This window comes from Crinia signifera, chromosome 5 (genome assembly GCF_055691185.1).
Source record: "Crinia signifera chromosome 5, ASM5569118v1, whole genome shotgun sequence".
Lineage (NCBI taxonomy): Eukaryota > Metazoa > Chordata > Amphibia > Anura > Myobatrachidae > Crinia > Crinia signifera.
The window spans coordinates 15,470,500-15,542,588 of record NC_139221.1 but is presented as its reverse complement, the minus strand read 5'-3'; positions in this window follow the sequence as shown (position 1 = coordinate 15,542,588).

Here is a 72,089-nt window from a genome sequence, read left to right as displayed (position 1 = left end):
CTTTTCTTTATAATTGAAGACATTATGAAGATCATTGACCCATGGACTTCATCCAACAGACAATTTGCGGTCCAAAATGTCTTCCTACCAGTTTCAAATATCCGGTAATGCATGGGCATGGTAATGGTAAATTAAGAATAGGTCTATAGTTGAGGTGATCACTTAACACTGGCACTCAATTTAAGCCAGACTAAAGTAGGATTAGTAAAGGTACTTGTGTATTATCATGGCGCCCACGAAATCGGCTGAAAATCGGCCGCAAATCGCATGGAAAAATCGGATGCGATTTTGCGGCCAATTTTTGGCCGATTTTCGGCCGATTTCCGGCCGATTTTCGACCGATTTTTCACTTTTTCCGGCCGATTTGCATGTTCCATTATTGCACACCTTGCACACCCCCGATTTCCATCGTAGTGCATTGCATGCAATATAGTGGCATGTGATGCATGCCATGCAATGCATGTGAAGCGATTTGATTTGTAATTGTACAATCACCCTGATGGGTGCTTACAATGTTAAATGCACCGCCATTGTTAACGCCACCCCCACTATCAACGCCAACCCAAAGCGTAGCGAGCCCGCGAGGGGCGGCGGTACGTGTCCTCCGACCTTTTCATACCCCCACTATCCACGTCGGCGTGGAGTTGATCATACATAGTGTGGCGAGCGCAGCGAGCCACCGAGCCCGAAGCGTGGCGAGCGCAGCGAGCCCCGCGAGGGGACGCGTAATACATGTAAAGTAATCCGCGTCCGCTCGCCACGCTTCGGGCTCGGTGGCTCGCTGCACTCGCCACACTATCTAAAATCAACTCCACGCCGACGTGGATAGTGGGGGTATGAAAAGGTCGGAGGACGCGTACCGCCGACCCTCGCGGGCTCGCTGCGCTCGCCACGCTTCGGGTTCGCGTTGATAGTGAGGGTGGCGTTAACAATGGGGGTGCATTTAACATTGTGAATCACATCGCATCGCATGCCACTTGCTGGCATGCGTTGCTATGCGATATTTAATTGTACAATCAGGGGCATTTTCCCGAAAATCACATTGCATACCATCGCATAGTACCTGGGGGTGTGCAAGGATGGAATAACATGCAAATCATCAGCAAATGGCCGAAAACCGGCAAAAAATCGGCCGAAAATCGGACGCAAATTCGCATCGCAGATCAAATCGGCCACAAATCGGCCAAAAATCGGCCAAAAATCGGCCACAAATCGGATGCGATATCGGATGAGATTTAGATGAAATCGGGCGCCGTGATAATACACAAGTACCTTAGTAAATTACAGTAATCACTTGATATACGGTATAAAAAATGTTCAAAATGTCTAAAAGTTAATGCACAAAGATATATGCACAAAGGTATATAATAGTACAAAATACACTTTCATCACAGCCAAAAAAACACCCTACAATATGGGAATAACTCTGAGTCAAATGCATCTTGTTCGTGATGGTGGTTGTCTTCCCAAATGTAGACTCATTCACAAAGATGGCCATGTTTAGATGATAAACTGTAACTGCCATATGCTCAGCGCCAAATTAAAAATGAGTTGGATGGAACAAGCTCCTGATCTCCACATAAAAATGGGCCCATCACCATGATAGCATGATGATCACCAGACAGACACCAGCTGGCTAGACGGTAGGCCATAAGTCATAATTATTACATCTGCATTCCTATTTTATACATTTTTGCAATGTTTGTACTCTTATATATTTAGGAAGACACTGGGGCCTATAGGCTTCACCTCTTCCATTTTCCATAATATACCCATTAACTTTTTCAGCTTCATGCCCATGCCCACACAATAACACACATAACTGTGTGTTATTGTGTGCATACAGATGTCAGCTCCGGGGCTCACCAGACTGCCCCAGCGCTCCATCTGACTGGGACACGCGAGCGTCCCACATGCAAGCGGGGCCCAGTTACCAGGCGGGCTGGGATGAAAACCCTGCCCGTCTCCAATTCAGAGAGATGGGCAGGTTTAGGGGGGAGCTGGGAGGTGGGGGAACATGGTGGGGACCGGCAGCGAGGCGAAAGGGACCCAGGGGGAGCCCCATTGTAAGGGGATGCACGCGCATCTCATGTGCACGTGTCCCCTTCCGGCTGCTGGCGAATCCTCTGCCATCCCCTGCCTGATTGAGCAGCGTTCCATCTGTAACTCATCTGTCTGTTTACATCACACACACATATATATATATATATATATATATATATAAATATATAGCCACAAAGATAAGGACACTCACCGGTCTTTCTTCAAAAGAATTTTATTCCATATCACCACATCTAATAACGTGCAAAGTGCATGACAGTGGGCCTAGGGCCAACGTTTCGGTCTGCCAACAGACCTTTTTCAAGGCCCCCACTATCTCCTCCTAAAGTGCATGCATATATATATATATATATATATTTCACCAAACCTAAAGGTCAGCCTGTCTATACTCCAGGTGTAGGACTTGTTTACATGCCTCTATAAAAGTATCTGCATGTGGACCATTCTGTCAATGTATTATTGGCATGCCACAGTGCTGTACGGGTGCACAGTACTTAGCTCAAAATAGATGGATAGAAAATTGGTATTGACAGTTCTTTGTCTTTTATCACGTTTCCTTTTATATTGAACAAACCTACAAGGTTTGGAATAAATGTGTGAACTAACATCTGTGTGAACATGGTTTGCCCATTTTAAGAACAAATTTGTACTGCGATCTGAATAAGGGCCAAAGTTAATTAATGTGACTGCAGGTGACATTAATAAACCAAAAAAGAACTATAATGGGAAAATGTCTTGGTCATTGTTAATCGAAAATCCAGCGAAGTTCATTACAGGCATCTCATTTTTTCCTTCATCTCTAGAACAAACTCCTAATTGGATCCGTCAAGGTTGCAGTCACTTGAGCTGCTGTGGCATCATAGGCTAAACAAGTTTGCCAAGCTTTTTGTCACTGTCTACTGTATCAGAGATGAATATTAATAATAGTTAAATTATTTGATTTGCGGGATTACATCATTCAATCTTTTTTTTTTTTCTTTCTGAGAATTTCTTGAGGAAAACAAGAGAAAACAAGAAATTTATTTAGCAGGAAAAAAAAATGTCAGAAATATAGGATGATTTGTTATACTCGTAAAAGCAAAGTGAACATTTTATGAAAAGCAAATGTATGTAATTCTCCAATTTAAAAACAGTTTAGCTAAATAAATGATGGAGTCATATCTCAAGATTTCACTCACACCGTTGGCTCGGCTCCATAGTAATTGAAAACTTTTTTATTTAATTTCCATTTCTGAAACTGAAGAAATGCATCACATAATTATTATTATGAAATGTCAGTGCATGTAGCCTGGGTAAGACTATAACAGAATACTAATCATTTTCTTGAATCAAAAACTATTCTGCATTCATTTTCTATTTCACTTGTAGTCATTTATCACAGCGCAATTTATTCAACAATTTTTATAGGACAAGATAGAGCATTAGATTTTGTCTGTTCCTTATGCATCTTAAAGCATTACTCTGGCACAATGGTTTGTGTACAGGAAATGTTTGTCTCTGTGCATGTTCCACGTAATGAATAATGTTCCACACACAGATATTTCTTTAACCCCTTTTGGATCGTAAAATGAAATCATATGTAGGCAAATCTACACAAACATTAATAAGATGTCCAGGGGGGAATTTACGGTACTCGTGTATTTACAGGGTGCCCAATTAGCATACGTACGTAGGCGTAGTGAAATCGCATCGCATGGCATGGTACGTTTTCGTGCGATGAATGCGATATAATGAGATTTCACGCCCCCCTGTCATTCACAACTCCAGAGGTGCCAAGACAGAATCTGCGCGTGACGAGGAGCGGTGAGCAGAGTACAGATCCGTAGCAGCGTGTCCCTACTGCATGGTAAGTAGTTTTAATTTCATTTTTTTCCCTTTGCAGGTTAAATGATGGCTGGATCAGGCGCAGGGGGATAACATGTGCGGGGGGGGGGGGGGTGTGAACATGTGTGGACCACGCTGGCTAGTGGCTGGATCTGGCGCAGGGGGGTGGTTATGTCCTGGGTGGGAGGGGGGGGGGGTTGCTCATGTGCATCGGTGGGGGGGGGGTTTGCTCATGTGCATCGGTGGGGGGGGGGTTTCAACATGTGCATGGGGGTAAACATGTGCATGGGGGTGAACATTTGCAGGGAGTTAAACATGTGCAGGGTGGTGATGATATGTGCAGGGTGGTGATGATGTGCAGGGGTGGGGGTGATGATGTGCAGGGGAGGGGGTGATCATGTTCAGGGGGGGTGAACATGTGGGGGGGGGTTTGATTATGTCCAGGGGGGGGATCATGTGCAGGGGTGGGGGGTGATGATGTGCAGGGTGGGGGTGATCATGTGCAGGGGGGGAGGGTGATTATGTGCAGTGGGGGGTGATAATGTGCAGTGGGGGGTGTAATGATACATGGGGAGTAGCCTGTCATTTCCAGTTGTTATGCGGGGTGACTAGCCTGTTGTGTCATGTTAATACTATTATACAGGTGGAGCACACTGCGGTGTCATGTTGTTATTAGTAGTAGTAGCGCATCCCCTCCTCTCTGACAGCAACACATCCCTTCCTCTCTGACAGTAGCACATCCCTTCCTCTATGACAGTAGCACATCCCTTCCTCTCTGACAGTAGCACATCCCTTCCTCTATGACAGTAGCACATCCCTTCCTCTATGACAGCAGCGCATCTCCTCCTCTCTGACAGTAGCACATCCCCTCCTCTCTGACAGCAGTGCATCACCTCCTCTGACAGCAGAGCATCTCCTCCTCTCAGCCAGCAGCACATCCCCTCCTCTCTGACAGTAGTGCATCTCCTCCTCTCTGACAGTAGCGCATCTCCTCCTCTCTGACAGCAGCGCATCCCCCTCCTCTCTGACAGCAGCGCATCCCTCCTCTCTGACAGCAGCGCATCCCCTCATCTCTGACAGCAGCGCATCCCCTCCTCTCTGACAGCAGCGCATCCCCTCCTCTCTGACAGTAGTGCATCTCCTCCTCTCTGACATTAGCGCATCTCCTCCTCTCTGACAGCAGTGCATCTCCTCCTCTCTGACAGTAGCACATCCCCTCCTCTCTGACAGCAGCGCATCCCCTCCTCTCTGACAGCAGCGCATCCCTCCTCTCTGAAAGCAGCACATCCCTCCTCTCTGACAGGGGTGGGGGGTGATGATGTGCAGGGTGGGGGTGATCATGTGCAGGGGGGGAGGGTGATTATGTGCAGTGGGGGGTGATAATGTGCAGTGGGGGGTGTAATGATACATGGGGAGTAGCCTGTCATTTCCAGTTGTTATGCGGGGTGACTAGCCTGTTGTGTCATGTTAATACTATTATACAGGTGGAGCACACTGCGGTGTCATGTTGTTATTAGTAGTAGTAGCGCATCCCCTCCTCTCTGACAGCAACACATCCCTTCCTCTCTGACAGTAGCACATCCCTTCCTCTATGACAGTAGCACATCCCTTCCTCTCTGACAGTAGCACATCCCTTCCTCTATGACAGTAGCACATCCCTTCCTCTATGACAGCAGCGCATCTCCTCCTCTCTGACAGTAGCACATCCCCTCCTCTCTGACAGCAGTGCATCACCTCCTCTGACAGCAGAGCATCTCCTCCTCTCAGCCAGCAGCACATCCCCTCCTCTCTGACAGTAGTGCATCTCCTCCTCTCTGACAGTAGCGCATCTCCTCCTCTCTGACAGCAGCGCATCCCCTCCTCTCTGACAGCAGCGCATCCCTCCTCTCTGACAGCAGCGCATCCCCTCATCTCTGACAGTAGCACATCCCCTCCTCTCTGACAGCAGTGCATCACCTCCTCTGACAGCAGAGCATCTCCTCCTCTCAGCCAGCAGCACATCCCCTCCTCTCTGACAGTAGTGCATCTCCTCCTCTCTGACAGTAGCGCATCTCCTCCTCTCTGACAGCAGCGCATCCCCTCCTCTCTGACAGCAGCGCATCCCTCCTCTCTGACAGCAGCGCATCCCCTCATCTCTGACAGCAGCGCATCCCCTCCTCTCTGACAGCAGCGCATCCCCTCCTCTCTGACAGTAGTGCATCTCCTCCTCTCTGACATTAGCGCATCTCCTCCTCTCTGACAGCAGTGCATCTCCTCCTCTCTGACAGTAGCACATCCCCTCCTCTCTGACAGCAGTGCATCCCCTCCTCTCTGACAGCAGCGCATCCCCTCCTCTCTGACAGCAGCGCATCCCTCCTCTCTGAAAGCAGCACATCCCTCCTCTCTGAAAGCAGCACATCCCTCCTCTCTGACAGCAGCGCATCCCTCCTCTCTGACAGCAGTGCATCTCCTCCTCTCTGACAGCAGCGCATGTATGTATGAATCATAATGTATGGAGATTGCAGAGGCCCTCGGGAAGTCACTTACTTGGAAAAATATAGTGGAAGATGCAGGGTCTTCCTACAGCACCTAGCAGTTATGTGAAGCTACCTTGAAATGAATGTGGGAACATGATTGTGTCAAACAAACATCTCAGTTAGAAAAAAAAGGCCCTGCATCCAACTAGTTAATTAATAATAGCAACAATAAATTGCAGTCTCCAGATTTTGTTTGTCATGGTAACCATAAGAACAGAAAGAAAAGGAAATATTGTGCAGATGAATGCTTCTATTAATGGACTGAAAGATTTAAATGATGTTAACCTTCATATTACCTGACAGATGATGATTGAGAATTCTGACCTCGTCATTCGAAATGACTTAGTCCACTGTCACTAAATTGTTGCTTACTTAGAAACGACTCTTGAAATTTCCTTCTTTTTTTTTAAATAGACCATTGTGTGGCCATGCAGGCCTGTGATCCCATGCCATCTATTACAATAAAAGGTTGTGCTGTAAGATAAATGATAATCACTTAGCATAGACTTTCTCTTCATCATGGTTGAATAATCCAATATAATTGAATGCTTCTGGGCTGCAAAACATTTATAAAACAGTTTTCCAGCAAAGTTACATAAACTTTCGGCTTAAATCTAACGCTGATCCTGTCCAATGCATTATTTCCTCGGGATACGGTCATATGTCGACTCTATGTAGATCGACAGTCATTGAACCGACCACTGAAGGTCGACAGGGCTTAGGTCGACACCTGAAATTGGGTTGGAAGGTCGACACAGACATTAAGTCGACAATGGGAAAGTCGACAGTTAAAAGGCCAACATGCGTTTTTCGCAGTATTTTTGTGCCGACATGTGCCGACAGTTGGTATATCATGCCCTACCATCCACTACGGCGTGGTGGGAGAATAAATGAGTGTGCCGAGCGCAGCGAGCCGCGGGAGGGGACGCGGTAGACTTTGGCGGTTTCCATGATGACTATGTCGACAATTTGGACAGAAAAACGTGACAAGCTCATGTCAACCTTTTTTTACTGTCGACCTCGCCATTGTCGACCTAATGCTTGTGTCGACCTTTCAACCCTGTTGACCTTAGCCATGTCGACCTATTTCAGGTGTTGACATAAGCCGTCGACCTTCGATGTTCGACCCAATGAATGTCTACTTAAATTGGTTCAACCCGATGACCAAAACCCATTTCCTTTCCCAAAGTCAAAAGTATATCTTCAAAACAGCATAAAAAATATGCAAGTGGGGAAATACAGTAGAACACAAATCATTTAAGCCGGTAGTACATACCTGCCTTTCTGTCTCACCGGAAAGTCCGCCTCATCCCTCTTGGCCGGCCACCAACAGAACCCAAGTCTCTTAACCCTTTCAGTGCCAAGTAAATTTTTTCCAAAATAGGTGCAAAAATTGGCAATCAAACCTTTAGTCATCATAATCACCTGTAATGTTTACTTTATATGTGGGAAAGATCATCTTTTTTATAAACAAAATTTTTTATTTTCATTTATATAACAAATGTAGAGTGATGTTAGTATTTTTAGCAGATTTTTTTAGAACATCTCTCACAGAAAAGTTGGCACTTAAAGGGTTAAAGTCGGAGACCGAGCCAACACAGCGCCCCCCTAGGGATAAAGCGATAGAAAAAAACGGCTATGACGTACAAAAGAAAATAATATCCTGCCATAAAAAATATTAAAAGGTAACAACCTGTAAAACATGAAAGTTTTCAGATTCTGGGTGAAATGTAATAGGGGCCCTTATTCTGATCTGTGCGGCCGGAGCCGCATACGTTGCTCCGGCCGCACAAACCAATCCCCGCCTACAAGACGGATCGCCACGGCCGTCCGTACGCGGACGGCTGGCGATCCGCATGAAAAATGGTGGGGCGTACGCCTCCACCATGGTGGGAGCTGCCCCCTGCATTCGATGGTCGACGACCATCGAAGGCAGGGCCGCACGCTCCACCAGCTCACGCAAGCTGAGACCACACGGACACTTGTCCGTGTGAAAGCTTGTTTGGGGGCGGAGAGCTGACATCCGGCGATGTCAGCTTTCCGCCCCCATCACTGGCGTCATAGCCTCATTACCATGCATACGCCCCGCGTTTGCATGGGAACGCCCATGAAACGCTGGGCGTATACATAGGTAAATGAGGCTATCAAGCCCCTCACGCCCCTATACGCCCCCTTTGCGGCGTATAATTTTTGTGTGCGGCGATTTCGCCTGCACATGCGCAGAGTGACCTCTGCGCATGTGCAGAGTGAAAACATCGGCGGTACGGCCGCACGCGGGCCGTACCGCACAGATTAGAATAAGGGCCAGGGTGAGAGATTCAGAAAGTGAGAGATTTGGTAATAAATCACCAGTTTTTTTTTAAAGCGGCAATCATTTACACTGCAAAACCAGTTTGATTTTGCAGTGTAAATGATTGCCGTTTAAAAAAAAAACCTGGAGATTTCTGACCAAATCTCTCACTTTATGAATCTTTCGCCCTATTAAATCTCACCCTCTGCTTCTAAAGATAGTTCATGGAAAAACTACTAGATGCGAATGTTGTACAAGGCAACCTAGGCATATATCCCAACTTTACAAGGCAGGACCATTTCATGTGCCTGAAATTTTTGAGTGTGGCATGGCAGCAAGTGGGCATGGCCTACTAATTTCATCACTCCCACAAGGCCACGCCCCATTTTTCCACTGTGGGGGCGTAGCCAGCAGCTCTGTGAGCTGCTGGCAATGCCAACAGCCCTTTGCCTGTGGGAAAAGATGCTGTGCACAGGTCTGTTCACTGATGTTCTGCTGAGTCGAGCAACAGATGACAGGGGGGTCTCCTACCCCCCCCTGAAAATTGGTACAGTTGGTAGGTATGACATAGGTGCCTGCCTAGGGCCATGCAGGTCCCAAGGTGCCCCATGAAGATATCCTGGCCCAGAGGAGTACTGCACGACCACCTCTTGATGTTATGACATCACATGGACCTGCCCACACTCACAAAGTCCTTTTAATGTTAATTGATAGGATAAAATATATTTGGACACACAAAATGGTTTCAAGCATTGTGTAGGGCTGTCAGTCTACTTTACATTGTGACACAGGTATTACCCTGACTTCCAAAAGACCTGGAGCCTGATTCAGATTGATATGCAATGCAATGCTATTAATAGTTTGAAGAGGGCCCCAAACTGGTATCTTGCCTAGGACCCCATGATGTCTAACTCTGTCTCTGCTCCCGGCACCAACCATTTCCACCTTCTTCATCTCATTTCCATAATCTCTCCCTTCAATATGAAATCCAGCTTTGTACTAATCCCCCAATTGTCACAGAGCACCGACAGTGTTGGAAAATCCAGTCCTAACTCCACGAGTATGGGTCATAGGGTCAACACAATTAGGGTCCACAGTCAATAGGACGAAAACGATTGGTCGACAGGCAAAATGTTGACACATGAACAAGATCAAAATGCATTAGGTCGGCATGGTCAAAATGCTCTCAGACATGGGGGGGAGATTCTCTAGCAATCGCGGCCCAGCTCCTACCACTTCGCCGCGCATCGCATACATATTTATCGCATATGTTCTAACATATGCGATAATTATGGCAAAGGACATCTCTTGCGTTAAGAGCTGTCCTTTGCGGTGAGAGTCGCCGGGTCCCAGCGGGTCCCGGCGTCTCTCCCCTCCCTCCCTTACCCGGTGCAGCTGCTGCTGTGCCAGGCTCTCCTCCTCCCTGCACCCGGAAGAGGATCACAGCGCAGGGAGGAGGTCACAGGTCTGGGCAGCACAGCTTTGTGCTGCCTGAACACAAGTGAGGGGGGGGTCGGTGTGGGGTGGCAGGGGTCAGTGCGGGGGGGGTCGGGTTTGTGCGGGGCGGCGGTGGGTTGCGGTAGAAGCCCATAGGCTTCTATGGGGCATCGCCAGATTTTTCTGGCGATGCCCCCCGCCGCTGTAACACAGCGGGGGATGCTTAGAGCATCCCAAAATGCAGTAAAAACCCAGTTAATGGGGTTTTTACCACATTTTTAGTTTAGAGAATCTCCCCCATGGCCCCTATAACTCCTGTATGATGAAATATTATGCAAAGTGCTATTATAACTGACACACTACTGTTGCCGTATACACGGCTGGCGGCCCATCCACCACAGTGACCTAGAAATCAGAATACTATCACACACACATAAAACCTGGTTATATCATCACAACTCTTACACCGCAATTAGCTAGAGCATGATTTTGTGGGATGTAGAACACAATAGGGATGATTAGCGTATGGAACAAATCCAATGCGTTCTGCTATATTTACACCTGATTATATCATGTTGTGCTGAGAGTATGTAAGCAAGTGTTTACGTCTGATGTACAGATGGAAGAGGGTTGCTAGGAAACAACAAGATAACAAGTGCGATGATAAACATTCCCATTATACTTGTGCAGCATTGGTCAGGATTGTTTGCATTATTAGTCCATGCCATACTTCCTGACCCTTCCCAGCCACCACATAAGGTGAGAAAGTCCCCTGCTATCATCACTCTGTGGGGGGGTCCGTGTTGACCAAATGACAAGACTCATTTTGTGGTTCCGCCCGGGCTTGAATAGTGGCATTGTTAGCGGGGGTGTGGCCACGAAGAAGTGATTGCAACTACCAAGCCAAGTGCACAGCCTCCTTCAATGAGTTCCTCCCATGCCCTGCCCTTTCTCAACCCACCCCTTTCTTTGACAAGCTGACTACCCTCTCCCAGATTGGGCAGCCAGAAAATCAGCAACCATGCCCCTTGCCATGCTAACTGGATTGGTTGGGTTGGAATGTCATTCCTGGCTAAAGTTGTCTACAAATGTTCTTCTTTTGCTACTGCTGTAGTCAGTGCCCCCACTGGGAGAATGTGCAATTGGGGCCCTTGTTTAGGGGTGTGGCTAGTCTCTAGAGGAGGTGTGGCCAGCTGTCACAGAGGCTTGTGGTTTGGGCTCTTTGATAAATAGTAAATACTGCTATTGCATGTACCATTAACAATGTACCAGATTAATAATGGTAATACACTGTAAACCATAGTCCCTAGAGGGGTTGAACCCGCAGGCAGAGGGGCCCTCTGTGGGTTTTCCCTGTATCACTATGGGCCAGTGTAACCTTGACTAGCATAGATTAGTATCAAATATATGAATGTTCTAAAACTTTTGTAGCACGAACACTACTAAAGTGTCAAACATACTGTAGCATTAATATATTTTATACGGCTCTACGTCACACTGCACTAGGAGTGTCACACACTTACCTCTATAACACCTGCTGCAACCTTCGGCACACATTGTGGAAAGGGGCGTGGCTTCATGTAAGGGTGTGGCTACATGGGAGGGAGCGTGGCTTTACACCCGAAACCCTCCGTTTCGTCACTCCGGTGGCCTGGGAGATACAGGTTGCCCCTGGTGAGTGCTGTGGTTGTCACTGTGGCAGGAGTCGGGTGCTGCACATATTGTCACAGTGCAGCACTCAGCTCCTTTTACTGCGCAGGAGTCTGCACTTTGGTGTCACACCTTGGTGGGGTACAGAGGCAGCCAAATGGCTGCCTTGCCGTGGCAAAGATCCTAGTTTCGGCCCTGTCTAGGGTCAGGTGCCCATTATCCTACAAGTAACTTTTTGGATTGTAGAAGGAAAACCAGAGCACCTATTTCTTACACAGTGCAACAAGTTCTGTTGCACTTTACAATTGAAAATAGGGATACAACAAACACAAGAATGGGTGCTATCTATTGCATATTGGTCCACCAGACTGCATAGGTTATTGGTGGGCTGTATGATGTGATGACCTGGGGTCAGGAGGATGGGAAAGTGAGAGAGAAAGTCAGAGAGGATATGTGTGGCCTGCACAGTGGGGATGTGATTGGATACGATAGGTTTATGATGGTAATGTGGGTGGTTCTGGAATTTGAAAAGCTTACCTGAAGAGGTGAGATCTCAGGGAACGCTTGTAGGTTTGGAGATTGGAGGAGAGTCTTATTGTGCGTGGGAGGGGATTCCACAGAGTGCATGCAGCCCGAAGAAAGTCCTGCCATCTTGTGGGGAGCGAAGAGGTCGGGTTGGAAGATATTGGGCCAGATGCACTAAGCTTCAAAAGTGATAAAATGGAGAGTGATAAACAGCCAGCCAATCAGCTCCTACCTGCCATGTCACAGAATGTGTTTGAAAAATGTCAGGCAGGAGCTGATTGGCTGGCTGTTTATCACTCTTGATTTTAGGAAGATCAGCCTTGCAGCTGCATTCATGATTGTAGTGGTGAGTCTGTATTGGTGATACAGGAGATGATGAGAGCATGTATTAGAGTTTTAGCAGTGTCTTGTGTAAGGTAAGGGCATATTTTGGATATGTTTTTTAGATGTATGTAAACATTTTAAGACTGAATAAATATGGGGAACAAATGATATGTCCGAGGCCAGCTGAGTGTGCAGCTGAGGTCCTGGGACTTACCCATATGGACGCTGCGGGCCTTCTTCCGGTGCTCGCAACTGGCGGGCTGGGGATTGGTCGCTGCTTCCTCCCGCTGGCGCTCCTGGTCTGGTGACCTCCTCTACCAGCCAGTGCCATGGCTTGTCCCGGCACATGGGCGCCACCATCTTGCCGCAGTCACATGACTCCTTCTGGCCAATTAGGGCCTTTATGTTGTAAACTTGCATTTCTCCTGTATTTAGTGAAAGATCCCAGAAGGTTCTGGTGCTGGTGCAACTTCGTTCACAGTCTTGGTTCCTATCTCCTCACCGTGAACTATAGGCATTCCATCCATTGCTTTGCTGTGGGTCCTCCATTCCTGTTATCTGCATAATCTCCCGGGTCCAGTGCTCCTTTCCAGTCTCTGGTGCAGTTATCTGGTAAATCTGCCGGTTCCAGTACTCCTTTCTAGTCTCCGGTCCAGTTATTTGATCATTCCCACTGTTCCATTACTCCTTTCAAATCTCCTTTCCAGTTGTCCGGTTAATCCTTTGGTTCCGTCACACTGCTCAAGTCTCTGGTCCAGTTATCTGCAGTACCATCCTGGTATTCTCCAGTGTTCTCTCCATATCTGTATTGACGCAGTTCCCGGTCACCCGTGCAGAGGGCCGTAACCTGCTTGTCAGACGCCGCAAAGTCAAAACCCTCATTGCTGGGGTCCCTGGCAGAGACCGCCGGTGAGTTTAGACTCCACACCTCCAAGTTGAGTCTTAGCCAACTACTGGCTATCTGTTTGTTCGATTGTAGTACATGACATAGCAGTATATTAGGCCAACCAGCTTCAAGCTGCTCTCCCTCAGCCTCTGCATCAGACCCAAGTCCAGGACCGGTTCCACAAAGCTCACCGTCCATTACATGACAGAGTTAAAGATGACACCTAGGCAAAGAGCGATTTGTCATATTCTCAACAGTGCTAGAGATATCAGGTTGGTTACTACCATTGGTTGGTGGAAATATAAATAATTTTGGTTGATAAATATTCACTTTGAGGTGACGAGACGACATCCATGATGAAACGGCCAAAAGGCATTCAGAGACACGGCCCAATACAGATGGGGGCAGGTCCGGGGAGGATACTGTAGGTAGATGTGAGCATTATCCACATACAGATGATACTGAAATCCAAAAGAATTGAGTAGTTTGCCTAGAGATGAGATATAGATTGAGAAAAGCAGAGGACCTAAGAGTGAGCCTTGAGGAACTCCAACTGACAGAGGTAGTGAAGAGGATGTGGAGTCAGAGAAATGAACACTGAAAAAGCAATTAGGTAGGTAGGACGAGAACCAAGATAGGGCTGTGTCCTGAATACCTAGGAATAGTCGTATTTGTATAACAATCTAATAGTCAACAGTGTCACATGCCTCAGAGAGATCTAAAAGTCTTTAGTAATGGCCTTTAGACTTAGCAGTGACCAGGTCATTCAATACTTTAGTCAGCGCTGGCTCTGTGGAGTGATAGGAATGACAGCCTGACTGGCGTATTCCAATAAGTTGTGTGAGGTAAGAAAGTGAGTGAGGCGAGTGTAAGCAAGTCTCTCATGGAGGTGCATGGAAGCTGAGTGATGGGATGTTTATTAGAGAGACAGTTTGGGTCACAATTGTGTTTTTACAGAATCTGAGTAATAACTGTGTTTGAACAGTGAAGGAAAGACACCAGTAGAGAAAGAGAGGTTACAGATATTAGATAAGATTGGGATGAGCACAGGAGACAGAGATTTACTTATTTGTGAGGGTATAGGGTCAAGAGGAGAGGTAGTAGAGTGGGAGGAAGAGAAAAGTGCAGATACTTCATCTTCATTTGTGGGATGTGCCAGAGGGTCCAGGTAGTGAATTGAGCAGGTCACTGACTGATGAGGAGCATCATACCATTTCATTGTGTATCTTATCAATCTTATCCCTTAAGTAGGAAGCAAGATCTTGTACATGGATAGTGTCTGGTGGCTTGTGTGAGGGAGGGTTGAGAAGTGATTTAAATGTATTAAAGAGCCATTTCGGTTTAGAAACTTGAGAGTTTGGAAATATTTTTGTTTGGCCCCTTGAAAAACATGCAACCTTTGGGAACACAAAAAAACTCAATTTAGGGCACTTTTTGATCTAATAAAAAACCATGAAGCCAGTGCTCTCAGCCAGCAAAGCTAACCACTGCACCAACTGTGCTGACTGTTGTCCCTTCTCTTCTTCTAGAAATACCAAGAATAATTCATGAATGGAGGACCAAGGGGCCCGATTCAGATCTCATCGCTGCTATGCGAATTTGCAGCGGCCAGCGATAAGGTAGATGCCTTCCAGCTAGAGTGAAATCCTAAGAACCAATATACTCAAAAGTATATCGGGCGCAAAAATAGACTTAAAAACTTAAAATTATGTTATCATTTATATTGATAGAGCTTCAATTATAATTTATGCTGCTCCCAGAGGAATTAAATAAATTCTCTAAGAAACAAAACTAGATAATAAGAGAGCGCACTGTTTAACTAATTAATATTTATTAATTAAAGAAAGAAATACACAAATAAAACATAGTCATACAATTTAAAAATAATTATTAGCTGGATTAAATTGTTGTGTTGTCGCTATATTAATGAATTTAATCCAGCTAATAACTATTTTTAAATTGTATGACTATGTTTTATTTGTGTATTTCTTTGTTTAATTAATAAATATTAATTAGTTGAAAACAGTGCGCTCTCTTATTATCTAATAGTGAAATCCTGCCTTGCAAATTGATGTGCACAAGACTTTGCGGTACTTGTTTCCTAGCACGGCGCCCACTAATAAAATAGCTTAGTGGGCTATTCTGCGTTGCAATGTCCATATTAAGTGCACAGGAGTGCTTATACAATGAAATATCACATAGGATCGCATGGCCCTAAATGGGATGCGATATGTCATTGTACAAGCACCCATGCCATGTGATGTGCTGGGTGCTTACTATGCCATTGAGTCCCCCCCTGTATCCACGCCACCCTGAAGCATGGCGAGGGGCGGCGGAATGCGTCCTCCAACCTTTTCATACCCCCACTATCCACGTTGGCGTGGAGTTGATATTATATAGTGTGGCGAACGCAGCGAGCCACCGAGTCCGAAGCGTGGCGCCGTGCTAGGAAACAAGTACCGACTTCGCAGCTAAGTGATAATGTCCAAATCCTGTCACAAGCTGATCACCATCAATTGATTTTTTTCACTTGACACCAGTCATTGCAAATAAGGAGTAGCCAGGGACTTACTGTGATGTATACAGGCCTATCCGGCGTGGATATCCACCCCCACTAAACGTCCGGTTACCAACCCCAGATGCCTAATTCCTGTCAATCACTTTGCGAACGGCTAGCGAAGGAAAAAAAGTAGCAGGATATAATTGCCAGCAGGCGTCGCGCACACACATTGCCCATGCGCAGTTCATCGATAATCGTCCGCTGTGCGCCAGACATGTGTCACTTACTGTATGTACTAATGCATAGTGTATATTGGGGCAGATGTATTAAGCCTGGTGAAGAGATAAACTGGAGATGAAGTGGAAGGAGATAATGCACCGGCCAATCAGCTGTTTTTGAAATATGACAGTTGGGAGTTGATTGGCTGCTGCGTTATCTCCTTCCACTTGATCTCCAGTTTATCTCTTTGCCAAAGCAAAAGCAAGTGTACAGTATATACAGTACTGTGAACATAACAGGCATATATACAGGCATATATTTATGACATGCCTGCGGAATATGTCATGGATGTGTATTGTGAATCCCTTTATGGTCCCATTATACATAATCTTACTCAGAAGAATGTCAGAACTAATAAAGCCTTATGCTATGAACACAATATGAAGTGCTTTACGGCCGTCATAACATCGGCGCAGCAGTGCCAGTGATTGCAATCTACCTATCGGAACAGAAGTACTTATAATCCTAAGGGGGACATTTACTAAGGCAAATACGCCTAAAAAATCTGTATCTGCATAGTAAAATATGAATATTTTAGGCATATTCGTATTTTTGGCATTTACTATGCCAAAAATACACATACCGTATTTGCCGGCGTATAAGACGACTGGGCGTATAAGACGACCCCCCAACATTTCCACTCAAAATGTAGAGTTTGTTATATACTTGCCATATAAGACTAACCCCTCTTCCGCACACCTCCCTGTCACTAGCAGCTGTCTGGTCCCTTGAGTGGTGGGTTTTGCTGGGGCAGGACAAACCTATCAGGGCAGGTTTGTCCTGCCCCAGCAAAACCCACCACATAAAGTTTTAAGACCCCCTCATCTGCAGCTTCCCTGCAGTGATGCCGCTGTCCTCCCCCAGGCATAAAGTATTGAGCATATATTCATTAAAGGGTACCTCTCCTCGGCCTCGGGCCCTCCCCCCTTCTTATGCATACGGTACCTTAATAATAAAAAATAGCACACCGAGCCTGCCGCCCACATCAAATTGCCAAACTGATATGAGTGGCTCTTGCAAGGGGACTCCAGCCACTCTATGGTTCCCAAGATGGTGGCTGGTGAGCCTTTCCCCTCAGTATTCTGAGAGTTCAGTTTGCCCGGCTTCCCTGTTAGGTTCGTTGCAGCAGAGCTCCAAAGCTACAGGAGACTCATCAGATGGTATGAGTCTCGAATATGGGAGTGAGGGCACAAAAGTTCAGCCGCCGGGACCTGTAACAAGTCTGCGCCAGTCCCAAGATGGCTACCCCCCCCCGTCCTGTCCCAACCACAGACCAGCTAGCGGAGGAACGGGGAGGCTGGCGGGGTGCACGGGCGTCTAGTTAGGAGCTGAGGGAGGTATTCTCTGCGTACCTGAAACCACTGCAGGTACGTGCAGCAGTTTGCACCGCTTGTGGTGCGAGTCCCGGGCTTCGTCCTCTACCTGAGACCGCGGCTTCCTCCTCTTGGTAGGCCCCGATACTAAGCAGGCTGCATGGTCACCACATGAAGTCTCGGCAGTGCCCGGTGGTTGGAGTGCACCCCAGGGGATGTCGCCGTGTGTTTCTTGTCTCCGAGGAGGCTCTTTTGGGCAATGAAAGCAGGCTTTTTGCAGGAGCGTCCTGCTTCCCCAGTGTCCAAGCCACGCCCCGCCCCTGGCCGAGGAGAGGTACCCTTTAATGAATATATGCCGCACCCGGCATATAAGGCACGCCGTGCACCCAGCATATAAGACGACCCCCCATTAGAAGGCAAATTTTTATGGGGTAAAAAGTCGTCTTATACACCGGAAAATACGGTATTCGTATTCGTATTTATGGCACATCCGTATTTGTATTTACAAATACGAATGTATACGCCATTGGGGAATATGAATAGGAATCACCATTCAAAAGAAAAGAATACGGCCGTTAATTGTCAGCAAACTGCCGATTATTGCCGGCCAAGTACGCCAGGAAAACAGACTTCAATTTCCTGGCGTATTTGGCTTTAGCCTGCACGGATCAGTAAAAATAAATAAATAAAAACGGCGTGGGGTCCCCCCCCACGGGTCTGGTTCCCAAAATACGGGGGACGAATAGGGATCCCCCGTATTTTAAGAACCATCCCCAGGTCCAACTAGCCAGCAGGGTAATGCCACAGCCGAACGGAGACTTTCTATACAAGTCCCCCCCCGGCCAAAGCATTCATTCAAGTCTTTTGGGGGGACCCCACTCCCCCAGGACCCCTGTCCAGGCTGACTGGTCAGTAGGGATGAATGCTTTGTCATTCTCCCCGGCCGGTTATAGAATTTGACTTTTTGACGGCAGATAAGAACCACTTGGCCCATCTAGTCTGCCCCTTTTTTTAAACATGTTACCACAAACCATATTTGATCCTTATTTTTTTGTAAGGATATCAATATGCTTATCCCAATCCGCCCCTGTATGTAGCCGATGATGCACTTAAATGTGATCACTATTACATCACGCCATATATGCGATAAAGGGTAAAAATGATTTTAAAAACAGAATTAATTATGTTTGCGCACTTACATCTTTAGAAGGCCATTGTCATTCCAGCAAGAGAGCCGTGTGAAAAATCAATTTGTATTCTCTTATTTTCTTTGTTAAAAAAAAAAGTTTTCCATGAGGATAAGTGTTATCACTTTGTTTGCCCTGAAGGTAAGATAGACGTGCGATAAACCGTAACGTAAATCATTTGCTTGAGTCACCCACTGTTCTTCTGACAGATTTACACTACAGCAATCACAGTCGTCCTCCCTTAAAGCCGTTAACCTTGCTTACGGGCAAGCCAGTCCACTTTATTATATAGCTTTAATAATAAACGTTCTGTCGCTTGGTGCTTACAAGACTTGTTAAGAACACAACGTATATGTCAGACTTGTCCACTGATTTATTTAATTAAAAAAAACATATATCTCTAAAAAGAGTATGATTAACAAAACTTGTTTTTCGGAGTTAACTTTTTTCAGCCACAACCATTATTACTAACATAATGTTCCTCGGCAGTCGTCGTGATGGCAATAACAATGATGTCAACATTATTGAAGTGTTCACGGGAAACATGTTGACATCCTCATGATGCCAATGTGTTAACCATGTCGACTTCAGAAATGCTGACATGTGAAATCCTGACATTCTCTAAAGATCAACATATTGAATAGGCTGAGGGATGGGAGAGTTAGATTAGCCTAGGAGAAGGCTAGATTTAGATTGGGGATTAGGTACTGGTTTGGGGGCTAGGGTTAGGTACTGGTGGGAGGCTAGGTTAGGTACTGGTGGGAGGCTAGGGTTAGGTACTGGTGGCAGACTTGAGTTAGGTACTGGTGGGATGCTAGGGTTTGGACATGGTGGGAGGATAGGATTAATCACTGGTGGAAGGCAAGGGTAAAATACTGGTGGGAGGCTAGGATTAGTCACTGGTGGGAGGCTAGGATTAGGTACTGGTGGTAGACTTGGGTTAGGTACTGGTGGGAGGCTTGGGCTAGTCACTGGTGAGAGGCTAGGTTAGGTACTGGTGGAAGCCTAGGGATAGTTTCTGGTGGCAGACTTGGGATAGGTACTGGTGGGAGGCTAGGGTTTGGACATGGTGGGAGGTTAGGATTAGTCACTGGTGGAAGGCTAGGGTTAGGTACTGGTGGGAGGCTATAATTAGTCACTGGTGGGAGGCTAGGGTCAGGTACTGGTGGGAGGCTAGGGTTTCAACATGGTGGGAGGCTAGGGTTAGGTACTGGTGAGAGGCTAGGGATGCCCTTTCTGCAATCCATGCCTTCCTCTTTCTGCCCTCACATGTTTCAAGCCTATAGTACTGTATTTTGCTTTGTCTATCACATTCTAATGGTGTGTACACACGGTCAGATGTGCCTTAAGATCCTATCCACGATCCGATCAGATAGGATCGTGGATAGGATCTTAAGGCACATCCGATTTGCATCCTATCTTGACTATATAGTGCAGATCTGCACTATATAGACAAGGCAGTCAAGACTTTCTGGCTTCAGATACGTGCACGTGCATCGGAATCGGATCGGGATCGCAAGGGATAAAACCCTTGCGATCTGCATCCGATTCCAATCCGATGCCGATCCAATGTTGACTATATTGTCAACATCGGAAAGGAAATCGGACCGTGTGTACACACTATTTATACAAAAGATTTTTCCGGATTACCAGTGTGCTGGGTCGCTGCCTTAGGTAGAGTTGGAGGGTATGGATCACCTTACATACAAAATACAAATATGAACAAGAAAATACCAACACTGTCCTCTAGGCGCTGCTCAACAAGGGTTATCTCCACAAGTTCTCAGGACAAATACCCAAAAATAAACAGAAAATAACAATAGTGTAATACTGTTATGGTGGATTAGATACAATCCTAAATCAGCAAAGGTAACATCCAATCCTTAATGGACATGGGGGGACTCGTAACCTTTTAGTTGGTCTACTTTTTTAAGGTAGACTGAATCAGCATATGGGGGGCGGTCAAATCACCGAATGATTCCCACGTAGTCCACTTTTCACTTGTAGCATATGAAAATAAGAAAAGCTGGTATAGTGTAATACCGCTTTTTTTCACAAACAATTAAAAGTACATATAACAGGCATATGGTACATAGGACTCTCACCAAATAATATTGTCCACACAGAAAAATGCAGACAACAAAGGCAGAATGGTGTAACACAGGCGTCCCTGCAGCCTCCTCTGGTGTCAAGTCCCAAGTCCTTAGCCCTTTGCTCCACGGCCAACGCGTTTCCTGACCACAATGGTCTCTTTGTCAAGGCATATGGAGCTCTAGCATCTAGTGCTGCATTTATACCCCTATTCGGGGAAACCTATTTCCAGACACAGACTCATCCTATCCACTATTTCCCACCTTTCCCCAATATTCCGTTTTGGTACTCTGTCCGGTTTTTCTTTATCACAGCGTTTACAGCTGCTGGCGTTTGTAATCATTCCTCTGTCATTCTCCAATGTAGTTACTTCCGGGTTCCGCTGGAAGTGCTGATGACGTTTTGCGTTCCAGCTCGCGTCATTCCCGGAAGTACTCCGCACTGTTATGCGTTCCACATCGCGCTGTCACATCCTGCTTTTATTCATGCTTTCTATCAGCAAATAAGCGCATGAATCTTTATTCAAAAAGTCGCTGCTGCTTGTTCGATCTATATGAATTCCCTCACAGGGAGTCCCGGAGGTATATTAATATAAAATACATAAGAAGACATGAATTAGATTACAACGTAAAGTGACATATGCATCTTTCATTTACAGTGACAGGTGACTTATTTAATAAAGTGACACAGTGACAGGGTGGATAAAGTGACTGAATGGATAAAGTGGCCTAGTGCAATAAGGATGGTCTGAGTGACAATACAAATTGAATAAAAAACGTTAAAAAACATTAAAAAAGAAGGTTTAAAAAGATAAATAATTTAAGCTAATTAAAAATCACATAAACCACTTTAATTCAAAATCCTTATTTAAACCCCCTGTAATGAGGGTTTGGTGGTTGAAAATGAGGGTCATTTCACTTTTTGCAAGGGCTGTAGCAATGTCACCTCCCCTAAAGTTTCCCTCTATTTTCTTTAGAACATAAAATTTTTTTAGAAAATCAGGATTACACTGGTGATGAGTTTTAAAATGCATTGGCAGTGCATGTGTTTCCAGCCCTTTCCGGATGTTGCGTATGTGTTCGCTCATCCTTGTTTTAAAGGGCCTGCTAGTCCTGCCAATATAAAATTTGCCACAAGTGCACTCAATAGCATAAACCACATTATATGAATGACATGTTACAAATTCTTTAATGGTGAATTTTTTCCCATTCAGGGATAGTTCAATTATTTTTGCACCAAAATTATTTTTTACCGTCTTGCACCCAATACATGTACCACATCTGTAGAATCCCACCGATGTTATTGAGGTCTTCTTTGGGGATGTGGGACATAAACTTTTTACGAGCTTTGATTTCAGATTGGGAGCTCTTCTGAATATACAGACAGGTTTTGATGGAATCTCTTTACCTATAATGGGGTCCTTTTTAAGCAGGCCCCAATGTTTCTGTACAATCTTTCTTATTTCATGGTGCTGTGAGGTATACCTTGTGGTGAATGACCACTTAAACCGGTCAGACTGATTAGGTTGCTTCTCTTTTGGAATTAATAATGTATTTCTCTCTAACACTTGTACTTCTGTGAGAGAGTTCTCAACCTTCTCAGCTTCATAGCCACTCTCCAAGAAACGTCTTTTCATTTCTTGTGCCTGGTTTTGAAAGACTGAGTGGTCGGTGCAGTTCCTTTTCAGTCTCTTGAACTGTCCTATTGGAATGGAATCCAACCACCTATCTTGGTGGCAGCTATTGCGATTAATATAGGTCAGGGAATCTGTAGGTTTTGTATAGTTTTTTGTCTTAAACATCTTGTCCTCCACATAGATGACAATGTCCAAGAAGTTGATCTGTTCTTTACTAATATTGAATGTCAACTTGATTCCCTTATTATTTTGATTCAAGTAATTACAAAAATCCTCAAGGCCCTCTCTGTCTCCCCTCCAGATAAAGAGGATATCATCTATATATCGCCGCCAGGACACCAGGTTTGCACCATATGGGTGGTGGGACCAGATGGTATCGGTCTCCCACTCACCCATAAAGATGTTGGCATAACTGGGTGCAAACCTCGTGCCCATGGCGGTCCCCCTCTTCTGAATATAGAAATCCTCCTTAAATATAAAATAGTTATTTTGGAGGATAAATTCAATCCCTTCAACCAAAAATTTTTTTAATTTCTGATTCATTTCACAATTTGATAGAGCTCTTTTGATCGCTTCTACACCCTGTACATGATTTATGATTGTGTAGAGCGATGTCACATCTGCTGTGATGAGAAAGAGATCTTCTTCCCATTTTAAATTTTGAACGAATTTTAACACATCAGTTGTGTCCTTCAAGTGTGACTGGTTTTTTATTACTAAAGGTTGTAAGTGGACGTCTATAAACATCGATAAATTTGAGGTAACAGAGTCCACCCCTGAAATAATCGGTCTTCCAGGGGGATGGACCTTAGGAAGAGTATAGATTGTCGGAATTATTGGGCAATCTATATTAAGAAATTTATTTTCTTCCTCAGTTATTGTACCTGATTTGTTGTACTTATCAGTGAGGATTTTAAGGAGATTGACAATTTTTTGAGTTGGGTTACCCCTCATTTTCCTGTATGTCTCCTGGTCTGAAAGCTGTTTCAAGATTTCCTCCTCATAGTCCTTTTTATTTAAAAGGACTATCCCCCCCCCCCCTTGTCAGTTGGCTTGATAATAAGATTTTTGTCCTCTGTCAGGGATTTTAGGCCCTTTCTTTCTTTAAAGGATAGATTTTGCTCAATTTTCTTATTATCTAATTTTCTCACGTCATCCATTACAAGGGTATTAAAGGAGTCCAAAAAGCATCCTTTTAAATGGGATGGGTAAAAAACTGATTTTTGCTTAAACCTTGGAGCTTCCATATCGAAATCCTCATCATTGTCTTTATCATGGAAGAATTTTTTCAAAGTGAGCTTTCTCAGGAATTTTTGCACATCTATGAAAACTTCAAATTGGTTTAGGGGTACAGATGGGCAGAATTTTAAACCCTTCTCGAGCAAAGTGCGCTCTTCCTGAAGGAGTAAGTGATCGCTTAGATTGAAAATTTTTATCATTCCTTTCTCCTCGGGGTTCGGGGTGCTCTGATTATTTTTACTTTTATTCTTATTTTTGTTTTTATTTTTATTTTTATTCTTTTTCAGAGCATTTTGCTTTTTATTCCCTCCCCTTTTTCCCCTAGTTGTTCTGGGTAATTCCTGGGATTTATTTGGTGGCGCTTCTCTAAAAAACGCTGCTGGTATTCCCTTTTATAAAACCCTTGCGATCTGCATCCGATTCCAATCCGATGCCGATCCGATGTTGACTATATTGTCAACATCGGAAAGGAAATCGGACCGTGTGTACACACTATAAGTTTGGGTTTTTATGTATGGTATTATTGTTTACTTATGTTTATGATTCTCTTGCTTTTTACTTTCATCATTAGTCTAATGTTGTGATCCATTAGAATTTACTCTATAGCAGTGGTTCTCAACTCGGCCCTCAAGTACTACCAACAGTGCACATTTCCCAGGTCACCTGGCAGGTGCACAGGTGCACTCATTATTCACTGACACATTTTAAAAGATCATAGGTGTAGCTAATTATTTCACCTGTGATTCTGTGTGGAGACCTGAGAAACGTGAACTGTTGGGGGTACTTGAGGACCAAGGTTGAGAACCACTGCTCTATAGTAGAATAAAAGCTCAGCTGGTAGTGTTATTTGGAACATCTCATCTGTCCACATAGAAGTATCCACTGTGGCAGAGTCAGCATTCCCCCACATGAAAGTAATGTAGAGGATTCAGACCAGAGGCGGATTGGCCCACCGGGAAAACAGGCCATTTCGGTGGTTTGGGCCAGATTTCCCTCTGGCTGGGCCACCGACCATGCTTCCAGTGCTGCCGCAGCCTGGTCACAAATGGCAGCATAGCCCAAAACAAATATGGCCACAGCATATATGCAAATATTATATGCACATATGTGGCGGCCATATTTTTTTGGGCTATGCTGCACTTTGTGACCAGACTGCTGCCACTGTCGGATGTTGTCACTAGCAGACGGAAGCGCGGCGGTGCCTGGTGACTAGTGTCCACACCCCCCATCCCCGGGCCATAGCGTTAGCAGTGCCCCCTCCCCCGGGGCAGCAGCCTCCCCTTCCCCTCGCCATAGCGTTAGCAGCGTCCCCATCCCCCCAGACTGTAGTGTTAGCCCCCCCCCCCGCCCACTCCCCGCTCCCGGGCCGAATTTCGATCCCAGCAGTAGTAGAATCTCAGGTGTGTAATCAGTAGCACCTGGGATTTCTGGATATAAGTGCTTCCAGGGCAGAGTCACCTTGCTCTTGATGGTGGAAAAGCTACCCAAGTGATAGGCAAGGGGTGTTTTATGATAGGAACAGTGGCGTAGCTACGTTTTGGGCGCCCCCCCCCCCCCCCCATCGCCGCCCCGCCGAGCACCCCTACCCCGCGGCCCCGCCGAGCACCCCTACCCCGCTGCCCATGCAAACCCCCCCTCAATCCCCCACACCACAGCCTTACCTATCGCGCTGGTCCCGGCGGCTCCGTTCTTCTGCTGAGGACCACCAGAAAATGGCCACCCCCATACAGCAGACAGTTTCAGAGAACTGTGTGCTATATGGGGGGGGGGGGCATTTTGTGGTGGTCCTCAGCAGAAGAACGGAGCCGCAGGGACCAGCGCGATAGGTAAGTCTGCGGGGGAGTGAGGGGGGGTTTAACTATAGCACCGCAGCCCCCGGCGCCCCCACATGCACAGCGCCCCCCCCGCGGTGGTGGGGGCTGCGGTGCTATAGTTACGCCCCTGGATAGGGACCATTGGAGCCTTTCCAGAGTCTGCTGTGGAGAGTCTGTGTGCTACTGCCTGTAATACCGACTGCTTATGGATTTAACCTGCTTTGCTGTGACCTGCTGTATAAAATAAACACCAAAAGTCTTCATCTGAGTCCCCGTGTTTATCATCCTTGTCACACCACAGCTATAACGGGAGGAAGCAGTCACTCCAGGCTGTGGATCAGCCAACTTAGAATAGCCAGCATCGTTTAACTATGTAGCAGTTGCTGACTGAAACTTTTTTCCATTTATAGTTGACTTTTCCATAAGCTATATTGCATCACAGATAATAACGCCTTTTATGTCATTTATATGCCTTAGGTGTAGAGTGCCAACATTTTCACTGGTGGCAGAATTCCAAGTGTAGGAAAATGTGCTTTAATGTTTAATTTAAGGCATCAATGACAACTAAAATAGCAAAACATATGGAAAATACAAATGGTGGTTTGTTTTTCACTATCAGGCAGATAATTCTAGAAGACCATTAGAGACCATTGGAGATCATAATTATCTAAAATGGACAAAAAAACATAAAAGTTAACTGAAATTTTGATACTAAAATATAGGTACTTGTTTCCTAACTGGGCGCCCGCTACGTTAATTGCGCACCATGCTATTCTCCGTATAAAAATCGGATCGCATCGCATCGGATACCACAAATGCACATACACGATATTGAACGATGCGATGCGATCCGATTTCGTTCCCGCTTTTATGGTTGGCCCATAGGATATATAGGAAACCCCCCCTGATGGTTTAAAATGCGCCCATATTGTTAACGCCACCCCAGTATTGACGTCAACCCGAAGCGTGGCGAGCGCAGCGAGCCCCGCGAGGGGCGGCGGTACGCGTCCTCCGACTTTTTCATACCCCCACTATCCAAGTCGGCGTGGAGTTGAGAATAGAATAGTGTGGCGAGCGCAGCGAGCCACCGAGCCCGAAGCGTGGCGAGGGGACGCGGATACTTCACAGGTATCCGTGTCCCCTCGCGGGCTTCACAGGTATCCGCGTCCCCTCGCGGGGCTCGCTGCGCTCGCCACGCTTCGGGCTCGGTGGCTCGCTGCGCTCGCCACACTATTCTATTCTCAACTCCACGCCGACGTGGATAGTGGGGGTATGAAAAAGTCGGAGGACGCGTACCGCCGCCCCTCGCTGGGCTCGCTGCGCTCGCCACGCTTCGGGTTGACGTCAATACTGGGGTGGCGTTAACAATGGAGGCACATTTTAAACCATCAGGGGGGGATTTCCTATACAAATCGTGGGTTTGCAGGGTTATTACATTGAAATCAATGTAAAATCGGGTCTCAGGGACCATTTAACATTGATTCCAATGTAAAAATCGGGGTTGATCGCGTCACCGCATGCGATGCGATCCGATTTAAAATGAAATCGGATCGGATAGCATCGTATGCCATCGTACATCATCGAGTACCGAATCCGATGCGATGCGATACGATTTCATTACGGTGCCGTACGTTGAAAACCTGGGCGCCCAGATAGGAAACAAGTACCAAAATATATATATATTTTTTTGATTGAATGTAAAAGCAAAAATTAAATAATCTTCTTATTAAGAAGTGGAAAAATATGTTCCCATAGCAATGCCTCAGACTTTTATTTTTGTTGTGTAATTTGCACACTTGCTGGATGAATCTGATTGGCTCGCAAAGCACATTTGGTTGCTAATGGACATGCAGGTGGGGCAGATGTAACATGTGCAGAGAGAGTTAGATTTGGGTGAGTCATTTTGTTTCTGTGCAATTTCGATTTCTGGTTGAACACACTCTGCCCAAATCTAACTCTCTCTGCACATGCTACATCTGCCCCACCTGCAGTGCAACATGGTTTTGTGCATCTGCAAAAACTGTCTACTCTTCCAGAATGGTCGGAAGGCTTCAAAAAGCTCTCCCCCCCCCCCCCCCTCTGGGAAAGCATTCATGGTTCTTGCATCCTGCTCTTCCCCCCCCTCCCGCCTACATGCACCCCTGCACCCCCACGCCAATGCCGAAGAGGGAAGTGGTTTTATAATGCTATTCCCGCCGAACAGCATTGTCATAACCCCTCCCCCACTTTACAATGCTGGTAATGTAGGAATTGTAAAGCAGGGGCGGGGCAAATATGATGCAATCACATTGCCATGCCTATAGACCACATCCTCCATGCCACCCCTGAGGAGCAACTAGGCAGGTACAGTATGATCATGTCTTAGAGAAATACATAGTGGACAGAGATAATGGCCCTTATTCAGATCTGATCGCAGTACAAATTTGTTCTCAAAATGGGCAAAAATATTTGCACTGTAGGTGGGGCAGGTGTAACATGTGCAGAGAGAGTTAAATTTGGGTGGGGTGTATTGAAACTGAAATCTAAATTGCAGTGTAAAAATAATGCAGCCAGTATTTAACGTGCACAGAAACAAAATAACTCACACATACAGTATCTATCTCTTTCTTTACATGTTACATCTGCCCCACCTGCAGTGCATATGGTTTTGCCCATTTTGAGAACACATTTGTACTGCGATCAGAGCTGAATAAGGGCCAATGTACCGATCAATCAGCTCCTAATTGTCATGTTACAGGCTGCATTTGAAAATGACAGCCAGGAGCTGATTTGTTGGTACTTTATCTCTCTCCACTTTGTCTCTCTTTAAGGCTTGATATGTCTCCCTTTAAATGAATCCAAGATAAATGCTGGTTGGCTACAAAGCTCTTCCCGGTCCAAATGTGGCCCCATCTCCAATGGGGAAGTGTGCGCATGCGTATAGTCACTCATGCGTTGTGCAATGTCTTTGGTGAGTTTTTCACTCTCTGGGGCATTCGCAAATTGAGTGATAGGCAGGGGGCAGTCGCTGGGGTCCATCCAGCATTTATTGGCCACGCCCATGGAAACGCTGGGCGGACATCTGCAAACTCATGTGTGCCACCGCTTGCTTGGGGCAGGTGAATAACGTCACAATACATCAGCACTCGCCCCAAATTTGTCAGGAAGTGTCCATCACAAAAGTAAGAATAGGCTACTTTTCTTTACCAACAAAGGTGAAATCACTCTGGATGCATCAAAATACCTTACTCAGTGACCTGTGCGCTCCGGGAGTGAAAGACGATGGACACACATCCATGGCACTCCCAATCTGCTGCACTGCCAGTGTCCACTGCCCTGCACTGCCAGCTGCACAGGGAAAGCAGAGGCTCAGTATCCTGCCATGGAGGTTCAGGGACATTGGCACTGGAATTTACCACTGCACAGTATGCCTCCAATGTCACTCCATAGCGGCACAATCAAGGTACTTGGAAGAGAGGTGCTGACTAGGGGTTGCTCATCAAATATCAATGACTGCACACCCATTATAGACAATTGTGCCATCGATGGCAGAGAACCAGTGGCGTAGCTATGGTGCGGCAGCCCCCGAGACAGCTTGGGGGAGCCAGCACCAGCTGGGCGCACTGAAATTTAGCCCGAGCAGCCATTCTCCCCCTGCCCCCGCAGCCCCATACATCCTCTCTCCCTCCGCCATCAGAGCCTCTGCTCTCCTCCCACTGACACTGTTGTCACGTTGGACAGCCCCGGCGCGAATAATTGAAGTCTGTGTCACGGCTGGCTGTGTCACGGCACGGCTGAAGTCTGTGGCTTTAAGCTGATCGCTAAGCAGCAAACGAGCGCTGTTGAATCCCCTTAACCACTGTAACACAGGTCAGGTCTCCCTTATCCGTGTATTTCATACTTACTGTACCTCATCCCCTGATGCACTCCTTGGACCGGAGGTGCCGCTGAAGAGGATCCTGAAGGCCACCGTGGATGTGAAGGGGCCAGGGGCGGATTGGCCCACCGGGAAACCGGGTCATAACCCGGTGGGCCGGTGCATATTACCCCCTGGCTCGGCTGCCGACTGTACTTCCAGGGCTGGTGCTGGCGTCACTGAGGGGAATATACAGTATGCGGCGGCCATTTTTAATTAGGGCTGTGCTGCCCTTTGTGACCAGGATGCGGCTGCTCATCGCTGTTCGGTGATGTTGGAAGCAGCTGCACAGCCCGGATGAAACCTGCCTCTCCCCCCATGGTCAGTAGAGTTTCCAACCCCCCCACCAGCAGCGGCAACAGCCCCCCCCCCCCGGTCTGCTTCAAGTTGTTTCCCGGCCCGGATTTAATTGCCAATCTGCACCTGGAGGGGACACAGTGGACGTTGGGGGATCATCAGGGCACCACCAGGGGACTAGGTAAGTATGGAAAACAAAAATATATTCCAAAATCCCAAAAAATCCCTTATCCCAAATACTTATGGTCCCGAGCATTTCAGATAAGGGATACTCAACCTGTAGCTTGTTCAAAACCAATTTTTGGAGTAAAAGTCAGGTTAGTGGAAGACTATTAGGAAGGGTATTGCAGTAGTCGGCAAAATTTAATGAGGGTATGAATGAATTTATTTAAAGTACCTTGCCTGAGAGGTTTGCATCATCTGAATTGATATTTTAGACTCTAGAATCTGGTATCTGGTGGAATACAGTATGGTCATCTTAGCTATCGAAAGAATAGTTTGAGGTGTTAAGAGATGTCAAGAGAATTAAAATACCAGTTGAATTCACATTGCTTATCATGACAATTAAAATGCTCAACATGAAGTCTTTTTTTATGCAGAGAAAAAGCTTTAATCATTTCACTGTTAATAAATGTCTTTATTATTTACATGTGCATTATTAAGAAAAAGATTTGGCATCCAAGTCGAATAAATATAAAAAAAAAAAAAAAAAAAAAAAAAAAGATCATTAAATGTCTAATATTATTTCGGCTGAGAGTGTCATTTTCTCATCCCCGCTAAAAGAAAATGTAGATTTTTTTTACTGTGAGAAAACAGCAAGAAGACTCTTTGCCATCCACGAAGACCTTCATCTTTAGAGTTTGTCACGAGTCCAATTCCTGCAGTTCATTTTTTCAGGCTATGAACATTTTATCCTGATTGCTTCTTTCTATAGTATGTACGATGCCTGGCTAATTAGCAGCCCACTATGGAAAGTGTCCGCACATTTCTAGAGAAGTTGGATTAGATCCATCAATAAACATTTGATGTGTTTAACTGCCAGTAGCCAAGTATTCAAACCCTTGTTCGGACCATAGCATAGATCGTGTCTATGTCGAGAATCAATAGGTTGTCACCAAAAGGTTGCCATGCACAAGGTCGACACATAAGAGGGACAGGTAGTGTTGTCAGTGTGTGCTATGGCCACGGGAGGCCCCCTGAAAAATGGGGGACCAAGGACAGTGCCAAATTTTGCCATTAGGCAATGACCTACGTACAGCAACTGCTGTGGTTGGCAGGTTTCATATATGGCCACCGCAGCATCTCCTCACACGCTGTCTTCTTTGCGCTTTACCCGATGGGAGGCACCTGCTGGAGGCAATAGGTTTTTTTGCATGGCCGCTGAAGAGCCTTTCTTCCACGCTGTCTTCTTTGCGCTTCACTCGGTGGGCAGGGCATCCGCAAGGTCTTCTCTTCATCCCGTGAGCTGCAGCCTTTATTTTTTCTTGCATGGCCGCCACCCATCCAGGGCTTCCGTGGCACCTTCTAGCTTCAGAAGCTCTTCAACACCTCTTATCCACTGTCGGACTGCCTCTCCGGCTCTTGAGTAACCGAATATCAGCAGATGCAAGGTGGCGGGCAATGACATAGAGAGGCATGATTGGCTCACCACTGCCATCTTGGAGGTGGGATGCGGCCAATAACACTTTACCTACGGATGGCCAGGCCCTTAAATTTGCCCCTGACCAAGGGTACAGTTTCATCCGCAAACCCCCCCCCCCCCCCTTAATGTGGCTATGATTGATATGGCGATCCTTTGATAGTGTTGTCATTTTGTCTATGTCTACTTTGTCCATGTCGACCGATTGACTGTCAACCTAGACACTGTCCGGCTATCATCTGGATCACCTCTACTTTTACTAAGATACATTTCTATTCGACACATTTCAGCTTTCTGATCACTTTATTACATTCTTGTTAATAAGGCATTTCATTTTTATGTTCACAGTAAAGGATAATGAAAAAAGTATAATTATACCTACAGTAGCAACTATGACTTCTCACTCATTGAACTAACGCTACAATCTCTCATGCAATTGTATGTGTGTCTTCATGTTCTCTGTGCATCTAATTTTTTCAACATGGTAACCAATTTCATATTAAGGTTTATAATTACAAAATACATGTTGGTGCTGCAATTATTATATTTTATTTATATGAGCAACAAGGGATCTACGCCTGAATTACAATTGCACATGAATGAAGTGGATATACAGATGTAGCCTGTGTAATCTTTGCCGGGCACCCGACAGATCCTCTTCACTGGCGAGCGCCGGCAATAGGCACTGACCGCACATGCGTCTCACATGCACGCGCGGTCCAGTATCACCGCGGCTGGGCAGCGTCTCCCTGCCCGTCTCCGCTTCAGGGAGACGCTGCCCAGTTTGGGGGGAGGGGGGGGCGGGGCGTCAAGGGGGACCGGCGGTGGCGAGGTTGCCACAGGGCTCGCAAGCATCTCATGCGCACGCACCCCTGGTGGAAGCCGGCCTCTGGCCCACTTGTAATACAGGGCTATTTGGTAAAAAAGTCGAGTTTAGCGCTAACTTCGCATGTTGTAGACAAATTGCGAATGTAAGAGGGTGCTAACCACAAACCTAATTGAAGCTATCCACAAGTGTGACCTCTATTAACTTTATAGTTTGCTTCAATTAAGTTGGAGGTCAGCCAAAAATACATTGAGTTCTACTGTATTTCAAGCGGAGAGCCAATCACCAGCAGAGCATTCTTGGAGTTCTAAGGTGATTGGCCCAGGGATTTCCCATTGACAGAAGTCACCGAGATCCTTTAAAAAAACAGAATCCCTCCTGTGGTGCATCTTTGCAGCCTCGCACTGTCTCAGGCACATTTTATTTAAAAAAGACACAAAAATGATGCCCGGCTCTATCAGAGTCTCACTGGCATTTCAAAAGGTGCTGTTTGGCGCAACTGCGCAAAAATGCATAAAGACGCATCTGTAGTGTCCACTTTAGCTGAGCATAGAGCAGACTTACTGTATGTGCATCTTCTGTAGCACTGTGAGCGTGAGTTCTCCGCTACGTGCCCTGTCTGAGCACTGTTCGCTAATTGCAAAAAATAACACAATGCAATGTATGCATAGATATACTGTATACTGTAATTCTGTCTCTTTGTGGCATTCTAATCATATGTATCTCTCTAGTACATGCCAGTAACCGGGAACAGGTCATAGGGTGGACAGAACTTAGTTCGACAGTCATTATGTCGACCACTATACGTCGACAGTCACAAAGTTGACACATGCAATAGGTAGACAATCATTTGGTCGACCTGGTCATTAAGGCGAGACAAGCATTAGGTTGTCATGGAAAATGTCGACACGAAAAGGGCGAGGTAAGTTTTTCATATATTTTTTTAGGTGTCTATGTCGACTGAGGTTGACATGGACACCGTATAAGTGTTTCACATCCCCTGGCCACTGTTATATTCTCGCTCTATGCCCACTTGGCTGGTATAGTATGAAGAAAAACACCTTTTATTGAAAAAAAAAAAAAAACATGAAAAACTTATATTGACCTTTTATCATGTCGACCTAATGCCTGCGTCAGCCTAATGCCTCCGTCGACCTAATACCTGTGTTGACCAAATGCTTGTAGACTGCGTCCCCCAGTAAACAACGCAGTGCTACACAGTAATCAACACAAAGTCATTTATAATATTTGATTTGGCAATTATGGGATTATTTGGGAGCTGACTTAGCTGCCTGCCTCCGGATTTCATTAATTGCCTTTCTTCCTCACACCAGAAATCCACACTTCTAGCCGACTCCAGTCCCCTGTTGTGATATTTATTATAATGAAATTGATCGAGGCTGAGAAATGTGGAACAACACTGGCATCTAATGGCATCGGTAGTAGCCTGTAGATACAGGACGACTCAGCTGCAGGATCAGCCTGTTACCTGTGCACACTCAGGAGGGTATTCTAGGGAAATCATCGCTGCTTCATGGCAGATGTTGAATAATTTTGCCATCGATGGGGGAGAACCAGATGGTTTCCCACCATCGATGTCAAGCTTAAAAGAATAGTTTTGTTTTTGCTTTTTCACTAAGGAGCCGGGACACGGAGCTTAGCTCCGCTCCCAACACCCGCGAAGCCCCGCCCCCACATTTTGATTGGCCCACAGGCCAATCTATCAAAGAAAATGGATGACCATCGATATGTAAAAACATTGATGGCCATCCTTTGAATAGAAATATTCTATTGATGGTCTGCTGCATTTTTGCCGTCGATTGTAACCATCGACGGCAAAGGCAACGATGACCATCCCTAGGTTATTCTGGTTGATTCACATCCTTGCGAGTCAACCAGATCCCGCCTTGCGAATGGTGGTACGCCGGCGTGTACGTTTGCACGGCATGCAAATGGATGTTTTACATAAACATCCATTCGCAGCCTGCAGGGTCACCCCATGCCCCCCAAGCCCTCCGCTCACAAGGGTGGGTGCATTTATTCGCCATGGCCGCAAGCACCCTGCACATGCACAGTAATGCGCAAAGTGAAAACATCGGCCCCGTGCAAACGCACGCGCCCGTGCAAATGGACCTGAATAAGGTCCTCAGTGCAGGAATGGTAATACTGTGGGCCTGATTCCGGTTTGTTAGCAAAGACAAAAATCACACATTTGGGCAAAACCATGCTGCACTGCAGGTGTGGCAGATGTAACACGTGCAGAGAGCATAAATCCTAGTACCAACAGGTCGATGGCGCCTCCGTGGTGAGCGAGTTGCTTGAGCACTGATAGCTCAGCATGTAGAGATGTGCCCGGTGCTGGGACAGCTCCCCTGCTCCCAGCACAGAAGCAGCAGTGTCAGGGGGAGAGGGAGCACAGTCCCCAGCGGGACCCAGCTGCAGACACTGGCGCCATTAGCGAGCCAACCACCGCTCCCAAATCTGCAGCCAATAGGAAACTGCAATGGCGAGCTGATCAGAGCTCGCCACACCATACTCAGCCCCACCCCCGGGAGGCAGCAGAAGAAGGTCCATCAGCGGGAAAAGGAGGGCTCCAGAAGAAAGGAGACGGCGGCAGACTGAAGAGCTCCGGCGGCCACTGAAGAAGCCAGAAGACGCCCAGATCAACAAAGAAGGTCTTCGGCGCCTTCTGGAAGAAAAGGAGAAGCAGTGCCACCGCTGGACATGACAGGACAGCGGCAGAAGAAAAGATGACAGCTGGTTGGAGTTGCGAGTGAATTCACCCACAGAGGATGCTTGCACGCACCGTGCCTGATCTAGCGAACAGGGCAATGTGCTTGCGAGCGCACAAATGTGCGTGTAGTTTGTGGCCACTACAATCTGAATAGCCATGTGAACACTCATGTTCGCATGTGTGTTGGTTTGCTTCACAGAGTGCACGCGTTCGCATGGTTGTGTGCGAATGTACATACGAATGAATCAACCAGAATAAGGTCCAAAGTGCATAATAATAAAAAAGTATAAAGAATATAATAATATTTATAAAAATATTTTTCTAAATATTTTTCAAAAGGAACTGTTTGGTAGTCTAGCCCCTCTACACTCATCTAAATCCCTCTTCTCACATTTCTCTGGGACTTAGGGGATAAGTCCCATATAGCTGAGGTTGAGGCTGCTCGTAACTGAGAGAAGCGCCCAATTTTTTGCCTAAACCCATTTGTATATATAAAACTTGCTCTGGTAGGATAAAATAATGATGTTATTTAGGGCAATGCCAAGACAACATAAAAGTTCAATTTAATTTTGGCACAGACTTCTGGTAGCAAAAGATTAACAGCTTCAGCTTTCACAGATCAGGGAGAATTAAAGCTTTTTTTTAATTTAATATCAAACAAACAAAAAAGAAGGTAAAGAAAATGTAATTAACACTACAGATACTGATTATTAGAGGACTACAGTAAGGATTTGCAGGGATGCCCGTTCACAAAGACTATTTGCATATTGAGTAGCTGTGGCAAATAATTAAATCATTCTCAGTATACGGGGTCAGGTTTGGACTGGCACATAGGGGTATAGGCAGTGGTGTATCTAGTTATTTGTAAGCCCCATAGCAAAATATAGTGCACATGATTATGGTGTATTTACTACAGTGCTTTGGTGTTATTAATCAAGGGGCCCATACCAATTGATCTCTTATGGTTATCCAACCAGTTTGATTTTGCAGGGTAAATGGTTACCGCTTTAAAAAAACTGGAGATTTCTTACCAAATCTCTTACTTTCTGAATCTATCATTGTATTAAATTTCACCCCAAGTGTTTTATTTTGGCAGACTGGGTACAAGAAGGCGTAACAGTGACCAACATTTCTACAAAAAATTTCTATAAACCTTGCAGGAAGGAATCAGAAGAAATAGGCTGGAGTTGTGGAAAATTGGATTCATCAGGAAAAAACAGCAGCCACAGAGCTCTCTCTGTGATGTCGTTTTTGGCCGATAAACCTGTTGCAGTGCTAGAACACCCTCCATACTTACCAGACCGACATCAACCACCTGCGTTCATAGGGGAACATCCATCATTTTCATGGGGATACCAATAAAACTATGGACATCCCCCTGCTGCCAGCCCCCTTCCCTCCCCTGCACAGACCCCTACCATCATAAACGGGGCTGAATTAGGCTCTATGTTCAGTTGCAATAAAAATCGCTTTGCCTGCAATAAGTCCCCGTACACATTAGCATACCTCCCATTTTTGAGGAGGGAGGAGAAGCGGTGGTGATGTGTGCCAGAGGCACGCATGAAAATTTTAATGGTGTGGCCTAGCGGGAAGGGGGCATGGCCTATACTTGCGATGCTCCCGTGAGGCCATGCCCCCGGTTTCGCTGTTGTGGGGGCATGAATAGACGCTGTCCGCATGCAAAAAGTGTCTATTCATGGGTGAGAGGGTGGGACTCCCTAATGCCTCCCTCCCCTGCTGCAGGACACTGCCGGCCCCAGACAGGATGCGGGGAAAATACAGGACATTACCGTGGAAAGCGGGACAGTTGGGAGGTACTGTATGCATTAGGACAGGGGTGTGGAACCTTTTTGTGCCAAGGGTCGTTTGTATGGGGAAAAAATCCTTCGGGCTATATGTAAAAATTTCTCTTACATATTGTCCTGCTGCAGCCGTCCAGCAGTCATGAGCCTACTGTATACAACAATAGGAAGACAATGAAATATACTGTATAAGGATACACCTGATGAAATATAATTGGCTAAACAATTGAATTACAGCAACTATATACAGGTACATTCTTTGTATGCCATGCAAAAAGGCCTTTTCTTTTTCCTGCGGTGACTTAAATTCAGTGCCAATGTAACTATAGTTAGGAACCAAGCCCTGGGGCATCGCCAAAAAAAGTGCCTCTTTATTGCAGAGAAAGTGCCTCTTATTTTTTTCGTTTCACCTTGTGTGAGAAAATATACAGGGACTCCTTAGAAAATCTGCTAAAAGCAAGAATCCATTAAATTCTCTATAAAAGGCATCGGTGTTTGTGATAATGACAAATGTTTTCCATAATCATAATCAGCATTAGAAAGTAAGATAACAGCGTAATGACTGAATATGCAACCTAGCAACTACTCGGAGCCATCTCAAGCCCTAATTGCTTACAGCAAGCAAAGCAGCCTTGTCTTCAGCGTGCCAAATTACATTCAAGTGTTAGACAAGCTGCTGAGTGTGGACTTTTTATTTTATAATCAATTAACATCTGGTCTTCTAAATATCAAAGGTTATCTTTCATTAACAAAATAGTATTAAAGTAACGTGTCCGAAATAGAAGCTTGTCCATTAGCGTGTATCACTAACCAGGCCATTAGCCTGCACGTTGTTTAAATTAGCAGCATAAAAATATCAATGTTCCCATTGTGGTTATTACCGGTAGCAGAGGTGGACTAAGGGGGAGGGGGGTGCAGGGTAACATAACCATAGGACCACCGCTCTAAGGGGGCCCCCAGGATGGATCAAGACGCGGATGCACAGTGCAGTGTTCAGGGGCTGGCTGGCAGCTTTCAGCCTGGGGGGCAACACAAGCAAGTGGCCCATCACCATCGCCATCGTTTCACCACCCTATCCTCTCCCGTCTAGTATGCAGCAAGGATTAAACAATCCTTCCCCCCACACACACACACACACAACAGAAATGGGGAAAGTGCGCGCCGAATGCGCGTTACAAAAATTTACACTGTGATGCCCATTACACCTAAAGCCATCACTGTAATGCCCATTACACATAATGCCACACACCGTAATGCCCATTACACATAAAGCCATCACAGACGTAATACCAATTAAAGATAATGCCACACCGTAATGCCCAAACATAATGCCCATTACACATAATGCCAACACCGTAATGCCCATTACACATAAAGCCATCACCGTAAAGCCAATTAAACATAATGCCACACACCGTAATGCCCATCAAACATAATGCCAAACCGTAATGCCCATTACACATAATGCCACACCTTAATGCCAATTGCATATAATGCCACACACCGAAATGCCCATTACACATAATGCCAACACCGTAATGCCAACACAGTAATGCCCATTACACATAAAGCCATCACCGTAATGCCAATTAAACATAATGCCACACACCGTAATGCCCATGAAACATAATGCCACACCGTAATGCCCATTAAACATAATGCCACACCTTAATGCCAATTACATATAATGCCACACACCGAAATGCCCATTACACATAATGCCAACACCGTAATGCCCATTACACATAATGCCATCACCATAATACCCATTACACATAATACCAGCAACGTAATGCCCATAAAACATAATGCCAAATGCCATAATGCCCATTAAGCATAATGCCAATACCGTAATGCCCATTAAAATAAATAATTATACCATATAAATGCTGCTTACCTATATCGCTTGTTGCCAGGGGTTACATGCTTCTTGCCAGGTGTTTCATTCTTGCCATGGGGATTTTTTGCAGGGGAGAGCCAGGGTACATGCTCGTCGCCAAGGGGATCCATTTAAATCATACTTGCCTACTTTTGAAAACTAGTTTCAGGGAGATTTTAGCTGCTAGTGGAATGCTCCATGCCGCTGAGAGCGTGAGTCATGATCCGCCCAGGGGGTGTGTCTAACTCCACCTATAGACGTACCTATTGCCACTAGGGGGTGTGCCCTACAGTAGCAGAAGAAAACTCTGGAAAACTCTGGGCCTGATTCAGATGTCGATGCTGCTGTATGCAACACTGCATTATATGTTTTAAAGGAAATATTTCTGCCTCTCTTGCTGCCTATCCTGAGACACAGAGAGAAGTAAATAGAGACCGAGAATGCATGTGTAATGCTGTGTACACACGGAGCAATATATAGAGCAATATATCGCTCAGTGTCCTGTTTTTAAGCAATATATTGCTCAATGTCTCCTTTTCATCAGCGACCAGATGATCGCTGATGAGAAGGAGAAACTGGGGGAAACAGCTGACTGCCGGGGAAAGTGCTGGTGGCAGGAGCATGCTCCTGGGACAAGCGACCATTGCAGGGCTGGCCACGGGAGCGCGCTCCCGGCAATTTATCGCCCATAGCACATGAAATCACTGGCAATATGGTCACTCAGCGACCATATTGCCAGCGATATGTGCGAAATATCGCCCCGTGTGTACACAGCTTAAGAGACAGAGGGGCGGAGTGTGTGAGACAGAGGTGTGAGAGAGAGTGGGAATGTGTGTGAGAGGGAGAGTGTGAGGAATGAAAAGAGAGAGTTTGTGAGAGAGACAGACAGGGAGAGAGTGTGAGGGAGAAAGGGCGACCATTTGCATGCGCCATCAGTGGTCCTTGACCGGAGGCAAATAAATGTTGGTCTACCACAGTCCCCTCACCAATGTATACAGTATCTATATACACACACATAGACACCTCTGTCACTCAATAAAAACACACACCTCTGTCCCACTGATGTGTCACAGCTCCCGATGTGTGTCCCATCAAGAGGGGGCTTGTGGGTCGTCTGGCTACTGTGAGAGGTGGCTTGCGGGTCGTCTGGCTCCTGTTAGAGGTGGTATGTGGGTCGGCTGTTAAAAAATGTAAAACTAAAATCACCTAAATGACAGAGGGGCACATTCATTGGTGATCCCTCTAAATCCGCCACTGCCACTCAACACAAACACATGCACCTTTTTCACTCAGACACATGCGCACCTCTTTCAGTTAACATCACAGAAATCCAGCGATCATCCCTGTTTAACCCCCTCGCCAGCCGATTGCCCTATTCAACGTTCTGGGGGAATCCTCGCCATCACAGGACGGCAAAGATTCCCCCAAACAGCGAGACCCCCTCAATTCCCCCTCACTAATGCAGTGAACCCGCTGTATATAGCCGCGGGTCTCACTGCTTCTGCAGCCGCATACGCCAATTCCCCCTCACTCAAAAAACTGAGCGAGGGGGAATTGGCGTATGAGGGGGGTGAGTTTAATACTGACAGGGTGAGTGGTGACAGCGAGTAGGAAGCCCTGCTCGCTGTCGCCGCTTGCCCACAGCATTGAATACATCCCACACACACACACCTCTGTCACTTTAAAAAACATACATACACCTCATTCACTTATAAACATCAATCACAGGCCTCTTAATTTTTTTTAAAAAAGTACAGAACATATACAGTACCATTATATTACACACATCCCCCATATTACAGCCAATACATTATGCACACCAGCCCCCCCATATTACAGCTTGTCCACATAAACATAACATTATATTACAATATGCAGCCCCCTGCCCCCCCCCCCACACACACACTGATAAATTATACACCCTCCCCCCCCCACACTGTGATGCATCATACACCCTCCCCCCCAAACACTGATACATTATACATCCCCCCCAAACACTGTTATACATTATACACCCCCCCCACACACACACACACTGCAATACATTATACAACCCCCCCACACACACACACACACACTGTGATACATTATACACCCTTCCCCTCCCTCCTGTGCATAAAATTATACACACACACACACACACATTATACACAGCCTCCCTCTCCCCAGTGCACACTCACATGTCTGTGTTACTCCTTCCTGGGAGGAGCAGGGACTTCCTAGAGAAGGTCTGAGGGAGGCAGCATAGGAGCAGGGACAGAGAGCAGGCAGGGCTGGCCTGATGAATGGAGCCTGAGCCTCCTGCCGTGCTGTGTTTGTGGTGGGTGGGCGGGGCCAGCCTCTGGGAAGTAGCAGAGGCAAGTCCTGGCTGTCAGCTCTCTGCTCCTCCCGAGAGTCCCAAGAGGCAAGCCTGATTTAAATAGTGCGCCAGCGCTACCCGAATCCGCACTTCCGGGTAGCGCTGGCCGCACTGTCTCTTCTGACAGACACTAGAGGTATAGCAGTACCTCTAGTGTCTGTCTCCTATAAGGTGGCGGCCATTTTGGGAGAGGCCGTCACCTTACATTCGTGCGGCCAGGAAGCTGCTGAACACACGCAGCGAGGTGGCCGGCGGCTGCGGTGGTGATGGCTGGGCTGCGGCAGCGTGTGCAAGATGCACACAGCGGCCCAGCCAGTAGATAAATCATACCGGCCTGGGGGGCATGTGGCACTCTGCCCCCCGGCCCAGCCCGCCTCTGGCAGTGTTATAGAAGTGACCTGCACTGCCTCTGACTACATAGCAGCCATCGGGCACTAGGACACTTAGCCATAGGTGCCAAGTTATGTTTTTGCTGGTGGGTGCTCAAGCCAAAAATATAGAGGAGTGGCTCCATGTGGAAGGGGTGTGGCCACAAAATAATTATATTACGGAGCACAGATATCTCCAATATTAAAATTATGGCTACAGAGTTCCACATACATAAATGCTCCCACAGTGCAGGTACTCCGCAGACAGAATACACTCTTCCCGGCATACTGTTCCCGGCATACTGTTTCCCAGGTGGCGGGTCCCGCAATGTGGGTGCTGCAGCCGCAAATTAGCAAGTTAATATGGCGGCCCAGCAGTGGGACTTGGGCCCGTGGGTGCTCATCAATTTCGGGCCCTTGAGCACCCACAGAATCGGCACCTATGCACTTAGCCACTGGTTACAAGTTAAAAGTTCAGCGGCTTTGGTTTCCTGTTGCAACCACTGGTCTTTCGCAGCAGCACAGTGATGGTGCGCACACCGTCAATGCAGACACGGAGTCACCAGCCACCTGTGAGGGACTTACCAGCACCTGTGAGGGAAGCTCAGGCAACACTTGCTGGATGTCCTTTTCTTTAGTGAATGATATGCTATATTATAGGCAGCTGAGTCCTGGGCACCGGTGATAAGAGGGGGGCGGAGGATTGTGTGTGGACCCACTTGTCCTACAATAAATGCTGAGCCCCATAGACCTAATTCAGCCCTGGTTACTAGTTAACCTCAATGGATTTTAAAATATAATACTGTATAACTGTATATTGTTATTATACAGTAGGAGCAAGTTTCATCTTTGCTCCTTTGGTCATGGCTACAATACATATTGCAGCTGAGAACAATAGAATAGCCATGGCTAGCCATGGCCAAAGGAGCAAAGATGAAACTTGCTCCTACTGTAGTTAATAGACCTGGTATCTCTGCACCAGGAAGGTACAGGAAGTTGTATAGCTTAACCAGGCCCTGTGGTTTATTTTTGGAATTGAATTTACAGCCGTACTCACTGTTACAGCAATGGAGGAATTTCTGTACATCCCACCGCCCATCGCGATGCTGCTCAGGCATATGTACTAACATATGCGGTGAGCAACACAAAGGGCATCACCCCCAATTAGAGCAGCCCCTTGTGATCCCCGCCGCTGCTTGGATTTCCTCGTTTTCTAACGGGGAAGTCCAGCTGCGCATGCAGTAGATGGCGGCTGCGAGGCATGCCTGGAGGGATACGTATCGGATCCCTCACACAGCAGCGCTGCGGAGAGAAGCCATAGGTTTGTATGGGGTTAGTAACCCCCGCAGTGGAGCCCCACCAGGAGGGACTTTAGTGCAATTCAAAATGCGGTAAAAAAAAAAAAAACGGGGGTTTTACCAAATTTTTTGTTTAGTACATCCCGCCCATTGTAGTGGAGCAGGTCTTTGGTACAGCAGATGAAGCAGGGGAAAATCACAAGTCTCTGGAGCAAAGAAGAGGGAGCATGTCACGCAAAATGTACATAGAATAATAAGAGGCCACCACTTATACCAACAGGACAACAGGGGGCACTTAACTGCGTCTTCATGGTCAGGCTACACAATATGGAGATTACTGGCAGGAGTTGGGGTCACAATGACGTGTTTCAGTGTGTTTAATGTCATCAGACACCTGGACCACCCACTTTGGGAAACTTTTTATGAAGAGGGGTTTGTTGGCAAGTGAGGTGCCTGAGGCTTAGTCAGATGACCAATGTTCATGCGGTTGATCAGATGCTGAGTCTTTATACACCGCAGCGGACCACAGAAGCCGTCAGTAGCTGTTTTCAAGGTGCCAATTCAAAGGCTCAACCGGTGTCTTCGGAATCCATTTTTGAATCAGGTCAATGAATCAGAACGCAATCCAAACCTAATTCAATCAACCCCATTATTTTAGAGCAGAGCCAACTGTGCAGGCTACTTCCATAATGTTCTTCTCTGTGACATTTCCAGCGAAAATATGATGAGTGGTTATTAATTCTCATTCCCACGAGACTTTAGACCATGATTATACTGTAAGTTGCTGGCTTTGAGCAGAACCTAGTTAATATTACTGGACATTTTACATCACTACTGCATTGTTCCCTTTTCGTGTCTGGCTAGTAAAATCCATTATACCAGAGGAATAGTGTAGACCCAGGATAAACATTGTACAAATCTCTTAAATGATGTCAGTCCTGAACGATTCTAATGGATCTATGTTGTAACTCTTATTCGGGCAAGTCATTTATGGCTCCCAGTGGACCAATTAGACTGTGGTTTTTGATAATCAGGACACCAGCAGCTTACATAACGCTTCAATGTTCCGGGATCAGGATTCAGAAACCAGAGTAAAAAAAAAAAAAAAAAAGAGAGAACATTTTTTTTTACAATACAAATGTTTCAATTTTTTTGCGTAGCACTTTTATACGCCGCCATTATGTTGGATAATAAGATGTAGCGGAGTACAAGATTAACATGCACGCACACACACAGACATTAAGTACCCATAATGACAACTTGTTGGGTGTGGGATGTCACACGCAGCCATTGCGATCCAAAACATGACGACACCTGCATTCACAGATGGGGTGCTACCCTTAAGCAAGGTTGCCTATCCTCTCGGAATGGCCTCCCGAAAATTGGGTAATCCCCCTGGATTCTGCCCGAGCCCTTCCAGACCCCGATACCTATCCCCATCACTGCATTTAAATACCGCGATTCATGGCTTTTCAGGGGTGGGGTGGGGCTGACATAAATTGCAGGATTTGCAGCCCTGGGGATGGGGCTTGATGACATCTAGATCAGGCTCCGCCTCCTGACATGCTGCTGATTGGCTTCCCGGAGAGGAGACTTAAAAAGTAGGCAAGCCTGATGTGAGCTCTTCACTGTACAGTGAAACATTCACATGTGTGCGATGCGACTGCAACATTTTTCAATCACATCGCAGGTATGACCCGGCATGTGATGGACGGCCTTGCCCTAAGCTGCTTCCCCCCCCGGGTTCTAGTGACAGCAGTTGTAAAGATGGAGCCACGACAATCAATGCTATCGGCGTGTCCGATTCAGGGCAGTACACTGCAAAAGAGTCGGCAATGGACGTGCAAGCATGTGAGATGCTCGAGAGTCCCCATCTCGGCGAACAGGTGGACGTGGCTCCATCGGTAGTCTGCACACTGATGCTGAATTAGGCCCCTTGTGTTAAATTACTTACAGACTAGTATGTTTCCAGTTTGAGTTGGCATGGCAAACAATAGGACAAACGTGTCCTTTATTCTGTTTAATACACATTCATTTTGACATAAGCAGCAAAATATTTAATAACACATTGGGCCTAATTCAGCCTGGATCGCTAATCGGTAAATTTTCAGGGTGGTTCTAGGACGTCAGCGCTGTCCACTTCCAGCCGGTCTCAGTGGCACAATAGTGGAGGCCTCGGAGTTACTCAGATTTGCACAGACAGCAAAATCCTTTTGATACTACAGGAATTGCGCATGGCTCTGCGCATGGAAACCGATCTGCGAAAGTTCTGCAATTCATTTGCAAATTTGCGCAGGGCGTGTTCTCTTCCTGTCTGGACGGTGGCTATCTACTCAAAGAGAGCCGCAACTTTCCAGATTAACCATCCATGCTGAATTAGCCCCATTCCTATTAGCTGCTAATGGATTCCCTTATTGGTATTCAATTTATCCTCTAAGCCAGTGTTTTTCAACCAATGTACCGTGGCACAGTAGTGTGCCTTTAGCTCAAGTGCGCCCCCAGATCTAGAGATGCCCAAACCAGTTTACAGCCACCGCCAGTTCAACTGTTATTGGTACTTGTGTATTATCACGGCGCCCATTACGTATTTTGTGTAGTGGTGTATTGAGAATACCAATACATCACTATGCTGGCTACGTAAACTATCTAACTTACGTAACTTGTTCAGGAGCTGTGCTACGTAAACGACGTAACTTACATAAAGTATAGAATTTACGTAACTGGAGCTGTGCTAATACACAATGGTTCATATCCCCACTATCCACGCCATACCCCCATTGTCCACGTGGGTGTGGAGTTAATTTTATAAAGTGTGGCGAGCCACCAAGCCCGAAGCTACACTTTATAAAATTAACTCCACGCCCACATGGATAATGGGGGTATGACATGTATAGTGGGGATATGATTGTGTTAGTGGGTGAAATGTGTGTTGATAATGTGTGTGTGTGTGCAGTGCATTATACTTACCTAACATCCTAATGTCCCCGACGCCAGCGTTCCCCTCCTCTATGACACCCCGGCGACAGCAATGTACGCAATTAGTGTAGTGCCGCTGGGGGAGCAGGGAAACCATGTGATGCTCCTTTTTTTATATGGAGGACAATATGTTTGTTTGTTTTTTTCCTGTGGGGGCCAATGTGTTTTGCCCTGTGGGGCTTGGCAATTGCCCTGGTGTGTCTTGGCAATTTTAAAATCTTTTTAGTGTGCCGCAAGGTAAAAAGGTTGAAAATCACTGCTATAAGCCAATAACCCCTTTACTTTTTGTGCTGCAGAAGGAATTATAGGCCAGTTGTCGGGCCGACCCTCTCAATTATGCAGATATTCAATACCCGCCGCTATTTCCAACGTGGCATATAGTGGCGTGCCGCCTATTCAATGCAGTCTTTCCCAGCATCAATAAAGAGGCAGATTAACAGAACTTAAAAGCAGTCGGGCCCGTTTTGCCGAGAATGGCCGTGATTTGTCGACAATCCGCAGCAGATTGGTTCTTTGGTTCTGGTTTTTTCAGGTCCATCCTTTTAGAGGGGCCACAGAAACTCATGATGATTAGCATTAGAACGATTGCCTATTTTCTTACTATCTTGGACATGTTCAATCTCCTGAATGCATTGGAGTAAATTTACTAAGATGGTAGTTCTATTGAAGACGGGATGTTGCCCATAGCAACCAGCCAAATTGGCTCTGAATCCGATCCCTGTTTTTTTGGGCATGTCCATTAGCATCATAAAGGAGATGCTGCCCATTATATTTTATATATATGTTGTCAATATGAAGACTGGAGAGATCCGGTGGTGTATTTATCATGGGTGCAGTGAACGCAAAACACATGGGCCCCTGGGACCCTGGGAGGGGGCCCACAACACACATGCTGCCCACAATTTTTTTTAAATACTTGCGTAGTAGGTTCTGAGCGTTCTAGAGCTCAGACCCTGCTGCTCCCGGCAGAGATGAGGGACCTGGCCGGAGGATGCTGCACATGGGCCTCCTGCTCTGTTAAAACGTCCCTGGAGAGATCCCCACACAGTTGGAAGAAACGGCATGTGTGGCCATGTCCAATTACTGTTGGAGAGTGGCCTAGCATCCAGGCAGTCCATGCTGGGACTGCAGTCAGAACTGGATCCCCTGACCGCGAAGTCATGCCTTCCATTTTCACAAATGTCCCTACTCAGATCCCCCTAAATTTTGGAGGTATAGTTGAATGCACTCGCCCCCCCCTGTCGGGCTCCTTACAGTTGGGATGCCGATGTCGTAGAAACGACCGCCAAAATCTCGACTATCGGTCAGTTATACCATCCCCGCTAGTATAGTGAGGGGCAACGAATTGTGATAGCGCTATACACAGGGCTAAGCGTTTCTGTTTCATTTATAAATTATTATTTTCATTTAACTAATCCCAGGAAAGCTGCGCGTGGACCCTTAGTAAGCCCCTCGCTGCACTGCTGGGTATAGACAAAGATGGCCAATAGCAAGAACCAATATCGTTTATAACTATGACCATGGTTGCAATGATAAAACATCGGGTGAGAACGCCTACGCTTCGTCCTTTACCTTTACTACTACAAGCAAAACAAAAAGTTCACTTAGTTTTCTTTCTCTAATTCTTTTTATACGAAAGGCTACAACGTGACACAACGGACTATAGTCATAGAATTAGGTACAGGGAAAATAAATTACTAAGAATCTCTAGAATCACAGTTCCGGGCATTTATTGTAACAAAAAAAAAAAAACAACAAAGTGCAACCATGAAAACATATTGTACTATTGTATGAGAACAGAGGACGGGGAGAGTGCCGCGACACGGGATTATATCGCATTGTTGTGCGTTTTCTACTTTGATCAAATTCCCTTTCACCAGTGTTTAAAAAGCTGTTGTCTTGCCGAGGGGATTAAGTGCTAGCTCTCCGCTCGTACTACATCCGCATGCTCCGTATAATTGACTCTGTTTTCAGATTTGTAGCATAAGTATATACAGACATTCAGAGTTGGCTGCAGATGATATACAATGAAAAAACATATATCGTTGAAAAAACAAAATAAGAACAAAGTAAGCAAGATCACAGATCATATTAATTACATTTTTCCAATAAATCAAACATTATTTCTAAAAAAAAACCTGCAATAGAATATATGTATATTTCATTGTTGCTTACCCTCCTGCATTCTGCGGGAGACTCATCAAAACAGAAGCAAACTCCCTGACTCCCTGCAGCCTAGCGAGCAGGACTGAATCAGGCCCATGGTCCTAGTCCAGACTTGATGGTAGGGGAGATTTGCTCAGAGCAACCTTAGATGTGTGTGTGCCTTCCACATCATTCGATGGTCAGCGACCAGCGACTGAAGGAAGAGGGCGGGCAGCTGATATCTGGTGATGTCAGCCACCCACCCCTGGTGCCCACGTCACCGGGCAATTTCCATGGGAATGCCCAGCGTTTTCATGGGAAGGCCCATGTAACGCTGGCCGTTCCCATGGACAAGTCCCCCAGCCCGCTGTCCCACGCCCTCCCCACCATGCCCACCAGCCGCAAGGTTTGGTGTGTGCACCCGGCGAACAATTTGTGGATGCGCCCACCTGGTGCATGCACACGTGCAGAAATGTGCATGAGCATTTCAAAAACATCACGCTCACATGCAAATTTGCAAGCGAGCGTACAGACCTGAATAAGGTCCACAGTCTTCTGTAACTTTGTAGATAAGTGATCAGGTCTGAATTAGTCCCTAACCCACTTTATGCCTATAGAGGAGTCTTTTAAAAATGTTCTTTGTAAAAAAAAAAAACGAACAGAGGTATTTTAAGGTCGACATGCATTGGGTCCACCACTTGAGGTCCACATTGCTTGCCTAAGGTCGATATGGTTGGAAGTTCGACACAAGCATTAGGACGAAAATGGCTAGGTCGAAAGTCAAAAGGTCGACATGGGTTATTTCACTTTCTTTCAGCCGACATGTGCCGACAGGCGGAATTTCATGCCCCACCATCCACTAGAGCTGGGGTAGCCAACCCTAGTCCTCGAGAGCTACCAACAGTGCATGTTTTCCAGGTCTCCTCACAGAATCACAAGTGAGCTAATTAGCTCCACCTGTGGATCTTTTAAAATGTGTCAGTGATTAATGAGTGCAGCTGTGCAGCAGCTAGGTTGTCTGGAAAATGGGAACTGTTGGTAGCTCTCGAGGGCTAGGGTTGGCTACCACTGCACTAGAGCATGAAGGGAGAATAGAATAGTGTGCCGAGTGTAGCCATGTCAATATTCGATTATAAAAAATGTGAAAAAAACATGTCGACGTTTTGACTGTCAACCTAATGCTTGTGTCGACCTAAGCCATGTCGAGCTTTAGTGGTGGACCCAATGCATTTCGACATAATATTTGCTGACTCAATGACCTATCTCCACATGTTTCCATTCAGGGAATGGCATTCAGCACTCTGGTTGATGGACAGCTCCAGCCATCCCACCAATCAGCATGCTGACAGTAATTCACTATCTGTCTGCTAGCGTAGCCCTAGTCGTATGACCACCACCTGCCCCTGCTCAGAGGCCCCAGAATTGTGGGCCCCTGGGCATTTGCACAGTCTGCCTATACATGACGACGTGCCGATGGTTTGGGGGGATAGTTTTATGACAATTGTACAAGTTTCTGTATGTGGAAGATTTCTGAGACCTGTATTTGCTCACGGAACTTTTATTCTGTGTCTTAAAACTGCTTTTATTCAAGTTTTCCCAGTGCAATTTTTAAAGCATTTATAAATGTCGCCTGCTGCATTTAATGACGGTACAGCGGATGAGTGAGGTGATTCAGCAGATTCCGAGACTCTCCAAATTACAATGGATCAGAGCCAGCAGATCTGTCCTGACGCTGGGCTGGGAATGGTTGTAATGTTTTAAGACAGCAATAATTCAAACCAAGGTTTCAGGATTCAGTCATTCCCGATGTCGGCAGCGGATGTGCCAGTCTGTTGCGTTGCAGGGACAGGGAGGAATTTGTCTTTTTTGCTTCTATACAAACATTCCCTTATAACATGGGGCTCTGTAAGCTAAGAAGCACACCGTATATACCGCAGCATTACATGCATTGTAGCCCTGATCAGTGCTGCAAGTTTGTCCCAGTTGCCCGGAGATAAGATAAATATTGGTGCCCTCCAAATAGCTCAGTCAGTAAGGTGTCTGTCTCCAGTAAGGCAGGTCATGGGTTGTAATACAACGTATGACACTTGCCAAAATGATGGGGGTGATTCTGGTTGACTGTCAATATAGCGAGTTTGGCCCTGTCTTGATGTTTTGGGGAATGCGCATGGTCTATTATGCACATGCGCGGCCCCCCTTTTGCAAATGGATTTGGTGACTTGCATAGTCCCCGAGGCGTATATAAAAATGATAATGTAATGGCTGCATAATGTTGACTAGTTGCAATCAAGGAGATTGCTAGACTATGCAGGGAGTCAGGGAGATTGCTCCTATGTCAGGGAGTCTCCTATACTATGATGTAATGTGGACTCGGTGACATGAGGGAGATTGCTAGACAAATGAGGGAGAGAGGGAGATTGCTGCTATGTCAGGGAGTCTCCTGCAGAATGCAGGAGGGGAGGTAACTATGATGTAACAGTGTAATGTGGGCTAGGTGACATGAGGGAGATTGGTAGACTAATGAGGGAGAGAGGGAGATTGCTGCTATGTCAGGGAGTCTCCTGCAGAATGCAGGGCGGAGGTAACTCTGATGTAACAGTGTAATGTGGGCTAGGTGACATGAGGGAGATTGGTAGACTAATGAGGGAGAGAGGGAGATCACTGCTATGTCAAGGAGTCTCCTGCGGAATGCAGGAGGGGAGGTAACTCTGATGTAACAGTGTAATGTGGGCTAGGTGACATGAGGGAGATTGGTAGACTAATGAGGGAGAGAGGGAGATCACTGCTATGTCAGGGAGTCTCCTGCAGAATGCAGGAGGGGAGGTAACTATGATGTAACAGTGTAATATGGGCTAGGCGACATGAGGGAGATTGCTAGACTAATGAGGGAGAGAGGGAGATTGCTGCTATGTCAGGGAGTCTCCTGCAGAATGCAGGAGGGGAGGTAACTATGGTGTAAGCCTGCAGTGTAGATTAGTTGCTTTGTATTCTTAATAGGGTATAGGTCGACAAAGCAAAGGTCGACAATGTTGGGATGTCGATGCAAGCATCAGGCCTACAGTCAAAAGGTCGACATGAGTTTTTCCAAAAGAAATTCTGTCCTAAATGTCGACATAGTCGACATGGACACCATCGAAGTGTATCGTATCCCCTTGTTTACATTCAGCACACTATTTTGGTCTCCCGCCCGCCGTAGTGGATGGTAGGGCATGAAATACCGCCTGTCAACACACGTAGGCTCACAAAAACCTGAAAAACACATGGTGAATTTTTAACTGTTGACCTACCGTATATACTTGAGTATAAGCCGAGGCACCTAATTTTACATAAAAAAACTGGGAAAACGTATTGACTCAAGTGGGACCCTCACCCGAGTATAAGCCAAGGGGGGATTTTTCAGCATAAAAAATGTTCTTAAAAAGTAGGCTTATACTCGAGTATATATGGTAATTCTTGTGTTGACCTTCCAACCATACTTGCCTACCTGACCAGCTCCATGCAGGACACAATGCTCTGTTCCTGAACTTCCCTGGTAATATATGATTGCCATCACCTGTGGTGAAACACCTTTCTTATCAATTACCCAGCTCCCCACAGGTGATGGCAATCATACATTACCAGGGAAGTCAAACCCTGGGGACTGTAGCCATGTCAACTTACTTCAGGTTTATACCTAAGCCCTGTCGACCTTCAGTGATCAACTCAATGCATGTTTGTTGCACCCCAGTGCAGTGGTGCCCCTTGCCCCAACTTTTATGTCTCTTGATTGCAGCAAATGCTGCCTGCAGAACCCCTTCCCTGTGACCAGGGCTGTGAGGGGTGACACCAACCTGGCCAGCACTAGGACCCAGCAGCCACCCTCAACTGCAGTCCTGTGAGGAGAAGCCTGCCCGTGATGCAGGAAGGAGAGGTGAGAGGACAGCCAGGCAGCGTGACAGGAAGAGGGGAGAAAGCCCAGTAAAGGAGAGCTGCAGCATGGAGGGCCAGAGCCCAGTGTCAGAGAGAAAAGACATGTGCTGCCTAAACACAGAGGGATCAAGTGCAGCAGAGTGATTACAGGAGTGTGCTGCAGGAGGAGGAAGCACTGAGTCATGTGTGAGAGAAAGGTGAAGAAGGCTGCTGTCCCAAGTGGGAGGAGAAGGAAGAGAGAGAGGGAACACACTGCAGCACCCAGCAGAGATGCCAGACAGCATGCAGCAGTATAGCCAGTGATCTATGTGGCAGAAGCTGGCAACACCGGTACTTGTGAGTTATCCGGGCGTCCGATTTTAAGATTGTATGCCTTAAGTTAAGGCATACAATCAGATGCGATGCGATACGATATCGCATCGCATCGCATCGCATCGCATGCGACCATCGGATGCGATGACCCGATTTTTCCATAGGAATCAATGTTAAAATGGACTGAGTCCATTTTAACATGGAATTCAATGGGAAAAAGGGGTCCTTTTCATACCCCTACTATCCAAGTGGGCATGGAGTTGGATATAAACCTGTGGCGAGCGTAGCGAGCCACCGAGCCCGAAGCGTGGCGAGCGAAGCGAGCCCCGCGAGGGGACGGTATTCCGTGTCCCCTCGCGGGGCTCGCTACGCTCGCCACGCTTCGGGCTCGGTGGCTCGCTACGCTCGCCACAGGTTTATATCCAACTCCATGCCCACTTGGATAGTAGGGGTATGAAAAGGACCCCTTTTTCCCATTGAATTCCATGTTAAAATGGACTCAGTCCATTTTAACATTGATTCCTATGGAAAAATCGGGTCATCGCATCGCATCGCATCGCATCCGATGGTCGCATGCGATGCGATGCGATGTCCCGATCCGACCCGATTTTAAAATCGGACGCCCGGATAACTCACAAGTACCGCAACACCTAAGGTACTGATTCAGTCCCCCTGTGCCAGTAGTTCACCCCTTGTAAGGGGATATCAGGAAATAGAGACACCTCATAGACTCCCACTACAAAGGCTAGTACCCTACTGAGCCCTACAGACAGGACAAGGTCTGCCTAACCCCAGTAAAAGGATATAGAAGCAGGGCAGATAAGTGCCTGCTAGATTCACCCTGTCCAGGACAGCTCTATATTGAGGCTATCTCTGCAGCCTGTTTTACAGTTACAAACATGAGGTTACCCCTGAGCCGGGAATCTGCCTGTCCCTCAGCTTGAGGACCATTGATCATTAACCCCTTGTGTAACAGAGAGGATACCGCACACTATCATAGGGCCCTAAACGTATACTTGTGAGGACCTGTTGACGAGGGATCATTGTTGTGACTGGTTGAACCGTGACAGTGTATGTTGATTTGCCGTTAAATTGCACTAAGCTTGTTGAATCATTTAGATTGGTTGTAGAGTGAAACTAGATAGAAGCAAGTTATGCAGCGCCACCTGGCGGATAAGAGTTAGAACCGCCATAGTTTATGCAGTGTCAGAGTACTAGAATAATAATTGTGTACTTAATTTACCGTCATTGTACTTTTCTTGAGTATGTTCCTATGTCATTTACCATTTACTTTTGTAGCATTTCAACGACTAATTAGACTGCTGTTAAATAAATTACTGTCGCAGCTAACCGTGGTAGTGTTGCTTGTGTGGGTCTACTTGGGTTGTGCCATTCCCTGCCGCAGGTTCTTCCAGGAAGAGGCCGTGAAGATCTAAAGCCGGCAAGCCCAGAATCCGGTACGCCATTGCACCACACCGCTACAGGGGCATTGTCACATGTTGCCCTAATTAGGGTCGATGTAGTGACCCTATCCCGCTTAATGCGCATAAGACGCACAGTATGAGCAAGAAAGACAGAGCTCCTGGGACCTGGCGCACTGAGATGGGTAAGAAACAGCCAGGAAGGATCTGTATGCGGATCAAAGAATTCCAGTCACTAGAGATTTGCAGTGAATAAAAATACATCAGGACACTGTTCGACTTTGAAAATTGGGATTAAGATCATTGCATGTGTTTCATCCACATTATTCCAACGTAAAAGAGAGGATTTAATTGGACACAACATAAGAAATCCATAAAGAGAAAGGTCATTGCATGCAGCGCGGTGTCACTGTGTTACGTACTGCGCTGCCATGAGATACTGTGACACTAACAAATAGAACAGATTATTTGCATTTCACTACATCTGCTGAAAACATGTGCATGATTTATTGGAGATAACTTCATCTGCCATGTACTGTACAAACTGGCATAGAAGCAAATATTTATAAATGAAAACCTAGTGAATACATTTGGCTTTCCTTGCCAGTCTGTCGGAAAAGGTCAAAACTATTCATCACTGCTTTTCAATATACAGAATAGACATGAATTAATATTCCACTGCTGCACCTCTCCACAGACACATGTACGAAGGAGAGAATGTGAATGAAATTACCACTTGCTGTCGCGGAAAGCCAATAAGTTCTAGATGTGGACTGTGTATTATTATTATTATTATTATTATTACTATTATTACCATTTTTGTTGTTATTATTATTATTACTCTTAATCATACTTGCCGATTTTTCGTTTCTCCTCTACCGGGAGAAGCCCACGAGGAGACTTTCAGCAGGGCTTCTGGGGATTAAGCCAGAGCCTTCCGTCATCAAGCCCTGCCCCCATGATTTGCAGGTGTACGTGGAGGGGGTGCGGCAAAAATGATGTGATTTGCCTCTTTTTAGCCCCGCCACCTCTGCATACAACCGCGAGTGCCAGGGGGTTGGGGGGGTGGGGTTGCCCACCCTTCCAGGAGCCTCCTGACCTTTCCGGGAGGGTAGGCAAGTATACTCTTATTATTGTTATTATTATTACTATTATTATTATTATTATTATTATTATTATTATTATTATTATTATTATTATTATTATTACCATTACTGTTATTATTATTATTATTATTATTATTATTATTATTATCTACCATTGTTGTTGTTGTTATTATTATTATTATTATTATTATTATTATTATTATTATTACCATTACTGTTATTATTATTAGTATTACTATTATTACCATTACTGTTATTATTATTATTACCTACCATTATTGTTGTTGTTATTATTATTATTATTATTATTATTACCATTACTGTTATTATTATTAGTATTACTATTATTACCATTACTATTATTATTATTATTATTATTAATAATATTAGTAGTAGTAGTAGTAGTAGTAGTCTATGCTATATAAATGATTTTCTTAACAATTGTCTTAAACAGCTTTTTCTACCCTTTTTTCTTTTATAATAAATTAAATGCTGAATAAAGAGTCTCTGTTTAGGGGCCCCACTTACCAAGGTGACATCTAGAGCAGGACAGGTGATTCCATGTGCACACCACAAAAAAAAGGGGTTGTGTGACGTCTCATCCCTATTTTCCCACTCTGATGGTCCCAGAGGTGAGTGTGTTGTTTGCACCACTGGTTCCTACACAGTGACAGGAGTCTAGTGTTGCATGTAATATTACAGTGCAGCACCCCACTCCTGTCACTGAGCAGGAGCCAGAATTTCCTCGGCAGGGGCAGGGCTGCCGAGAGGTATCCCGGGCCCCGGTAAAAAAATTGGGACGTGGCCTAATTGCGGGAGGCATGGTCACCTCCCGCAATGATACCTTGCCCTAAAATTTGTAGGGGGTTAAAATACAAGTCGAGGGGGGCATTGTTATTGTCAACCCACCCCCCCCCCCACCAGCAGCACATACCTACCTCCTGCTGTCAGTGAGACGCTCATGCTAAGCCTGCTGTCAGCACAGCTCATGCTGTGCGTGTGTGCTGCTGCCCAGGAGGGACCGGGGCCCCTGCCAGGCCCAACCAGCAAGCCTGGGCCCTGGGCAGGGGACACCCCAGTACAGCCTCCCTCCTGCATCCACATAGTGATGCCACTGATTACTGCTCTTAAAAAATAACTAGGGCCCTTATTCTGATCGGTGCGGATATTCCCGAATTCTTACGGTGCGGTCCGCACGCCACGCTGTGCGGCGGCGTGCGGGCTTTGTCCGTAGAAACGCCCACGTGTCCTCCGCATTCGGACGGACTCACTCTTTAAGAACAGGGCGTGTTTACGGACGACATACAAACCATGTGTGTGCGGGGGAAACACTCAGATTCTGCACGGTCTGACCGCGTATGCACGGCCTTCCCGCGTCAGAACGGACGCGAACCGGCCACTACGCACAAATGTGGTGTACTTACGCAAAAAACAGACTACTCTTATCGGAGTTCCCAAATAGATCACATGACACACTTATGCAATTATCAAACCACTTTGAGAACAGATTGTTGCTCCTGGTCATCTGTTATTTAGCTAATTGATCATTAAACACTTACAAGCACTATACATTAACCCTAACATTCCCTATGGGGATAAAAATGTGATCTACCCTTTTGCTGCGTACATATCTAAACATCCACATGTTTGTGTTTTAAATGCTATTTATACTTTTAATGTGAAATACTAAAATAACACACAGACAACTTCTTAAATAACGGGTAACTTTTATTAGAAACAAAACAAAATGGACGAAAATCAGTCCAGCAGCAGGACACAGAGGTCCTCCACATGTGCGGTCATCCGCCTCAGGTCCTCCCGCAAGCTCATGAGGGCCCCTCTAACTCCCTGGGCTGGCTCCTGGTAATCTGTGTGCATGAGAAAGGGGGTACAACATTAATTATGCTACTCACGTACACTTTGTACAGTCAATCCTAAGTACCTACACCATGAGAAATCATACATACAAAAAAAGACTTAGCCAATCTTGTATGTAATGGCATCAAATATATGATCATGATGCTGCCACCACACACACACACACTTGTGTGACATATACATTTCACAATCTATATATCAAAAACACAACCACACTTGAGGATCACTCACAGTTGTCCTGGCCAAAGACTCCTCACTCAACTGAAAACATACACCCACTACAACATGCCACATTGACCCATACATATATACCTGCATGTTACTGCTTAATAGCTAAACTGCATGATAGATAGATAGAATAGATAGAATAGATACCACAGGAAAATGCTCGGCTACTCCCTCTTCCCATTACTTCATGATTCCTTGTCACATTTGCCAGATAGGTGAAAGTGCAGCACTAATCCGCTTCCATACACCAAACAATTTCTAAGGTCAATCCATCATACATAATACCTTTCAAAACTACATGACAACAACACGGGCACACTGGCTAGAGGGGTGCCCATGCAAACTGCCCACATGGGACTCCAGTATAAATCAGGCCTGCCCATATAAGGGCCGTAACTAGGGGGGGGGCTGGGGGGTCACGCGCACCGGGCGCTGGAGGTGAGGGGCGCTGTGAGGTCCGGTGTATGTGGACGCTGTAGCGGCGGGCATGTTACTTTGACTCCGTCCATCTCCTACTAGCGCGGCTGCAGGAAGCTCTGATGACTTCGAAAAGACTTGCCGGACGCTGATTGGCTGAATTCAGCCAATCAGCGTCCGGCAAGTCTTTTTGAAGTCATCAGCGCTTCCCGCCGCAGCGCTAGTAGGAGACGGACGAAGTCAAAGTAAGATGCGGCTGCGGCTTCAACGGTGAGAGGACTGTGCGGGGAGGGGGGGGTCTCCGGCGCCAGGGACAAGGCGTCATTTGGTCGGTCCCCCCTGTCAGCTGCTAACTAAGCAGCGGGGAATAAACGCTGTGCGCATGCGCACAGCGTCTATTCCCGCAGCCAGGGGGCTGGGGGCATGGCTAGAGGCTCACAGAGCCTCTGGGTCATGCCCCCATAGCGGCAAAATGGGGGCGTGGCCTCCCGGGAGAGCAGCGATTATAGGCCACGCCCCCAAATTAGGCCACTCCCCCAAAAAAAATTTCGGCGCACCTCCGGCGCGCAGCAGCATCACTAGGGGGGGGGGCACCAAAAGACTGCCTTGCCCCGGGCGCCGGAAACCCTAGTTTCGGCACTGCCCATATTCCATTGATGTTTTATTGTTGCTTCTATACAAAGAGCCTCCATAAATAAACACTCATCACCTACATGAGCATCCAGATTGCACGTTTGCAGCATGGCCCTATAAGGCCAAAGTGTGTCTGTTGTTTCCCATTTTTTGGGACTACTCTTTACTATATTATAGGAAAATGTAATCAGCTGTGCGACATAACAAACTATACCTTTCTCAGTAATGAAGTATTATGTCTACTTACCCCTGCCAGGCAGCTCCACCAGGTCTTCATTCTCCACATAGGGAGGTGGTGGCAAATCGTGGAGGGGTAGGGGCACCTCCTCCTCCTCCACTTCGACCTCCTGGCCGACCTCCTGGGACACCTCCTGGGCCTCCTCCGTGTCCTCCTCCGTCACCACCTCCTGGGCCTGTGTGGCCTCCTCAATGGCCACCTCCTGGGCCTCCTGTGTGGCCTCCTCACTGGCCACCTCCTGGGCCTCCTGTGTGGCCTCCTGACGGGCCTGTCTGGCTCTCTCCCGCGCTGTGGGTTAAACAAACAAAATGGGTGAGTGTCATTTGACATTGAAATTACTCTAACAAGTACATATCATAACCACATTATATATGTGTTATATATCACACATATAGTATATGGCTTTTCTATGTCATCAACACCCAATTGACCTCATGTAATATTAATATTAAATAATGTGAAAATGCAAACACTCACTGGCCTAGATGCACTAGCCTTCAAAAGTGATACAATGTAGAGTGATAAACACGCAGCCCATTAGATCCTTCCTGTCATGTCACAGACTGTAGTTGTAAAATGCCAGGTAGGAGCTGATTGGCTGCCTGTTTCTTACTCTCCATTTTAACACTTTTGAAGCAGACCGAATCCTGGCCACTGTCAATTATATGTATTTGGCGAAAATACTTACAGCGTTGCAGACGCCGCCTCAGAGCCTGCAGACGCTCCGGCTCCCGCCTCCGCAGGTCGGACCATCGCCTCTCCAGTTGGGCGATGGTCCTCCGCACATGAGTGCGGGCGAATATGCGGCGCCGGGCCGCAACATATGCCAATACAGCTCTGGAGACAAATGCACCTGGCTGCTATGCAGTATTTATAGGCCTAGCACATGTGTTGTGCATGACATCAGTGATCAGTATTGCATGACTTCTGGCCCGGATTTGAACATGGATTGTGGAAATTCCTTTTTATGATCAATCTCCACACAAACACAGTACTAATGAACATTTCACAGATAGCATTTAGGATTGCATAACGTTACATGTGTCCATGACAACAAATATCACAGGTCACCTACATAATAGTTTGATGTTTATCCAGGTTTTGTACAAGCGACTTACAGCTACTATGGCCGTGGCCTATGCGCCGCACACACACCACGGCGTACGCTGCCGTGCGTGACGCAGCCGCACGGAACGCAGCTCGTAGCTGATTTACGCCAATTACACCAAAAGTATTTAAAGTGGAGCTACAAAGGCACACAGTTGTTGCTAACATGGCTGGCTCTGATTCAGAGGAAGAACAGGTGGTGAAGAACCTCTTGGCCCGCATGGAGTCCAACACCACCTATGTCCCCCTCAACCCAGACCAGCCAGATGGGCCATCAACATCAGGCCAATCGCCAGCTGGCCCATCCTCAGCCTGAGCAGAATCATTGGGAACACAGCAGGTGGCCGTGGCCGTGGCCGCAGTCGGGCAACAGAGGAACCAACCACAAGAAACATGGCATATGAACCGCAGGAGCTTGACATCCTGGTGACCCGGGCACGTGATTTGATAGAGTGCCCAGCGGTAAAGTTGACACACACAAGGAGATGGAAGATCTGGGAGGAGATAACGGCGGAGATTAATGCAGTGGCTCCACAAGTTCGTGAGGCGGAGCACGTTAAGAAGAGGCAAGTACATGTGTTTTACATTTGAGCAGTCCAAGTCCAAATCCTCTAAGGGTTTTTTTTTTCAAAATGAATATAATGTAAGTTTGGTGTCAGGAGGCACATGTTGTATTATGTTTCAGATTGCAATGGGTGCTACAGCAAACATGAGGAGTGACATGTATTAATATGTACACTTTGATTGCAGGTGGCACGACTTCAAAGGCAACCTCAAGAAGAAATTGACCCAGCGGTGGGAACACAGCCACACCTCTGGGGCTGGCCCCATGCCTGGCAAGGTGAAGCTCACCCCCCTGGAAGAGATTGCACAGTGCTGCATAGCAGTGGAGGAGGTCCGGGGGGTGAGCACCATAGACAGCGAGTCCCCAGCAGAAGTGATGGCTTCTATGCTTGAAGGTAATTATTTGCCAGGCCATAAGTAGATGTTTTGAATTTTGCATGGAATGTGTGGTAATTGGTATTTTCTCCTTCACCAGCATCCCCACCGCTTGGTCAAGAATCTCTTGAGGAGGTTGTGGAGTCTGTGCCACCTGGCCCCAGTAGCAGGCCCGTGCAGCAGCAGGCGGCAATGTCCGCGGCTGAATTGGCCACGTGGGGGCATATGCTTGAAAGTATTGTGCAGCAGGGAGACTCTGCATCAGAGCGGCTGCGTAGGGCCGAGGAGGTGCTGCAGGGTTTGACCACCAGCCAGCAGAGTATCGCTGGGAGCCTGCAGGCTATGGCTGTCACCCAGCAATCCATTGCTGCTAGCCTGCAGGTGCTGGCTGATCAAGCCCTGCGGCAAAATGACCTCCTCCTCCGCCATAATGAGCTTATGGTGGAGCTAGTTAACAGCAATAGGGTCCTGATAGCATCCGTTTCTGGTGCATTACCAACATCATCACTCCCTGCTGCCAGAGGGGGAAGAACAGCCCCCCCCTCCCCAGCATGTGCTCCACGTGACCCTCCATCTGAGCGTGGCCATGGGCGAGGCCGAAGATCTGCTGCACGTGGCAAGGAGCCTGCCAGGGGCAAACGTGCTCGCAAATGAACTTGTGTCCCCATTAATCTCCACCGTTATGTCTTCCCAAATCTTCCATTGAGCTGTGTGTGTCAGCATCCTGTGTCAAATTCCGTGCCGAGGGTCACCACATTTGCCCGCGGTTCAAATGTCATGTTTGGTTCCCCTGTTGCCCTGTTTCGGCTACCATTACTGTGTGCTGTACTTGAAGTGTTGGTGCTGTACTTTTGTTGTGAAGCCACCTGATGTGTTCCTAATGATTCTGCTGTGGCTATTTATTCTATATTATTTCCTTTTAGACCATTTGTTTTGTGATGTTTTTGAAATTTTTGCCAAAGTTTCTTTAATAAATGTTATTTTGGCCCCACAAATGTCTGTATTAATTGATACATGCAGAAGTGACATGTGTATTAGTATTATTAATATTAAGTTGTGTTGATTATTTGCAGTGTAAAAGTGTGTGACAAGTGCAGCATGTAATGTTCCCTTTAAGCTGCAATGCTTCCAATTGTAGCAGTGAGAAGCGTGTCATTAACAAGTAATGAGTAAATTAGGTGATTGTATTGTGTTCAGCTGACATTGGTTGAGGTGCGTCCGTCCTGATTAGGCGTTCCGATTGCCTAGCGCATGACCGAGTGGTGTCCGCAAAGCAATAGTAGCCTTTTGGACAGCGCACATTTCTTGCCTTTTTGTTCGCGTGCATTCGGCGTGCTGTCCGAATGCACGCCTACCAAAATATGTGTACTCCCCCGTGTCCGCCCATGTTTCCGCCCAGTTTAGCCCACTTTGAAACTACGCCACTGTGTCATTCCGCATGTTGCCCATAACACGCCCATATTGCCCGAGTGATTGCGGTGCACATTTCTGTACGGTATTAGTGAGAACAAGTACGGAGACCATGCGTGGCACATGCGCGTAGCGTTCCCCACGCATGCGCAGACGGCTAAAAAACGCCATCCGAAAGAATTCGGAAAAGTACGCACCGATCAGAATAAGGGCCTAGGTCTAGAAAACATATATCCAGTATTCATATATAGTAGTAGGAGGAGTTGGGTAGGTTCAGGTACTTGATGGGACTTAGGGTTAGGCTTGGAAGGGGGTTTAAGGTTAAGCTGCAGGGTGGGAGGGTTAGGTTTAGTTTGTTCTAGAAGGTGCTAAGTAAATAAGTAGAATTAGAATCTGATTCTTGAATCTTTACTATCGGCAACATTCCATCTTGAACAGAACTTCCATCTTGGTAAATTTACCCCAAAGTATTCAGAAACTCAAGACAACGCTGTTGATATGATTTATACTTGGATGAAAAAAAAATAACAAATGACAAATAGGAAATGTAAATAAAGGGCAAAATAGATTAACCTGTTGGTTACATTCTGCCTTAATGTTTTGGGTTTTTTTTTAGAATGTTTTTTATTATTTTATTTTTAATCGTAAAAACATCATATTATTTGGCTCACCAAAGGGAGGGGTATTACTGTGCAAACTTTTAAATGTAGGTGTTAAAACAATTAAATCCAACAAAACTACAAATATTTAGATTCTTTTATCATCGTTAAATGTTTGCGCACACGTTACTGTGTATTGTTGGAATGTTTTTCTGTAGACAAGAAATTTAAGTGCGTAAAAAAAAGATATTTTATCATTTAATTTATTTTAAACAAAAGATGAAATGCATTGGATCTTCTTGGTGCAGATAACACAAAGGAATTCAATACAAATCTGAAATATAACGCTCCTGTGGAGGATGAGTTATAATTATGGCTGACCAGAATGGGAAGAATGTCAAGCATTCAGTCTGCTTTGTTTGATAGTTATCGCAGAGATGACGATCACTCACGCTGTGGAACTTTTTATTCATGAAGTTTGTAATCACCGGGGAGTCCTTTTATATGTGATTAATTCATAATGAACATCTGCTGTTTACTTATTTTTATAAAGAGATATGAATAGATCATTGATCTGTCGTCTCCAGGGGTTGGTTTTCAATGTTGTAAAGTTTAATTGACTGTAAGAGCAGTCTGCTGTGTTGTGTTTCCTGTTTATAAGTATACGTTGGAGAAACCAGGGAGATTTTCAAAGTTGTGCAGCAAAATATTTGCCTCGTTCTGTTTTTGGGTGCAATTTATTTTAAAACTTTGCTTTGTTGGCAGATTTTGGTTGGCATGTGATAATGTCGGAATAGCATGTGGGAACGTCTAAGGGATGGGATCGGTGGTGGCTCCAGAGGGAGGGGATCGGTGGCGGCTCTAGAGGGAGGGGCTACGGCATGGTTCAAAATTCGAATAGGGGATCCACGCACATTGTCAGCTAGTCAATTTGGAATGGAAGTTGGTGGCAGTTGGTGTTTCTTTCCTATTTGAATTTTTAACCAAGCTGTGAATGACTGTCGGTGAGGATGCTGACGATCAGTACACCAATGCCAGCTTCCAGAAGGAGGGATACCCTCCCTCTGTCCCCCCCTAACTTATGCCTCCCTTCCTGCAGCCTAACCATAACCATCATACCCCCACAGCCTGACCCTGAGTGCCCTTTCTGGTGCCTAAACCTATCCCCTTCCCTGGCTGTCCGCTACCACTCCCCGCATACTCATGGATTGGGATGCTGGCTGTTGTTATTCTTCCATCTTCTTCCTGACCTCTTCGGTGTTGCAGCACCAGTCTTTTGACAGCAGATGGAATGCCGGCATTGGGATATTGAATGCTGGCGCCTTAACCTCCAAGATGCTAAATGCATCCCCTAAGGGAAATGGGGCTGAGCTCAACGGGGAAAGTGAGGGGCATATTCTGAGGTTTTGAAGGCATGTAGTTGGCATGTGCAGAGGTCTGAGTGGCACGGAAAGGTGGTGAGAAGCATGTGGGCAGTTCTGAGGTACATGTGGGGATGCTGAAAGGGCATATACTGTACCTGTAGGCAGTTTTGAATTTATGTTGGTATCAGAGAACTCATGGTGGAGTTTTATGGGAAGTGGGAGGAGACAACTGACTTTCATGTGGCAGTCATTAGCTAATTAGCTGGTACTTTATCTCTCCACTTTATGACTCTCCAAGGCTTAGTAGATCTGCTCCCATGTGTCTTATACAGGGGAAAAATGTCAGCCTGTCTCCATACCCCTAACATTTGCTCACTCCTCCCCTAGCACTTGCGCTCTTGGTGGCCCTGGACACAGGACTCATGCAGTATCCGGGGTTGATGACATTTCAAGCCCCAGAACATTTAATGTACTGTATCTGTTTACCTGTTGGGTAATTGTGGCAAAATCTGTTAGCAGAATGGGGCATACTTGCCTACCCTCCAAGAAAAGTCGTGAGGCTCCCAAAATTCGGGTCCCCCTCCATGCCCCCGGGAAGGGTGGGCAAACCTTCCACCTTCCCCTGGACCCCCACATTCAACCCCTGCATCCTCCTACCCTGCCGGTTAAATACCGGCAATAAAGGGTATACACGGAGGTGGGCTAAAAATGCAAATCAGGTCTGTTTAGCTCTAACCCTCCACGTACATCCGCAAATCATGACATTTCTAAGGTGAGGGCGGTTCTTGATGACGTCAGGCTCTGGCCCCGCCCCCAGAAGCACTACTGAAAGTCTCCTCTCCGGTATGGAGGCTTCTCCCGGAAAGGAGAAACAAAAAGTTGTCAAGTATGAAATGGGGACATACGGATAAATAAGATTTAAGATAAAATTATAAGTTAAGGAATATGTCAGATACTGGACTCTAGGGAGTTTATTTACTAAGATTGGAATTTCGTTTGAAGATGGAATGTTGCTAAGGGTAACCAATCAGATTCTACTATCTTCTGAAAGAACTCCCATCTTAGTAAATTTACTACTAAGAAAGAGACGTCCACATGTAATTCCTGGGCACATAAATGCTTCTTGTGGAGCTGAAAAGTCAGATTGCATTTTATAATTCAGTGCCACATAAAAAGGAAACCAGCTAATTTCCTGGGTCAGTAATAATTAATGTTGCACCAAATGCATATTTTAGGATTCCGCTGAAAATGAAATTCCTAAATAAAAAAATAAAAAATGCCAACTGCAAAATTAATCCAAAACATAACTTATATCACGCAAGAAAGGAATACTACGTCATTGGCCTCATCTGATATTTTATCTCTTAGGAGCCATAACTATTGCACATGTCCCGGCTATGGTTATTCTGAACGGCTGACTTCACTGTAATATTTGTTGTTGTAATTTGTAAAGATTTAAATCATTTGGCAAATAGCCCCAACCACAACCTATTTGCTTTACTTTTTGGGTTACATAAATAATGCAGCGATGGCTTTGAATTCATCTGATACCTTCATTCATCTGATACCACTAAATGTTTCATTACAAAAACTGCAGGTACACAACTGCAACATCTTAATTTGTGTGTGCTTAGTGGTAGTGTAGATTTTTCCCTAGTTTGGTATTTATTTTTTTCAATTTTGTGTGTTATTTGTGGTAGTGCAGCAGTCAGTTTAGGACTCGGAGTATGAGAACTATTGTATAATGAGGAGTCCACCATGAGCACCACAAAAATGTAGCCGTTGTGAGATTCGCCATGTGTCATTATGATCTCCTCTATAGGTGCATGTCTGCCCATAATTCTGGCCTGTGAGAATACCAGATATGTAAGGCGGTTGTTGGTGAGGTCAATTGTGTTGTCACCAACATGAGGAATGCTGAAACATTCAAAAAGGGAAGGGTGAAGGTGAATTTGGCCAATGAGGCCAAAGCACAGAGGTAGGCAGGTGCTGGTTCATCTTTTTTAGTTGAGTTGCTGGTATATGAGGAACCATTGTGGAGCAGAAGTTCACCTGATGTGGTGCAGGCACTACTTGCTCATAACGCCATTGCCCCACCCAGTCGTTGTGTGTCTTCTTTTACTTGTTCAAAAAGTATTTTTTTTATATATAATTTATCTTCAAAAACATCTACAGTACTTCTGTAACCAGGGGCGAGTTTATGGTTCAGGCCACCCCTAAGCACAAAATTATCAGTTACCCCCCTGGTTGCCAAAGCAGTGACAATCTCATCCCCCCATCCACAAGCACATTTTTCTGAATATTGCCCCCTCCTCCCTCACCAGTTACAAAATTAAAAAATTGTAATGACAAAACCAAAAAAGAATCACCTGCCCTCACTTGGCCAAAGGCCTAGCAGTGCACTCATGCAAATTATCATGCTGGACCTCCATAACCCAAGAAAGGATCACCCCAAGGCATGTGCAGCGGTAGCAAGAGATGGGGGAGGAGGGGGCACTAATTACCCTAGCTCACGTATGGTAGAGGGGCCCAAACCCAGAACCTAGCAGCTCTTCTCAACCCTACATATGCTGCTGTCTGCTGGGAAGTGTGGTCAGGGAGGTGCTAAAATTGCTTTTTTTGTGTATTTTAATCAAAAGGTGCATGGCCACGCCTCCCACAATTAGACCGCCTCCACTAAAAAATACCTTGGCCTTGTCCAGCTCTCTAGTGCCCTGGTAAATTCACCACTGTCTGTAATTTTCATTATTGTAGTTTGTTAGTAGACATACCTACTTTTAATGATGTACTTTCAAAACCTTTAATATGTACCAATAATACAATATTAATACATTGCATTATTTTAACTTGATGATTTGGGACACTTTATAAAATGCTTGGTTACTTCTACCACTGTAATAAAATAGCAGAACCAAAATGTATTTTATTAGCTACAGAATAGCATACTGTCGAGTGAACACTTAAAAAATATAAGTGAAACAATGCATAACAGAACATACAGTATTTATGCAGCTTTGTAAAATAAGTCATTAAGGTTTGCCGAAGACTGACATTTTAAATGTATTTTTAGATATAAATTCATTTAGATTAATGATCATATTCAGTTCATCAACTCGCAATGGGTAGGCATGTGGAATACAGAGATAACACGGCCGCACTTGAAATGTGGTAGAATGCAGAAACATTTTCACCCTCGCGGTAGAGAAAACTATGGCTCCACAGTAGCAGATGTTTGCCATCACCAGAAATAAGACGCTCAACGTCCTCTTTGTTTCAGGGAATAGTCTGCGAGTTTTCATATTTATATTTGTAAAATATATTTTTGCCAAAAATATTGAAGTGCATCCTAAAGTCTAAAGTACAGTATTTCTCGCTCGCTCTTCAGGCTTTGATCTACTGTGGAATACACTGTAAGTTCCACACCATGCAGTAGGATATTTTAGATGGAAGCTTTTTAAGACCTGAGTAGTTGCAAATCCATTCTGTTGGAATCTACTTTCAATGTCCCCTGTTACACTGTCCAGGGCTTAGAATAATTACGGCAGTGATGATGATATTCATCTTCTGTTGATAGCGCTCCAGTTGGCAGCAGCTCCAGTTCTACAGATTTTTGCTAAAGCTGGGCATACACTACTTAGTCGCAGCAGTGTCATTGGCAATTCGCCCGGGTCCTTTCCAGGCGGCAGGATCGAATGCGATCCATCACATGCGTTCCTTAACTTGTGATGGATTGCATGCGACCCCTGTTCCTTGTCCAGCCCACCGCCAGGAGGGAGGGAGGTCGGATGTCAAACCGGCATGCCGGTCTGACCTCCGACTCAGATCCGGTGCACACAGAGACCATGCATCAGACCTGAGGGGACATCACAATGATCCTAATTAGGTCGATTTCTCGGCCCGTTCCATCGGGAAAGGGTGAAATCAGCCCAAGTCGAGTTAGTGTATGGGGGCCTTTTGTCTTATTCTGAATTTGACCAAACTCCTGATCAAATTTAAAGCCAGGAACACACTAGATTTACTCCACTGCAAAATTCTTAATGATATCAGCAGTGCTCCAGGACAAAAGACCTAGTGCATACACACTGAATGATATTGTTAACGATATCATTGAATTACATCACCTGACCCCCATGCTGAAGGTGCAGTTGTTGACATTATAGTCAATAATAAGCTTCAAGTTCAGATGGGGGGGGGGTTGTTAAAGAGCCACGGGAGTGCACCACGATTAATGACGTGATTCAAAAGGAATATTACAAACGATTTTTCTCAGAAGGGCCAAGATGAGCCATATCATTTGAAATATCGCTTAGAGTGTATGGGGCTTAAGTTAACTTGCTGGATCCCTGTTGGGATTCCTTAGAGCGGGATGCCGGGATCAGTATTCTGACAACCTGCATCCTGTCCACTGGTCACCCATATGTATTAAACAAACACCTCGTTAAAGTTATGTGAGTAAAATGTATCTTTTGCAGTTCTAAAATCTGTTGAATCTCTTGTGAGCGAAACACTTTGGGGGCTAAATGGGATTAGCGAAATGTATTTTTTATTGAACAATTCCTAAAGCCTTAGATAATTGTAACCAGTTTCCTTTTAAATAGAATGATCCTTTGCACAAACAATAAGGTCCTCTGTAACAACTGAACAGGAAAGAAAAGCTTCTTCGAAACTACAATTAGAAAAGAACCACAACACTGTGACCGGGAATTCGACAAGCGAGGTACAGTCGGAGCTGTGTGCAGTCACCAAACAACCCATTCATCATTTCCGCTTCATTACAGATAAATAATAGAGAAGAGGAATAGATTTTGTAAACTAGATTGTGATGACAAAGGTATGTTTTTCCCAATCAGATAGGAAATCCCGTTGAAGATCTAGGCTGAGATTCAAACACGCAGCAAACACAGATGCGACTACAACGACTGTAGGGTAATGTACAACCATACCTCCAAAATGTTCCAATTTTTTGCAGGACAATCCTGATTTTTTGGGGGGGACTGCCCCACTGTCCCACCCTTGGGCAGCAGTGGCAGGGGAGGCAGTTGGAAGGGGTGTGGATCGTTTGGTCAAGAGTGTCTAGATCAATAGGTTGACCACTATTGGTAGGCAAAAGCAAAAGGACAAAATGGGAAAACAAATGTGGTTACCAAGAAGGTAAAACGGGCTCCCAATGGGATGTTGTGCCAAGATGCTCACACAAGGGAGCGCCAGCTGCCTAAAATAGAGGGTAATACACAAAATACAAAATGGAGGAGCACTGACATACTCAAGTTGGATACTGAAGTTAGATCAATTGGGTATTTACAATATTAGTATATTTATGTGTCAAATTTATGACATCACTGGCATCTCTGTCTCCGCTATAAAACAGGCTGCTCACTTGGCGGCTGTCATTGTCGAGTGATCAGCGGCAGAGAACACTGTGCTGGATAAGGTAAGTATGTGTGATCTTATGGAATAAAATCTGTGTAGACTTATACTGTTCTGGGTGTCTGTGTTTGTATTTTCATATTCTTTTTACAGGTGAACTATGAAACCCAGCGGGCATATTAATGCCCTGCCTGCTGGGTCTTGTAGTTCAACTGTATTAAACAATGTGTTTGACATCATCCCGGTGTCCATCGCCCTTGGACTGCCCCAGGCTTCAGCACTGGAAGAGTGAAGCCTCCCACTGGTACCCCGTCCAGGGCTGACCAGCTACAGTGGCCATGGTATGGCCGGGTGACCTTACATAAAAAGCGTCCCCCGGCTGTGGCATGACATCACTTGCTGTAGGAGCCCGGTGCTGGTTCCAAAATATGGGGTACCCACAGTTTTTTGGTCTCCCGTATATTTGGAACCAGGACCAGTCCAAGACCCTGGTGCTAGTTACAGGTGAACTATGAAACCCAGCAGGCATATTAATGCCCTGACTGCTGGATCTTGTAGTTCAACTGTATTAAACAATGTGTTTGACATCAGCCCGGTGTCCATCGCCCTTGGACTGCCCCAGGCTTCAGCACTGGAAGAGTGAAGCCTTGGGGACCCCTTTTTTGGGGGGTCCCCACTCCCACAGGTACCCCATCCAGGGCTGACCAGCTACAGTGGTCATGGTATGGCCGGGTGACCTACATAAAAAGCGTCCCCCGGCTGTGGCATGACATCACTGGCTGTAGGAGCCCGGTGCTGGTTCCAAAATATGGGGTACCCACAGTTTTTTGGTCTCCCGTATTTTTGGAACCAGGACCAGTCCAAGACCCTGGTGCTAGTTTCTTAAATACGGGGGACTCCTACACATTTTGTTCCCTGTATTTTTTAAACAAGGACTGATTCAATGAACAACGTTTTTTTTTAACTAAATACAGCATACTTCCATGTCTAACGAATCACACATATGCATTAATTCACACATTTTTGTGACCAAAAATCTCACTAAATTGCATGACATTGCATTTTTCAATCCGCAATTCGCATTCCATTCCATTTCCGATTTTCTTCAAAAATTAGCGATTTCAAAAAATAAGATTTTGTGCAATTTCAGAACTTTACTAAAAATCTCATCCTATTACATGTCCCCCTTTTTGTCTATGTCGATTCAAGTGGGCATGAGCACAGTATTAGTTTACCACGCTCAAAACACTCGCCATGCTTCAGGCACCATCCATTGCTGCGTTCGGCACAGTATTGTATTCTCCGTCTATGCTGGAATGGTAAAGTATGAGTTTTAAAAATAATCCATGAAAAACTAATGATGACCGTTTCCCATGTTGACCTTTCCCCATGTTGACATTTTTCATGTATCGACCTACTGCCTGTCGACCAATAGTGGCCAGACTTTTGACTGTCGACCTAGACACTGTCAACCTAATGATGCATAACGCTGGGAGACCCCCTGTCAATCGCTGCTCTGCTTGACATGAGTAAACTGTCTATTCACGGGATATGGGCGTTGGGTCTACAGCAAGTTGGTCGACAAGTATTGGGTTGACATTGTTAGGAGGACATGGGGATAGGTCGACATGGTTCTAGGTCGATATGGGTCAAGGTCGACACAAGCATTAGATCAACAGGGTCTAGGTCGACATGGAGTTTTTCACAGTTTTTTGAGCCGGCATGTTCCAACAGGCGGTATTTCATGCCCTACCATCCACTAGGGCTAGGTGGGAGAATAAAAAAGTGTGCCGAGCGCAGCGAGGCACCGTGCCCGAAGCATTGCGAGCGATGTGAGGGGATGCCGTGCACTGGAAGCTGAGTCCATGTCGACTGTGTCGACATTCGGGTAAAAAAAAAAAAACAGTGAAAAACCCACATGTCAACTTTTCGACTGTCTACCTAGACCATGTTGACCTATTGTGTCGACCTGTTGACCTTTCCCCATGTCGACCTAACGGTGTCAACGTAATGCTTGTCAACCAACTTGCTGTAGACCAAAAGATCCCTATTCACGTGAGACAGAGTGCCGACCATGCCTCCCCATGATGAAAACAGAATAGCATCATTATTGAATAGCCATGCCCCTTGATGAGGCCTCTTCCTTTCCAGGCACTGCTAGAGTATCATGACTAACAGACCTTCTATTCCTTGTGGCAGTCCTGCATATATATATATATATATATATATATATATATATCCGAGGTAGGCGGCACTCAGACGGTATAAACAGTTTAAACCATAAACAGGTTTATTGTGCAAGATGAGGCAACGTTTCGGGGATGACCCCCTTTCTCAAGCCAAAACAAACAACGACTTGTTTGTTTTGGCTTGAGAAAGAGGGTCATCCCCAAAACGTTGGTTTAAACTGTTTATACCGTCTCTGAGTGCCGCCTACCTCGGACATATATCTATAGCCATCTGGCTTATGGGAAGGCACCAGGGCATAAGAAGACCACACAGCAACCTTGAGTGCCGGCTCCCTTGGATCATATATATATATATATATATATATATATATATATATATATATATATATATATATATATATACACAAATACATAAACACAGGCATACATATATTTATATAAGGTGGTCCGTGTGTGTGGGGGGGGGCACCAATATTTGTCTTGCCTCCAGGCAACTTGGGCAAACTTAGTTTTACAGAAGCAATGAGGAAAGGTCTGTTTTCAACCACTTTTTACATTATTTTAGTTCTTTTACAAGGAGTTTGAACTATTAAGCAAAATGATATGACAAGTAAACACTAAAAGCTATAATGGAGACCACAAATTTTTGTAGAAAGATGCAACCCACTTTTATAGTTACGTCATAAAGTTTATGCTGCTTTTTGTGCCTGCACACCCACATGATGCGAGGAATGACGCCCCATTGCTAAAGAAACCTTTTGAGGATATACCTCGTCCCAGGTGAGTCATTATCCAAAAGGGATCTTCATTGGTTTACGGCATAATGCGGTCTGATAATAGTAAGATGCAACCACAGAATTGCAAAGATACCTTTGCTTGTAAGCATCTTGGACAAGAATGGTGAGATCTTTATGGGTGGATGGGAAAGGGATCTCTAGGCTGATCTCAGGAATATAGAAGTATGGGATGCTGGGATTTCTGGTAATTGTAGTTTCTAGTGATTACATGTGCTCCATTGTCAGAGGTCAAGGCTCAAAAGAAAACGGCCATGAGACCTGTACCCAAGATCTTATGATCCATGTGCATGATTAGGGATCCCGTCCAGCACGGCAAGTGTAGGCATTTATACTACAGTATACCAGGGGAGACCAACTGGTCCTCAAGATCTACAAACAGGTTATG